Source organism: Xenopus tropicalis, chromosome 4, assembly GCF_000004195.4.
Source record: "Xenopus tropicalis strain Nigerian chromosome 4, UCB_Xtro_10.0, whole genome shotgun sequence".
Taxonomy (NCBI): Eukaryota; Metazoa; Chordata; class Amphibia; order Anura; family Pipidae; genus Xenopus; species Xenopus tropicalis.
This window is the reverse complement of record NC_030680.2, coordinates 12721111-12793199: the sequence shown is the minus strand read 5'-3', so window position 1 is coordinate 12793199 and position 72089 is coordinate 12721111. Positions and strand designations below refer to the sequence as shown.

General features: G+C 46.2%; 1 protein-coding gene and 1 long non-coding RNA gene across 2 annotated transcripts; both read right to left on the bottom strand.

The window, feature by feature from the left end:
* Nucleotides 1-17845: 17845 nt before the first annotated feature.
* Nucleotides 17846-31793, bottom strand: fgf3 (fibroblast growth factor 3). The gene is given in 3 exon segments (NM_001008153.1): nucleotides 17846-19128; nucleotides 25225-25328; nucleotides 31442-31793. Coding segments are annotated over 3 exon segments (711 nt in total). The 5' UTR covers nucleotides 31716-31793; the 3' UTR covers nucleotides 17846-18795.
* Nucleotides 31794-34458: 2665 nt separating this feature from the next.
* Nucleotides 34459-47083, bottom strand: LOC116410533. The gene is made up of 3 exons (XR_004222457.1): nucleotides 46721-47083; nucleotides 36342-36545; nucleotides 34459-34499 (listed from the first exon to the last, which is right to left on the bottom strand). It is a non-coding gene; the product is annotated as an uncharacterized LOC116410533 (long non-coding RNA).
* Between the last annotated feature and the right edge of the window lie 25006 nt (nucleotides 47084-72089).

Below are 72089 nucleotides of genomic sequence, written 5' to 3'. Positions count from 1 at the left end.
ACAGTCACTATTTATTGGGCTGGGGGGGCTGTTTGTGCCTCTGGGTACTGGGAATGCCAAGGGGGGCTGTAAGGTGCCACAGACAGTCACTATTTATTGGGCTGGGGGGGCTGTTTGTGCCTCTGGGTACGTGAAATGCCAGGGGGGCTGTAAGATGCCATACACAGTCACTATTTATTGGGCTGGGGGGGCTGTTTGTGCCTCTGGGTACGTGAAATGCCAGGGGGGCTGTAAGGTGCCACAGACAGTCACTATTTATTGGGCTGGGGGGGGGGCTGTTTGTGCCTCTGGGTACTGGGAATGCCAGGGGGGCAGTAAGGTGCCACAGACAGTCACTATTTATTGGGCTGGGGGGGGGGGCTGTTTGTGCCTCTGGGTACTGGGAATGCCAGGGGGGCTGTAAGGTGCCATAGACACTCACTATTTTTTGGGCCGGGGGGGCTGTTTGTGCCTCTGGGTACGTGAAATGCCAGGGGGGCTGTAAGGTGCCACAGACAGTCACTATTTATTGGGCTGGGGGGGCTGTTTGTGCCTCTGGGTACTGGGAATGCCAGGGGGGCTGTAAGGTGCCACAGACAGTCACTATTTATTGGGCTGGGGGGGCTGTTTGTGCCTCTGGGTACTGGAATGCCAGGGGGGCTGTAAGGTGCCACAGACAGTCACTATTTATTGGGCTGGGGGGGCTGTTTGTGCCTCTGGGTACTGGGAATGCCAGGGGGGCTGTAAGGTGCCACAGACAGTCACTATTTATTGGGCTGGGGGGGCTGTTTGTGCCTCTGGGTACTGGGAATGCCAGGGGGGCTGTAAGGTGCCACAGTCACTCACTATTTATTGGGCTGGGGGGGCTGTTTGTGCCTCTGGGTACTGGGAATGCCAGGGGGCTGTAAGGTGCCACAGACACTCACTATTTATTGGGCTGGGGGGGCTGTTTGTGCCTCTGGGTACGTGAAATGCCAGGGCCTATTTTGAGTCCCAGTTGGGCCTATCTACAGCCGTATCCTGCCTAAAATCTGGGCTTACGTACAAGCCAACTCGTACAGTACTCTGATTGATTGCCCTAAAAGCCAATCAGATGGGTACCTTGCTATTGTTCCATTTGTTGGGTCGACCACTGGAAGGATCAGAACAGCCAGCACAAATGGGTGTCCAAGGCACGCCCAATGCCAGCCTCATCCTGCCCCCTCAGCAACTCAGTCTCTCTCTTTCTTCTCCTCCCAACCCACCCACCATCTTTGCCCCTCACACTCACAGTCACTGCTCCTCTCCCACCTCTGCTTTCTGTTGCGCCTCCCTCCCCACTGACACTCGCTGCCACATATATATACTGTATATATACTGTATATATGTGCCTAATGTCTTGGTGCACAACTACTATTGTGCCTTTTGCCTACCCATAGATCAAGCCCTGCACCAGGATGCCTGGATTAAAGATCTAAACACCCACTAGCTGACCATACATGTCCAAATGGCCAAAATCGCCTAACTGCCGTACCAAGTGTGAATGCATGGTCAGCTTTAAGACACATGCCCAGACATGCAACTGATTCAATTACTTTTTTAAACTTAGACCATCTTCTAGCCTGGAGGTACAGCAGCCTATTGCTCTACGGCTTATGATACATGAGCTCTATCTGAATACCACAGCAACTGTTGCTGCTTCCCATTACAGGGTAAAGCAAATGGCACCTGAGCAGTGTCCGACTTCAGGCATTTTCTCCTAGAGCATTACTATCAGGGTCGGACTGGGCCGGCAGGGCACCTCAACAAACCTGGTGGGCCCACAGTCCTGGGCCTCCAAGACCCGATGCCGGCTGGTGCTCCCCCAGGCCGTAGAGCTTCCCCGATTGCCAATGGTAAGAATAAAGTATGCACGCTGGGGGAGAGGTTAGGTGAGGGCCCCTTGTGGGGGTGCGGGTCAATGGGGCGGCAGGCCCAGTGGGCTCTGCACCCCCAGTCCAACCCTGATTACAATGCTTAGTACAGTGATCCCCAACCACTGGCTCGGGGGCAACATATTGCTCCCCAACCCCTTGGATGTTGCTCTCAGTGCCCCCAAACCAGGGAGTTATTTTTGAATTCCTGACTTGGGGGCAAGTTTTGGTTGAATAAAAACAAGATTTCCTACCAAATAAAGCCCCTGTAAGCTGATAGGGTGCATAGAGGCCCCTAATAGCCAATCACAGCCCTTATTAGGCTCCTCCATGAACTTTTATGGTGCTTGTGTTGCTCTCCAAGTCTTTTTGCATTTGACTGTGGCTCACAAGTAAGAAAGGTTGGGGACCCCTGGTTTAGTATATAAATGTGCCATTGGTCTAATACAGGGGTTGTCAGAAAGTCATTCATCCCTAAAAGAATACTCCCCCCGCCACGGCTCCTAGCCTCCCCCAAGGTGACTATCTATCTGTCTCAGTAGTTGTAGACTTTTTTAGTCCAACTTTTGGCCAGGGTCCCCCTCAAAAGTTGAACTTTTTGTCAGAGGCCCCATGGCTCATGAAATGAGTACAGATACAGGAAAATGAAAATAAGGGGCCTGGGTTTCTTTGTAAAACAGGTTTACCATACGGTTTCCATGTCCAATTTCTTTGTCTACACAGAAGAGCACTTTGTAAATATTTCCTATGTTCCCGCTCATTGATATATTTGACATAAGCACCGCACTCACAAGCAGCATATAATCTTCAGCTGGATGTGTCAGTCATTTCTCCTTGGGTAAATCAGTTAATTGGCGCACCATGTTCACGGAGTAGCCCCTTCCTTAACTGGAGGAATCCACATGTGTAGCAATGCTATTTTTTATTGTTCTTTGTGGTTGTCAGGGATGAGAAGGCAATTAACGATGTCTGACAAGCGGAATCCCTCCTATGCCATTATCTGCCATGTACTAATTACACGCTTCTCTAAGACACTCATTTCCACGCTTCCTTTTTCTCTTTTTCCCTCGGAGAAGAAAAAATGTATGGGAAAGAAAAAACTTTAACCCCTAACTGTCATCTCTTCTGCGTTACCTCAAGAAACGTGCCGTGGGAGGGCTTTGCTTTCTTTAAATATTGCTTTGGTCGGCAGTTTTCTCTTTATCACAGAGTAAAGTACCAATAAAGTCCATAGCTTGAGTTTCTAGCAAAGTCATTCCTTGCCTCCTTACAGTAGATATAGACCTTCTCTATAGCCAGTTCCAGCTCTGATCTTGTATTTTCCAGCACATATCAGGAATTGGGTTATCTGGAGCTAAACCCATGAGTAGATGTCACTTGACAGAAGCTTGGTCAATGTACCTTTTCTTTAATAAATTGGCTCACCAATGGGCACAATTGAGCTGCCAGGCTACCGAAAGCCTGGAATGGCACCCACACTAATACATTTTGCTGATGGCAATATAAAGTGCATTCTCCAAGAGTTATCTTTAGATGTTCCCAAAGAAACTGAAGAATATAGCTTCTTGATTTGACCATACCTGCTGCTCTTAATTAACCTGCCTGTTTTTGATTCCAGAAAACTCCTATAATACCTTGTACCGAATTTTAGGATTGGGCCAAACCCTGAATCCTTTGCGAATGGTTTGGACGAATACGAACCGAATCTGATTGCCGTTTGGCATTTGCAAATAAGACTACGGAAGGTTGAAAGAGAACCACATTCGCGGTGTGTGGTTAAAAAAAATTCTGTGTTTATGTGACAGAAAGTCATGTGATCTTAAGAATTCGGATATGGTTTGCTCAGGCACGTGGATTCGAATCTTGGCCGCATCCCGAACCGAATCCTTGGTTTGGTGCAACACGAGGGGGACCTCTAGGGAACAGCTGCTTCAACCCTCTCAATTCATCCCCATTTGTCAATGCCTCTGTATGCCATAGCGTTCCATAACAGCCACACACTGGGCATTGCCATAAGCCTATGGTTATATGACAATAAGGCTTTGGATTTAGACATATAATATGAATGAATCTTGTAGGAAGCTCTTGTAAGCAGCCAAGTATTTGATTCAAACTAAATCTTGTATTATTGTTCCCTTCTTCGCCAATTCTACATTCAACTGTTCATTCTTCCATAAAATAAATATAATTCAAAATGAGTAAAATATGGAACAGTGGACCTTTCTATGACTGCAACAAACCATGTTCTTCTCATTCTGATGTCTACCTGTTAAGCCGGCCATACATTCCCATATGGGCAAGCAGATTGGCTGATCTTAACCTTAGTACCCAACCATATGAGTATGTAAGGCAGTGATCCCCAACCAGTGGCTCGGGGGCAACTTGTTGCTCCCCAACCCCTTGGATGTTGCTCTCAGTGCCCCCAAACCAGGGAGTTATTTTTGAATTCCTGACTTGGGGGCAAGTTTTGGTTGAATAAAAACAAGACCAAATAAAGCCCCTGTAAGCTGATAGTGTGCATAGAGGCCCCTAATAGCCAATCACAGCCCTTATTTGGCTCCTCCATGAACTTTTATGGTGCTTGTGTTGCTCTCCAAGTCTTTTTACATTTGACTGTGGCTCATGAGTTAGAAAGGTTGGGACTACAACAAATGCACATCATTTTGCAGAGTTAAGTTGATCCTGCTGATAAAAGAGGGGTGCTCTGTTATTATAGCAATTCACATTTCCCAGACACGTTGCAGTTACACAATAGCCATGTCTTGAAGTGGTAGAAATTATTACAATACAGTTTCAAGAACAATTATTGGCCATAAATATTGTTACAACATTTCTGGAACAAAGTATTAGAAAACTGCAAGACACATGAACGTTTGCAAGTGCAGTGAGCGCTTCCCACAATGCAGTTGGTTTCCCAGAATTCCAGTGCCGTTGTGGTTGCAATGGGGCCATGTTCTTGTTGCAGTAGAACTGCGCCAATTGTCTTGTCAATTTTGGAGAGTCCTGCTCAATTTTCCCAATTTGGACTTTTTTTTTTACGCAGCCAAGACTTTTTTGACAGAACTGCAACCGCTACTTTTTTGTTTTGCATTGACTCTATGGGGCACATTTACTAATCCCCAAATCCAGAATGGGAAAAAATAGGATTGGAAACGGAAATTTTGCAACTTTTTTATCACCGTCGCGTTTTTTTCTTATTTTGCGCAATTTTTTAGTTGCCGTCACGACTTTATCGTATTTTGCGCGACTTTTTTGTCGCCGTCGCAATTTTTTCCTATTGAGCAATTGTAAATGCCGAAAAAACCAATCCGATTTTTTTCGCGACGGTGACGAAAAAGTCGCAACAATTCGCAAAAACATGACGGCGACGAAAAAGTTGCGACAATTCGCAAAAAAGTCGCAACGGCGACAAAAAAAAATCGCAAAAATACCAATTATTGCGGAAAAAACGCATTTGGACGCTTTTCGGACGTTCGTGGATTAGTAAATGTGCCTTTATGACAGACAAAAACATTCACTTATCACTGCAGCCTTGATAGGCCATTCAGTGGTCCATGATCCTATTAGCAACCTGTGGTTTACATCTCCGCAGGATTGTGAACCTGTAACAGGATTAATTAGCAGAGTGATTAAGATACGGAAGCTTAGCAATGCAAATGAAACAACTCCGCAGCGGTTTTAATTTAAGAACAGCCCGGCACTAATTAGAAGCTAAAAAAAAATATATCACTTTAGGATACAGGTGTTTTTTTTTTTGTTTTAAACTCAATGAAGTGTGTTTTTGTTCCAAGTTCCAAGCACAATCTTTTATTGTTTTGACTTTTAAAAAAAACGCAATGAACCGCAAATGAAGTAAAATACAACTCTGAACAGTCATGTGTACAACCAGGCAGAATATAATGAAAACAAATAGCCGATGCGTTTGGGTGCGCTCAAACCTGCATCTCAAATGAGCATCGAATGCACAAAAGCTTTAAAGGGGATACAAACCCAGCCATGATGCTGTCCCACTGCGCCCCCCAGTTTTGCTATAGAAGCTGCCAAAATACATAATTATAGATGCAAGAACATTCACCAATGAGAATTCTACTGATAAAAAACTTCATTATAAATGCAGAAGAACTGACCAATGATTCCTAGCACTGTGTCAGGCATCTTGCTGGTATTTTACAAGCAAACAGAATCCCTACTTACAATGGCTACCTGTTTGGCCATCAAAGATGTTTTTGTTGAGTGGAAGATACAAACAAGCGCAACAACCCCGCACAGCAGTAGTTATATGATACACTGACAACCAAGAAATTAAGTTGCATTTCATTAATTGCTATGACATGTGGCATTTTGTATCAGCATATTGCAGATCCAATTGTGCGTTCGGTTTGGGAAATAGGGTTGCCATCATAGCAGTCATAAAATGGCAGCCAACACTGGGGGGGCAATGGCGGTGACATCATAGGGGCAGGGTTGTGAGGTCAATGGGTGGGATTTGGGTGGATGCGGGATGGGTGTTTAGGGTAGGGTTGGCACCTTTCAAACTTCTTACTGGCCAGGGCAGGGGGCCATTCAATGGGGGGGGGGGTCCATGAGATAAGGGGCAGAGCAATGAAGTCAGTGGGCCACATTTGAGGGGAAATTGAGTTTCAGAGCAGGCTTGAAAGGGAGGTGGGAGAGGGGAGGCGGGCTGTGGGCGAACTGGGGGTGGATCAGAGGCGGGCCGTGGGAGGAGAACAAAGTATTACATCTTTACCAGCAATTACATTGCCAGTTAATTTGTACTACCAGTCCCGGATCTGGCTGGTATTGTACTGTCTAGGGTGGTGAAATACCAGCCAGGTGGCAACCCAAGTTAGGGGCATAACAAGCGGGAAGGTGGGTGGCAGGACAGAACGTATATTGCTGGTACATTAGAAATACTGGTGCCAACCTTAGCTGGGGATGTACCCACCAGGCCAGTGAAATACCAGCCGACCCTTTCTATTACATGATTTGGCAACCCAGCTAACAATCATGCCATAGGCCTGTGCTGACCAATCAGGGCCCATTCCTGATTCTGGCACTGATCAACAATAATTAAAAAATCTTTTAATGGCACTAATTCATTGCTCACCACTTTGTTGTACCTTGGTTTCCCCAGCCTTCCTTCCAAGCATTTAAGCAATTTAGCCTAATAATTCTTACATTTAAATACATTTTTGGCCCAATACTTTTATTCCTGTATATCTCTCACAAGGTTTATTTTTTTTTTATTTTGCGAGGCAATGAATTTGCAGAAGGCAGATATAAAACCTACAGGCGACATATGCAATGGAGAGTCACTGTGAAGTATAAAGATACCCTGGAACTGACACGAGATACAGTTATAAACAGATTGTTTTTGTGTCAGGGGATTGGGTTTCATGAAACGTATATCCACATACACAGCCTTCCTCAAATACCCACGGGTCAATGAATAGACTTTCCTGCACAGGCTGTAAAGCTCTACTTACGGTTCAATATTAAAATGTTCTGCTGCAAGATATCTCTGCAAATGGCAAACCTAATACTTGTGCTGCTTTCCCTCGGCCTCAATGGAACCCGGGCAGCACTTTGCTCCCTGAAATATTCCTCATATTGATTTATCAGTATTGTTCATGGGCAGTTATATTTATTGCCGCCCAAATGAATTTTTAGACGGGTAGAATGCTAAAATGTTTAAGTATAGTGTCATAAACTTACATAATGACAAAATAGGATACAGGGTCGGACTGGGCCGCCGGGACACCAGGAAAAAAACCCAGATGGGACCTGCCCCAGTGGGCCCAGACACAACCCGTGGGCAATGGTGTTCCACCCTATATATAAATGAGTTTATTTTTTGCATAGTTTGGCACAGATTTGGGAATCAAAATAGGCCCTGACATTCCATGTATACAAAGGGCCAAACAGCCCCCCCAGCCCAATAAATAGTGAGTGTCTGTGGCACCTTACAGCCCCCCTGGCATTCCCAGTACCCAGAGGCACAAACAGCCCCCCCAGCCCAATAAATAGTGACTGTCTGTGGCACCTTACAGCCCCCCTGGCATTCCCAGTACCCAGAGGCACAAACAGCCCCCCCAGCCCAATAAATAGTGACTGTCTGTGGCACCTTACAGCCCCCCTGGCATTCCCAGTACCCAGAGGCACAAACAGCCCCCCAGCCCAATAAATAGTGAGTGTCTGTGGCACCTTACAGCCCCCCTGGCATTCCCAGTACCCAGAGGCACAAACAGCCCCCCCAGCCCAATAAATAGTGAGTGTCTGTGGCACCTTACAGCCCCCCTGGCATTCCCAGTACCCAGAGGCACAAACAGCCCCCCCAGCCCAATAAATAGTGACTGTCTGTGGCACCTTACAGCCCCCCTGGCATTCCCAGTACCCAGAGGCACAAACAGCCCCCCCAGCCCAATAAATAGTGAGTGTCTGTGGCACCTTACAGCCCCCCTGGCATTCCCAGTACCCAGAGGCACAAACAGCCCCCCCAGCCCAATAAATAGTGACTGTCTGTGGCACCTTACAGCCCCCCTGGCATTCCCAGTACCCAGAGGCACAAACAGCCCCCCCAGCCCAATAAATAGTGAGTGTCTGTGGCACCTTACAGCCCCCCTGGCATTCCCAGTACCCAGAGGCACAAACAGCCCCCCCCCCCAGCCCAATAAATAGTGAGTGTCTGTGGCACCTTACAGCCCCCCTGGCATTCCCAGTACCCAGAGGCACAAACAGCCCCCCCAGCCCAATAAATAGTGAGTGTCTGTGGCACCTTACAGCAGCCCCTCTGGCATTTGCCAGAACCCACAGATTGCCAGTCCTGGCCTGGTTTGGCAACATACCTTACAGGACTTACCGGGTCGGACTAGGCTGGTGGGACACCAGGAAAAAAAATCAGGTGGGCTCCACCAACTCAGACCCGCTCCCTGATTCCCTGCCCCCGATCACCGGCACAAAGAGAAAGTAGGGGGCACGTGGTGTATATGGGGTGGGGGTGAAGGCTAGCAGGGGAGGAAGAATTCATGATTGTGGCAGTCCCAGTGGGCCCCAGGGACACCCCATTCCGACTCTGAGAGGTATGATCAGCCAGTAGAGGTTGATATTTGCCCAATGGGGAGATGCTACACAGACAGTACCATAGGACAGATAATGACTGTAATGGATTTTATACTGGGTTATGTGTTGCAGAGCTGAGCTTTAAGGACTGATTTACTAATGCTGGGACAGGGTATAAACTGCAAAAACCTGTGTGCCTCCCCCATGAATACAGTGCTGCCTGTTCAGCAGCCCTGTATTCACGATGGACAGGCTGGAGTTAGCATGTGTGCTTGGGTGAGTAGGGTCTAGCCAATCGTATGCTACTGCCAGTTAGTAATGTCATTTCCTAAAGTGGCGCATAGTGCAGGTTGCAAGTTTGGGGCACACATCACCCACAATGCAGCTTTTTTTCCCCCACATGCTAAATTCTGACCCTCACAACTATGGGGCATCACCGTTGGGGGCAGATTGGATCCAGAATTGGGCGCCAGAGCAAGGGCACCTTGGAGCATTGTTATTGGTCTGAGGCAGCAGGAGTTGCCATCTTGATCAGTATAAAAACCAGGGACACTTCTAATAAATGCACATTACTGGGCTGCGCTATTGTTAGAACATTGACCAGGGACACTTCTAATAAATGCACATTACTGGGCTGCGCTATTGTTAGAGCATTGACCAGGGACACTTCTAATAAATGCACATTACTGGGCTGCGCTATTGTTAGAGCATTGACCAGGGACACTTCTAATAAATGCACATTACTGGGCTGCGCTATTGTTAGAGCATTGACCAGGGACACTTCTAATAAATGCACATTACTGGGCTGCGCTATTGTTAGAACATTGACCAGGGACACTTCTAATAAATGCACATTACTGGGCTGCGCTATTGTTAGAACATTGACACCCCGTTCTGGTTGTGTCTTCTATAAATGTCCCTAAATTCTCATTTGACCCCTTGCAGGGCTATATAGAGTCCAATGGGTTAAAAACCCACAATTCAACCCCAAAAATAACGTTTTGCCTAATGAACATTTCTATATACATTCATTCCTCATTTTCACTGGTTTTATAGTTGTGTATAAATGTCATTGCTATGAAAGGGGTGCTTACATTCAGGGTAAGTATGTTATAGAATAGCCAATTCTTAGCAGCTTTTCAATTGGTCTTCATTTTTTGTTTTTGAATTTTTTGCCTTTGTCTTTCCAGCTTTCAAATGGGGGTCACTGACCCCGGCAGCTAAAAAACTATTGCTCTGTGAGGCTTATTGTTACTTTGTATCACTTATCTTTCCATTTAGGCCTCTCCTCTATTCATATTGCAGCCTCTCATTCACAACACTGCCTAGTTGCTAAGGTAAACAAGTGCCTAGCAACCAGATAGCTCCTGAAATTCCAAACTGCAGAGCTGCCGAACAAAAAGCGAAATCATTTTAAAACTGCCAATAATAAAACAATAAAGACCAATTGCAAATTGCCTTGAAATAGCATTAATATTAAGAGTTAATTTAAAGGTGAAAAACCCCTTTAAAAGCAGCGTCTTCCTCTGTCTGATCAGTGAGAGGGAAACAACAAGCAACTGACAGAGATATGGGATAAGCAAATAAATGATATTTACACGGAACCATTTAAGATTTGTAATCAATGTGTATTGGAATGTTGCTTATCATGATCTCAGACAAAGTGGCATTTATGGCTTAATATCCCCTTTAAATAATGATTCACCCACTCTGTGGGCAGAACTGAGAGGCCTGTAAATGCCTTTGGTGCCGATAAGCAGATAAATGGATCATTAATACTTATTTGCTTCTATAAACAACAATAGTTTATTAACACACCCAGCCGAGGAATTCCCACAGGCAGGCTCCGCCTCTGCCGAACCTGCAGCCAATTACGCAACTCTGAGATTTATTATGATGTGTAATAAACGGGGTCCAAAATTTGCCCCCCGCCCGAGGCCCCAACCCACCTGACCCGCAAGCGATGTGCCGAGGTCGGCCCCAACCCACCTGACCCGCAAGTGATGTGCCGAGGTCGGCCCCAACCCACCTGACCCGCAAGTGATGTGCCGAGGTCGGCCCCAACCCACCTGACCCACAAGCGATGTGCCGAGGTCGGCCCAACCCACCTGACCCGCAAGCGATGTGCTGAGGTCGGCCCCAACCCACCTGACCCGCAAGTGATGTGCCAAGGTCGGCCCCAACCCACCTGACCCGCAAGTGATGTGCCGAGGTCGGCCCAACCCACCTGACCCGCAAGCGATGTGCCGAGGTCGGCCCCAACCCACCTGACCCGCAAGCGATGTGCCGAGGTCGGCCCCAACCCACCTGACCCGCAAGCGATGTGCCGAGGTCGGCCCCTACCCACCTGACCCACGAGTCTACCCTGGCCCGCACATCACTACCAGGTGCAATTGCCAGGGTCGCACTGGGCCAGACCCCATCCCCACTGGCCCACAGAACTCCTGATGCACCTAAGGTAAGACTAAAGTATGTGTGCTCGGGGAGGGGGTTGGGCCACTTTGGGGGGGTGTGGGGCCCCTGCACCCCCACGGCCGACCCTGGCACTTGCACCCTCAGCACCCCTGGTCGTTCTGCCTCTGCAAACAGCACCAGTTCCTTACTGACCCTTATCAGTTGCATTAACCCTTCCAGCAGCTTTGGGAGGCTCCAGGTTGGGGGGCGGCTCAGCTTTGAGGGTAGAAGTGCGCTGTGCGGTTTTAGCGAGTTTATGAAAAATAATATCCGCATCCAGCTTAAAGGATTTCCACTTTTTAAAAAGAGCAGCCACCTGTTGGGCCGCCCCGAGGCGCGGGGATATGCAAGGGAAGTAGTTATTCCTTTTTATTAGGGTCAAACTCCGCGCCCCGAAATAGATACATTACCGTAATCCTCTCCGTATCGTTTCTGCAGCGGCACCAGGGAGCTCATTGTGATGTCAGCTGCTATTGGCTTTAGCAAAACCCCTGGGGGCCGACGCCCACGTGCCATTCACCAATCTAAATGCACATATCCTACTAAATGAACCTTAACACCCTAATATCTATAGTTGTCTCTTAAATGACCATCCACGTTTCAGTTTCAACTGTTGCATCTGTAGCGCGGGGACGGCTGGAGGCGCAGAAGGCAATGGAAGGCCCCAGTCAATATTTCTGGGCTTCTATTTTACAGAGATAGAGGGGGATTTTTTAATGTGGGGAGACTATGGGCTCAAGGTGGCCGTACACGGTGAGATCCACTGGCTTGGGCCAAACAATTTAATTAGAACGGTGGGAATAGGGGCAGTCGCTTCAGGGACCACATCCTGGATCCAACTGAAAAATGAAACCTGCTCTATTGAAATCTGCCCGACTTCAGGCCACATGTTGGTCAGGGAGGCTCATCGCTGGTGTCCATACAGGGGCTAATAAGCTGCTGAATTGGCCAGTATTGGCAGCTAGAATCAGAAGTGCGGTTGTGGAGTTGCCACCAGGCTGGGAAAGAGGCGCTTGCGAGGGGACATGATTATTCTGTACAAGTACATTAGAGGGGATTATAGGCAGTTGGGGGATGTTCTTTTTTCCCATAAAAACAATCAACGCACCAGAGGCCCCCCCTTTAGATTAGAGGAAAGGAGCTTCCATTTGAAGCAGCGTAGGTGGTTTTTCACGGTGAGGGCAGTGAGGTTGGGGAATGCCCTTCCTAGTGATGTGGTAATGGCAGATTCTGTTAATGCCTATAAGAGGGGCCTGGATGAGTTCTTGAACAAGCAGAATATCCAAGGCTATTGTGATACTAATATCTACAGTAAGTATTAGTGTTTGTATATATAGTGTATGTATGTGAGTGTATAGATTGGTAGGTGTGGGTTAGGTGTGCTGGGTTTACTTGGAAGGGTTGAACTTGATGGACTCTGGTCTTTTTTCAACCCTATGTAACTATGTAACTATCTAACAGTCAGTAAATCCCCAGCTAGTGCCGGCACCGGAATTACAAACTTACCAGCAATATATTCACCAATAAACTTGTAATACTCTATAAATCCCTCCCTTATCCCACCATCACTGCTGCCAATCAGCCTTTATAGTTACAGCCCCACCCCTGCCCCGCCTTTTCCCCCGCCCAGTTGCCCATTCCCTACCCATTCCACATCTGATTGCGTGCGCAGATGTGGTAATTTTTCCCAATTTTTCCCCTTGCAATTACAATGAAGCTGGAATTCTGGGGAATAAAGCTGAAATAAACTTGGAATTACAATTGTAATTGTGCTGCACTGATTGTACAGGTGCCCTATTATTTGTACTGATTCCTCCATAGCATCCTACTGATAAAAACTTCATTATAAATGCAGAAGAAGTGACCAATGAGAATGCTGATTCCCAGCACTGTGTCAGGCCCCTTGCTGGTACCTTACATATAGAGATAATGATGGCATTTCCCCCTCATTATATGGCACAGGAATCAGACATGGGGATAAGGGCAGACTTGTTCAGTGCTGGGAAACTGGGTTTAATGCTCCCAACTCCAATTGCAGGAACAGAGAACATGGAGCCGGATTTATACAGATCAGCTGGGATTCTCATTGGGGGATTGTTTGCATTTTAAAGCAGTCGCTGGCTGTGGGGATTTGGGGAAAAGTTTTATTGTGCAATATTGCTTTAAGAATACAGCCCTGACGTTGCTGGACTACAGCTCCCAGCATGCCTCACCCTTCATTATATGTTACATTATTCTGGGATTTGTAGTCCAGTAAGAGCTCAAGCTGTCCTTGAGGTGAGCGATTATTTAACCCTTGTGTACATATTACATATTGAAACTGCATTGATCAGATCCCAGGCAGAACAGTGTGATCTAATGGGAAGTGTAACTGGGGTGATGGATAGCAGCCAAAACCCACGAGACTGGTCTACTAACTCACTGTGTGTGTGGCCACCAAGTACAGGTAAGGGATTTGTATGCTCGGGACCTGGGGTTTTCCTGATAAGAGATCCTTTCGTAATTTGGATCTGCATACCTTAAAACTACTAGAAAGTAATTTAAAGATAAAATAAATCCAATAGGGCTGTTCTGCCCCAATAAGGGGTAATTATATCTTAGTTGGGATCAAGTACAGGTACTGTTTTATTATTACAGAGAAAAGGGAATCATTTAACCATTAAATAAACCCAATAGGGCTGTTCTGCCCCCAATAAGGGGTAATTATATCTTAGTTGTGATCAAGTACAGGTACTGTTTTATTATTACAGAGAAAAGGGAATCATTTAACCATTAAATAAACCCAATAGGGCTGTTCTGCCCCAATAAGGGGTAATTATATCTTAGTTGGGATCAAGTACAGGTACTGTTTTATTATTACAGAGAAAAGGGAATCATTTAACCATTAAATAAACCCAATAGGGCTGTTCTGCCCCCAATAAGGGGTAATTATATCTTAGTTGGGATCAAGTACAGGTACTGTTTTATTATTACAGAGAAAAGGGAATCATTTAACCATTAAATAAACCCAATAGGGCTGTTCTGCCCCAATAAGGGGTAATTATATCTTAGTTGGGATCAAGTACAGGTACTGTTTTATTATTACAGAGAAAAAGAAAATTAGTTTTAAAAATATGAATTATTTGATTAAAATACAGTCTATGGGAGATGGCCTTTCCATAATCCTGAGCTTTCTGGATAATGGGTCCCATACCTGTACATATCGGAAGGTCAGGTACAATGTAATGCCAGGCCAAACCCTTTGGTGCACCTAGAACCATGATGTTTTTCAGCTCTAGTTATCCATGCGTGGGCACGAAAGAAAAAATAGCCCCTGGCCATGATTATTGGTGTATTTCCTGGTGCACAATTGTTACCATCATTGCTGAACGCTCTCATATGTGTGTTGGGGCCTGGGGCCGTTTGTGAGTTGCCCCACACTGAAGTCCCAAACTAATAAATCTACTTATGTTGCGCTTATGTACACACATAGGGAGGGGCAGTGCTTGGTTGACCAGCAGGTCTGTACTTGGACTCAAAATAGGCCCTGGCATTTCAAGTACACAAAGGCAAAAACAACCCCCCCCCCAGCCCAATAAATAGTGACTGTCTGTGGCACCTTACAGCCCCCCTGGCATTCCCAGTACCCAGAGGCACAAACAGCCCCCCCAGCCCAATAAATAGTGACTGTCTGTGGCACCTTACAGCCCCCCTGGCATTCCCAGTACCCAGAGGCACAAACAGCCCCCCCAGCCCAATAAATAGTGAGTGTCTGTGGCACCTTACAGCCCCCCTGTCATTCCCAGTACCCAGAGGCACAAACAGCCCCCCCAGCCCAATAAATAGTGAGTGTCTGTGGCACCTTACAGCCCCCCTGGCATTCCCAGTACCCAGAGGCACAAACAGCCCCCCAGCCCAATAAATAGTGACTGTCTATGGCACCTTACAGCCCCCCTGGCATTCCCAGTACCCAGAGGCACAAACAGCCCCCCAGCCCAATAAATAGTGACTGTCTGTGGCACCTTACAGCCCCCCTGGCATTCCCAGTACCCAGAGGCACAAACAGCCCCCCCCCAGCCCAATAAATAGTGAGTGTCTGTGGCACCTTACAGCCCCCCCTGGCATTCCCAGTACCCAGAGGCACAAACAGCCCCCCCCCAGCCCAATAAATAGTGACTGTCTGTGGCACCTTACAGCCCCCCTGGCATTCCCAGTACCCAGAGGCACAAACAGCCCCCCCAGCCCAATAAATAGTGACTGTCTGTGGCACCTTACAGCCCCCCTTGGCATTCCCAGTACCCAGAGGCACAAACAGCCCCCCCAGCCCAATAAATAGTGACTGTCTGTGGCACCTTACAGCCCCCCTGGCATTCCCAGTACCCAGAGGCACAAACAGCCCCCCCAGCCCAATAAATAGTGACTGTCTGTGGCACCTTACAGCCCCCCTGGCATTCCCAGTACCCAGAGGCACAAACAGCCCCCCAGCCCAATAAATAGTGACTGTCTGTGGCACCTTACAGCCCCCCTGGCATTCCCAGTACCCAGAGGCCCAAACAGCCCCCCAGCCCAATAAATAGTGACTGTCTGTGGCACCTTACAGCCCCCCTGGCATTCCCTATTTGAGTTCCTGGCTCGAGCGTTTACCCTACTGCCATTTCACCCATCGTTTTGTGCTTCGAGAGAATGGTTTTAAAAAACAAAATGTCCCCCCTATTGTATCTGTAGCGTTTATATCATCTCTCCACATCCCAGTGGCCTTTCTCTAAGGAAACCCTTGAACTTGCACACTCTCAATAGACTGTAGGAAAGGATATCCCATAATGAAGGGCAGCACCAATGGGAAGGCCGGAGACAAGAAGGAAGTAGTTATGGGGAATTAGAGGGCAAATTGCAGCTTGCTGGAAGTATTTATTAACATTCCATGAAACAGGACAAAGTGACTTTGGGAACGTTCCCATGCCTCGTGTCATCTGTTTCTGTTAACCATTGCCGTTCTGTCTCAGGGTTTAAAGGGTGGAGGTCGCAGATACCGAGGGTCTAATCCTTGTGACAAATTCAAAACTAGCATTTAGATTAGGTTTCAGGCAGCCCTACACGGGCAAATCAGGTGCGGCCTTAAGGTGGCCATACACGTGGCGATCTGACGATGTTTCGCACGACCATCGGTCGCACGAAACATCGTAAGATCCGCCACACACCATTCAGGGCTGAATCGGCAGGTAAGGAGGTAGAAACAATAGGATTTCTACCTCCTTCTGCCGATTCAGCTCTGAAGGGAGATTTTGGTCAGGCGCCTTCTATGGCGCCCGATCAAAATTTTCCAACTGGTCCGATCGGCGAGTCGTCCGATATCAGCAGCTTCCTGCGATATCGGTCGACTTGCCGACATGCCATAAACGCACCGATTATCGTACGAAACGAGGTTTCATACGATAATATCGGTGCGTGTATGGCCACCTTTAGACTGATGGTGTATGAAGGGCAACATAAAGTATGGCCGCCCTTTTGTATATATTCTAGGATTACAAACTTCTAGGACAGAAGGAGCAGCTCCTCTTTATTTTCTCTTCTGCTGATACAACTGGTCCATATGGGGCATTTTGACCCTGTCTGAACTGACCAATATGCGTAGTGTATGGATATAATTGGGGATCTGCTGGCCCCCCATAAACGTATATCTGCGCACACATAGCCACCTTCAGACAACACATTGCTTTGTAATGCTGTAACATTGACTTGTCCTTTCTCAGCTGAACTGGGAGACCATTGGTCTTTGTTTAGTGCCAGAAGTTCAATTTTCCCGACCTGTTTTACCTATGGACTAAACCAGATGAAAAATCCAAGTGCTGACCACACTACCAGGGTTGGACTGGGGGGGGTGAAGGGCCCACCGGGGCTGTCGCCCCAGAGGCCTCGCACCCCCCAAGGTGCCCCTGCTGGCTGTGTCCCCCTAACCCCTCCCAAAACTGTCCCACGTCCTCTCCTGATCGCGCGTTAGTAAAATGCGCCAGGAGAGGGACACCTGCGGGTAAGGGAGGGCCGACAGGGGTCGGGTCTGGGCTGCTGGGGCCCACCAGGTTTTTTCCCCAGTGTCCCGGCGACCCAGTCCGACCCTGCACACTACTGTTGTGTGATCTGGCCCAGCGTCGGATTGTAAATGGTGCGCCCACCCAACCCCCCCCCAATTGCGCGTGCATGCACGTTTAGAGTCCCATACGGAGCAGTGGGGAGAGGTCCCCATTGCTCCGTATGGGAACAAAATTTCTAAATTTCGCTGCGGCGGGCCGGCATGCCGCTCTAGGCCTGGGCCTTTGTGGCCTCGCCACAAATCCGGGCCTGATCTGGCCATAAGCCCAAGTGCAGCATGGCTAACTCACCAGTGGTACTGGCCACAGACCTTCTCATTCTAAGAGCAACCAAAGAAACCCATCTGGGCACATACGGCCGCCTTCACAGAAAACTGTATTAGTGCTGACTACTTGTAATAAAATGTATTATTTATTTTAGTACTGTTGTTCCCAGGGCAGGAAAACAAGGATAACAGCTATAGTAATACTTTCAAGGTCAGACTTAGGTTTTGGGATGTTTCTACCAGCAAAACCCTTTCAAATCATAGTCATATCGCCGAATCTACCGCAGCCAATGAGCCGAATGCCAAGTTGCTAAGAAGATATGTCCAGGATACATCTCTGGAATGCATTCAAACAATATTATGAGTAAAGTGCTCCCAGCGGCACCGCATACAGTATATTCGACTAGAGTAGAACGTTGAATGATACACGGTTATGTGGGCACCAAACACAGTCTGAGAGCTAAGCAACCATCTTCTGCAGAGGCTTCTCATTGCATCCAAATGTTATATAATTGAAAGATAAAAGACAATGTATGCACACACACATTCCCAATGGCCATACAGTACTTCATGAATGGTAATAAATAGGTTTTGAAGAACTTGCCCCTACAGCAGGCACATTTACATTCTGCCATTATTTGTTCTTTTGCATAACTTAGGGCAGAATCTTATATCAGAATCTGAGGTAGGACCCACAGGCGGAGTCAAGCCGACGTGTGATGAGCTGTAGATCAAATAACAAAGAAACGTGGGGGGGACGGATTGAACGACCCAATAATTGAACGACCCGATACGTCTCCGTGCCCCTCGGATTTCGGTTCCAAGGAAAGTGCCGAAGATGCACATTTGGGACCAGCGGTGGAAACATGAGAAATCCCTACCAGAGGGTCTTACAGTAGAACACCGAGGATTCGGAGACCCAGAGAGGCAGAATATGGGTTCTAGTGGCAGTATTGTCAGCCTCATAAAAATAAAGTTCTACAAAATGGAATCATCGTCTTTTGTCCTAAGGGAACAACGTCATTTCCCGTTCTTAGACGCGGCGTCGGAAGGGGAATATCTCGTCACAGTTTGGAGCCCTCATTGTCCCCGCCTTTGCCTTCCGCTGGGTTTGGAGGGTTTCAGGATACTTTCTCTATACACAGCGTTCGTGTGAAATAACCTCACGGCGTCATGGTCCTTGTTGTCTAGCACCCTGGGTAAAAAAAGGGAAGACTTCTGCGTCCTTCTTGTCTTGAAGCCTCTTCTGGGTCGCCCTTTGCCATTGATAGACACGTACCACAGTCTCTCTGCGCTGGCCTTGCGCTTGGTGCCCGCCCCGCTCGGAACCGTCCGATAAAGGCGCGACGCGTACGTATTGTATCCGAGCTCGTGAATTCTTTCCACAAACTCACATTCGGGGTTGTAGGTTTCCTGGAACAAATAACAGGATAAGTTGAACAGTCACATAGAGATGATTTCCCATTGGCATAAGCACAGTAGGGTTCGGATTCAGCTCAGTATTCGGCCGAAACCTCTCACAAAGGAGTCGGGGTTCAGCCGAATCCAAAAGAGGTGAATAATATTCCTTTCACCCTCAACCATTTGGTGGAATCACAGAGCAATCAGATGGTATGTGACCCATTATCCAGAATGCTTGGGGCCTGGGGTATTCCGGATAAGGGGTCTTTCCGTAATTCAGATCTCCTACCATCATTTAATCATGAAATAAACCCAATAGGGCTGTTCTGCCCCAATAAGGGGTAATTATATCTTAGTTGGGATCAAGTACAGGTACTGTTTTATTATTACAGAGAAAAGGGAATCATTTAACCATTAAATAAACCCAATAGGGCTGTTCTGCCCCCAATAAGGGGTAATTATATCTTAGTTGGGATCAAGTACAGGTACTGTTTTATTATTACAGAGAAAAGGGAATCATTTAACCATTAAATAAACCCAATAGGGCTGTTCTGCCCCAATAAGGGGTAATTATATCTTAGTTGGGATCCAGTACAGGTACTGTTTTATTATTACAGAGAAAAGGGAAGTGTAAATATATTATTTATATAAATATAATGGAGCCTATGGGAGATGGGCTTTTTATACTTTGGACCTTTTTGGATAATGGGTTTCCGGATAACGGATCCCATACCTGTGCTTATTTTTCTATTTAGGCCCTCTCCTATTCATATAATAGCCTCTAATTCAAACCACTTTCTGGTTGCTAAGGTAATTTGAACCATAGCAACCAGATAACTGCTGAAATTCCAAAGTGGAGAGTTGCTGAACAAAAAGTGAAATCATTTAGAAGACAGGACAGTTATATAATATATAAGGTTCTTGCAACGAGGCTACTTATTGGACAGTAACACTACGTAGCCACCACCCTTAGCAACCGTATGCGGCGGCCATCTGGCCAATCAGTAGGGCTGTAACAGTTGTTTAATGTCAGCCATATGCATCACTTGGCTAAAATGAAGGAACCTGCGAGTGGAATGTACGATGTGCTTTTGTTTTCCTGCTTTGTGGCCTAATCGGGGGGTTATTGGCAGTGACACCGTGGGGGTAAATTCTCTCCCCAAGTGATGAATGAGGATATTGGAGCCATTTTGTTTCAGGACTATACACAGACTAATGCATCTCCCATGGATCAGTGGGGCGGCAGCCATCCCAGGCTCGCACATAGAATGAGATAAGATACAGAAACCTTATTTCACCAACAGATCGTGTTTCTTTATTCCCAGTAAACAGATTGGGTGACTAAACAAACCATCCTGTCACTGGCTGAGTAATCGCTACATTTTACAATGGATTTGCCATCGTTTGGAAGCTCCTGCTCCTCAACACAATCATATCACAAAGAAAAAGGTGTTCCCCTCACAGGCTTAGGCCTCGCACTCCGTGAGAAGGAAAACAAATTGGGCAGGATTATGTGTGGGGTTTATCTCCCCTTTCTTTTCCTTAAGGACTGTCCAACTTATTACCTGTAGTGGGCTGATTATTTCCCAGGGGCAGGGTCAGACTGTGGTGTCCGAGGGCCATTGGGGCTGCCACCTGGGAGCCCCCACCCCAGTCATGACGCCACCTGGGACCCCCTCCCCCTACGGGTACTGTACTTCCCCCCTGTGGCTGTGATGGGGGGATGTGCTGTTGCCCACAGTTGGCGGAGGGGGCAAACTGAGTCAGTGTAGACTAGGGCCAGGCCCACCGGCCTTTTTTCCAGTGCTTCACCAGCCCTGTCCGACCCCGAGATGGTGCCATACAGTGAAGTCTGTAAAGCCTTTGAACAGACTGGGGGGCATAACAATCCATTGGGGGGTCCACATCTGAGGGGCCCCCAGTTGTACGGCCCAGCCTTAGGGTAACGGCACATGGGGTACTTTGCGCATTGAGCTGAAAAGTAGAGCAATAATAGGGGCCTGTGGGGAGAACCGCATCAATGGCCTGATATGGAACTCACCCAGCAGGATTTTTAAACCTTTCTGACAGATGATCATTGGCTAGATATCATTTGGCAAGGCCCCAATATAACCTTAATTAGTTCTTCTAATTTAATGAGTACTGTACATTGATTTATTTTCTTAACTAATAATTTTGCCCTGAGAAATCTCAACGACAAAAGCAAAGTCTACAACAGAAGTTTCCATGTTGGGTGCTGCCTCCAAGGCATTAATGATCAATACTTCACTTCAGTATGGGCCAAGTAGTATTGGCCTGGCACCCGTGGTGATTCTGGGGCTGCTGCTGCCCCTCTTTCTCTCTCTGCGCTTACAACTTTAGCATCGGAGAGGGGGCCGTATCGCTAGCACTAATGCGCTCTCTGCACTACCACAGCCAGCCTTGTATATTGGAAACTAACCAGTTGGGCATCGCTGATGTACAAAGAAATGAGCACAAGGCTGGCACTCGAATCAGGGTTGGCCTGGGGTGTCCAGCACCCATCAGAGCTGCCAGCTCAGGGCCCCCCACCCCAGTTGTGAGCTTCTCTTACAATCCATGCCTGATGTGGCAACCTTCTCCCCGTGGGTACCTTTTACTTCTCTCCTTTGCAATCAGGAGCAAAGGGGTCAGTGGGGGTGGGTCTGGGCTGGGGGGCCCGTTTGGTTTTTTCCTGGTGTCCCACCAGCCCAGTCCGACCAGGACTCTCCCATACCTCTCTACACCATGTCATTAGATGGCACTCTACCTTCTTTTTATGATGGATATACAGGTTTCCATTGGCAATCTGTGGGTCTGGCAAATGCCAGAGGGGTTACTGTAAGATGCCATAGACACTCACTATTTATTGGGCTGGGGGGGCTGTTTGTGCCTCTGGGTACTGGGAATGCCAGGGGGGCTGTAAGGTGCCATAGACACTCACTATTTATTGGGCTGGGGGGGGCTGTTTGTGCCTCTGGGTACTGGGAATGCCAGGGGGGCTGTAAGGTGCCACAGACAGTCACTATTTATTGGGCTGGGGGGGCTGTTTGTGCCTCTGGGTACTGGGAATGCCAGGGGGGCTGTAAGGTGCCATAGACACTCACTATTTATTGGGCTGGGGGGGCTGTTTGTGCCTCTGGGTACTGGGAATGCCAGGGGGGCTGTAAGGTACCACAGACAGTCACTATTTATTGGGCTGGGGGGCTGTTTGTGCCTCTGGGTACTGGGAATGCCAGGGGGGCTGTAAGGTGCCACAGACAGTCACTATTTATTGGGCTGGGGGGGCTGTTTGTGCCTCTGGGTACTGGGAATGCCAGGGGGGCTGTAAGGTGCCACAGACAGTCACTATTTATTGGGCTGGGGGGGGCTGTTTGTGCCTCTGGGTACTGGGAATGCCAGGGGGCTGTAAGGTGCCACAGACAGTCACTATTTATTGGGCTGGGGGGGGGCTGTTTGTGCCTCTGGGTACTGGGAATGCCAGGGGGGCTGTAAGGTGCCACAGACACTCACTATTTATTGGGCTGGGGGGGGGGGCTGTTTGTGCCTCTGGGTACTGGGAATGCCAGGAGGGCTGTAAGGTGCCACAGACAGTCACTATTATTGGGCTGGGGGGGCTGTTTGTGGCCCCTGGGTACTGGGAATGCCAGGGGGGCTGTAAGGTGCCACAGACAGTCACTATTTATTGGGCTGGGGGGCTGTTTGTGCCTCTTGGTACTGGGAATGCCAGGAGGGCTGTAAGGTGCCACAGACAGTCACTATTTATTGGGCTGGGGGGGCTGTTTGTGCCTCTTGGTACTGGGAATGCCAGGAGGGCTGTAAGGTGCCACAGACAGTCACTATTTATTGGGCTGGGGGGGCTGTTTGTGCCTCTGGGTACTGGGAATGCCAGGAGGGCTGTAAGGTGCCACAGACAGTCACTATTTATTGGGCTGGGGGGGCTGTTTGTGCCTCTGGGTACTGGGAATGGCCAGGGGGGCTGTAAGGTGCCACAGACAGTCACTATTTATTGGGCTGGGGGGGCTGTTTGTGCCTCTGGGTACTGGGAATGCCAGGAGGGCTGTAAGGTGCCACAGACAATCACTATTTATTGGGCTGGGGGGGGCTGTTTGTGCCTCTGGGTACTGGGAATGCCAGGGGGCTGTAAGGTGCCATAGACACTCACTATTTATTGGGCTGGGGGGGCTGTTTGTGCCTCTGGGTACTGGGAATGCCAGGGGGCTGTAAGGTGCCACAGACAGTCACTATTTATTGGGCTGGGGGGGGCTGTTTGTGCCTCTGGGTACTGGGAATGCCAGGGGGGCTGTAAGGTGCCATAGACACTCACTATTTATTGGGCTGGGGGGGCTGTTTGTGCCTCTGGGTACTGGGAATGCCAGGGGGGATGTAAGGTACCACAGACAGTCACTATTTATTGGGCTGGGGGGGCTGTTTGTGCCTCTGGGTACTGGGAATGCCAGGGGGGCTGTAAGGTGCCACAGACAGTCACTATTTATTGGGCTGGGGGGGCTGTTTGTGCCTCTGGGTACTGGGAATGCCGGGGGGGCTGTAAGGTGCCACAGACACTCACTATTTATTGGGCTGGGGGGGCTGTTTGTGCCTCTGGGTACTGGGAATGCCAGGGGGGCTGTAAGGTGCCACAGACACTCACTATTTATTGGGCTGGGGGGGCTGTTTGTGCCTCTGGGTACTGGGAATGCCAGGGGGCTGTAAGGTGCCACAGACAGTCACTATTTATTGGGCTGGGGGGGCTGTTTGTGCCTCTGGGTACTGGGAATGCCAGGGAGGCTGTAAGGTGCCACAGACAGTCACTATTTATTGGGCTGGGGGGGGGGCTGTTTGTGCCTCTGGTTACTGGGAATGCCAGGGGGGCTGTAAGGTGCCATAGTCACTCACTATTTATTGGGCTGGGGGGGCTGTTTGTGCCTCTGGGTACTGGGAATGCCAGGGGGCTGTAAGGTGCCACAGACAGTCACTATTTATTGGGCTGGGGGGGCTGTTTGTGCCTCTGGGTACTGGGAATGCCAGGGGGGCTGTAAGGTGCCACAGACACTCACTATTTATTGGGCTGGGGGGGCTGTTTGTGCCTCTGGGTACTGGGAATGCCAGGGGGGCTGTAAGGTGCCACAGACAGTCACTATTTATTGGGCTGGGGGGGGCTGTTTGTGCCTCTGGGTACTGGGAATGCCAGGGGGGCTGTAAGGTGCCACAGACAGTCACTATTTATTGGGCTGGGGGGGCTGTTTGTGCCTCTGGGTACTGGGAATGCCAGGGGGGCTGTAAGGTGCCACAGACAGTCACTATTTATTGGGCTTGGGGGGCTGTTTGTGCCTCTAGGTACTGGGAATGCCAGAGGGGCTGTAAGGTGCCACAGACACTCACTATTTATTGGGCTGGGGGGCTGTTTGTGCCTCTGGGTACTGGGAATGCCAGGGGGGCTGTAAGGTGCCACAGACACTCACTATTTATTGGGCTGGGGGGCTGTTTGTGCCTCTGGGTACTGGGAATGCCAGGGGGGCTGTAAGATGCCACAGACACTCACTATTTATTGGGCTAATGGGGGGCTGTTTGGGCCTCTGTTTTGTTAAAATGCCAGGGCCTATTTGTTCCAGTGGATATATGGAGGTAGGTAGAGGTGCAGGTACAACTCTAGGTTTGGGGACTAGAGCAATAGGGCTGTTAATACAAATTTACTTTAGTTTCTGGTTATTTGGGGCTTTAATGTCCCCATAGGACAGGTTTATATAACAAATCTCCCATGTGACATAAGCCTTTTAGTTGAAAGGCAAAATAATGATAAAAAAGTTGAATTCTTTACATACAAAAGATCTCTGTAGAGGGCTGCGGTGACTAGCACTACTGAGGCTCACACAATGGCCTCCTAGGAAGTTTCCTCCTGTGTAATCTATAGGTGTGTTTGTGGATTCCCCGGATTAGAGCGGCCATTGTGAGTGGGTAGGAGCCTGAGCCCCCGGCTTTGCCAAGTAAAACAACACAAGCCAACGCAGGTACGGTTACTGTTGCAAAAGTAAAGCTCCCTTTTAGCTCCTCGGGATTCCGCTTTCAGGAGAGGAGGGAAAGGAAGGTGTTTGCGCATTTCAGGGCACTCACCGAGGCGTAAAGTCTCCCTCTTTGGTTCATGGCCAGATATCTCCCAGAAAACAGCCCTTTGATGGCAACAATTCCCACATCCACGGCGGTAATTTCTAAAATACCTGGAAATAAAGAAGACAAATTGCTTAATCCTTTCTCCCCAAGCATAGCACTCTGTGATCTGACTCTATACTCTGTGTGTATTGGGATTTATATAGCGGTACAGCCTGCGGGCACTTTATCTACTTATGCAACATGGAGGAGACATGGAATATGGAATATTCCGGTAGGAGGTGCCCTATATCTGTATGAGCTCATTGCAATAAGATTAATGTTGGACCGAGAAGTGATTAAGGCATTTCCTCCGGCTTGTTGCCTAGCAGCACAGCTTTATATGCCCCATTCTAGCCAAATATTTAGGCTTTTGCAAAAATACCTTAATACAGTTTCATTCAAAAAGGGGTTGGACCCAGCTCTGCGTGTTTCTCAACTTGAAGAATGAAAGTGCTACAGTGTTAAAATCCTCATGTAGTTGGGAATCTACAGGAAAAGGAATGATCCCCGATGGCGTTAGCATTGCCTAAAGGGTTGTCAGTTGTAAATAAACTTTAACCCCCTTATGTAATAAAAGGCACTAAGTTTGCCCAGGAGCAGTAATTCATAGCAACCAATAATAGGTTTGCTTTTAAACAGGTGACCTGTAAATTCTACCTGCTGATTGGTTGCTGTGGGTTACCGCTCCTGGGCAAACTTAGTGCCTTATATTACATAACCCCATAAGTATTGTACAGACAGACCTATTCTGAGCCACATTTCAATTGGTCATTGATGTTACCCTGTTGCTAGGGTCAATAAGTCCAAGCCTGACTCACTGCCTGTATCATACCAAAAGTTAAGGTGCCCATACACGGGCCGATTCTAGCTTCCAATATGGGACCAACTCTGCAGCTTATCGGCCTGTGTATGGGCACTAACGTCGGGCCTACCCAAGCGATATCTGGCCTGAAATAAGGCAGATATTGATCGGGCAGGTTTAAAAATCAGTCAGATCGGGGGCCACATCAGCTCGTTGATGCAGTCCCTGAACAGACGGACGCCTATATCCAAGGGCCAGACGACCAAAGTAGCCCTATATTGCCCACCATAGGTACAGATATATCGGGAGAAGATCCACTCGCTTGGCGACCTCACTTGGGGACCTTTAGTTTCAATGGGAGCTATCATTTTACGATGGAACTGCTTTAAATCTATTAGTGCCATTCCTAGAACAAGAACAAGCTATAGCTTATTGTGTGTAGGCACCCCTGTGCTCAGGCCCCACAGGACCCCTGCCCTATGCAAGGGGGTAAGGACATGGCCAATAGGAGCTGCTATTTCTACCTGTGCTGTGTTTGCACCCTCTTGCTCTTGCACTTGGGAAATGACCCCCATGTTCTTGCCTATCCCAACAAGAACACAAGTTCTAGGTTCTAATGAGTCTAGCACATACTGGCTATCATTATTCATGTTTTATAGCAGCTTTGCGAGACTCGTGGGTTCCAAATGCCTCCCTTTAGGAATGACTGTTTTTTCCCTCACTGACTCTAAGCCTTTTTAGGATTTGTCTAGTTTGCGTGGGCTACAAAAAAGTTTAAATGTTTTACAAATATTTGGGGATTAAGAAAGCAAACACGCCATTTTTTTTCTCAGTAAATTAGCGGCACACTTGGATCAACTGGCAAAAGAACCAGGTTTAATCTTGAAAATCCCAAATGTTAGGATAAGGCATTACAACGAATGAGGAGGCCAGTTAATTTGTTTTATTGAGCATAAGAGGCTTTAGCCAGTGAGGGACACAATCGCTGCCAGAGGGGCTCGTGCATTGTTGCTGGACCCCCCGGTGGGGCCGTGGCATTGTTACTTATTCCTGGGACAACGTTGACACGTTACTGAAATTCTTAACTCTTTTCCTGCCCCAATGGGTCTCCGTCATATCGGCTGTAAACCTCCCGTTTCTAACGGAACTGGATCAAACCTTACCAAAAAGAGAATTGACCTTGGCCTGACTGTATGGGCCCCACCCTGCGGCTTCCCAGTGTTACATTACAAAGCCTTGTTCACAACTGAAGTGTCACTGGCGGATGCAATCATCGGGGCTTAGCAGTACATTTAGCAGTTATGTCATAATTTGGGCGTTAGATGTCTCACGTGAATGCTTTATGCCGGAGAATTCAATGTGTCAACACAACTCCTCCCCTAGGGGTTCTCTCTCTGTATGTTACATGGTACATTTCCATATCTGTCATTATCAGGTGCTTTCATGGTGTTCTGGGGTATTATACATGGAATTGGCACTGTATTTATCCTGCTGTGTGTTCTGGGGTATTATACATGGAATTGGCACTGTTTTTATCCTGCTGTGGGTTCTGGGGTATTATACATGGAATTGGCACTGTATTTATCCTACTGTGTGTTCTGGGGTATTATACATGGAATTGGCACTGTATTTATCCTGTAATGTGTTCTGGGGTATTATACATGGAATTGGCACTGTATTTATCCTGTAATGTGTTCTGGGGTATTATACATGGAATTGGCACTGTATTTATCCTGCTGTGGGTTCTGGGGTATTATACATGGAATTGGCACTGTTTTTATCCTGCTGTGGGTTCTGGGGTATTATACATGGAATTGGCACTGTATTTATCCTACTGTGTGTTCTGGGGTATTATACATGGAATTGGCACTGTATTTATCCTGTAATGTGTTCTGGGGTATTATACATGGAATTGGCACTGTATTTATCCTGTAATGTGTTCTGGGGTATTATACATGGAATTGGCACTGTATTTATCCTGCTGTGGGTTCTGGGGTATTATACATGGAATTGGCACTGTATTTATCCTGCTGTGTGTTCTGGGGTATTATACATGGAATTGGCACTGTATTTATCCTACTGTGTGTTCTGGGGTATTATACATGGAATTGGCACTGTATTTATCCTGCCGTGTGTTCTGGGGTATTATACATGGAATTGGCACTGTATTTATCCTGCTGTGTGTTCTGGGGTATTATACATGGAATTGGCACTGTATTTATCCTGCCGTGTGTTCTGGGGTATTATACATGGAATTGGCACTGTATTTATCCTGCTGTGTGTTCTGGGGTATTATACATGGAATTGGCACTGTTTTTATCCTGCTGTGGGTTCTGGGTTATTATACATGGAATTGGCACTGTATTTATCCTGCTGTGTGTTCTGGGGTATTATACATGGAATTGGCACTGTATTTATCCTGCTGTGGGTTCTGGGGTATTATACATGGAATTGGCACTGTATTTATCCTGCTGTGGGTTCTGGGGTATTATACATGGAATTGGCACTGTATTTATCCTGCTGTGGGTTCTGGGGTATTATACATGGAATTGGCACTGTATTTATCTGCCGTGTGTTCTGGGGTATTATACATGGAATTGGCACTGTATTTATCCTGCCGTGTGTTCTGGGGTATTATACATGGAATTGGCACTGTATTTATCCTGCCGTGTGTTCTGGGGTATCATACATGGAATTGGCACTGTATTTATCCTGCCGTGTGTTCTGGGGTATTATACATGGAATTGGCACTGTATTTATCTGCCGTTTGTTCTGGGGTATTATACATGGAATTGGCACTGTATTTATCCTGCCGTGTGTTCTGGGGTATTATACATGGAATTGGTACTGTATTTATCCTGCCGTGTGTTCTGGGGTATTATACATGGAATTGGCACTGTATTTATCCTACTGTGTGTTCTGGGGTATTATACATGGAATTGGCACTGTATTTATCCTGCTGTGTGTTCTGGGGTATTATACATGGAATTGGCACTGTATTTATCCCGCTGTGGGTTCTGGGGTATTATACATGGAATTGGCACTGTATTTATCCTGCCCTGTGTTTTGGGGTATTATACATGGAATTGGCACTGTATTTATCCTGCTGTGGGTTCTGGGGTATTATACATGGAATTGGCATTGTATTTATCCTGCTGTGGGTTCTGGGGTATTATACATGGAATTGGCACTGTATTTATCCTGCTGTGGGTTCTGGGGTTTTATACATGGAATTGGCACTGTATTTATCCCGCTGTGGGTTCTGGGGTATTATACATGGAATTGGCACTGTATTTATCCTGCCCTGTGTTCTGGGGTATTATACATGGAATTGGCACTGTATTTATCCTGCCCTGTGTTCTGGGGTATTATACATGGAATTGGCACTGTATTTATCCTACTGTGTGTTCTGGGGTATTATACATGGAATTGGCACTGTATTTATCCTGCTGTGTGTTCTGGGGTATTATACATGGAATTGGCACTGTATTTATCCCGCTGTGGGTTCTGGGGTATTATACATGGAATTGGCACTGTATTTATCCCGCTGTGGGTTCTGGGGTATTATACATGGAATTGGCACTGTATTTATCCTGCCCTGTGTTTTGGGGTATTATACATGGAATTGGCACTGTATTTATCCTGCTGTGGGTTCTGGGGTATTATACATGGAATTGGCACTGTATTTATCCTGCTGTGGGTTCTGGGGTATTATACATGGAATTGGCATTGTATTTATCCTGCTGTGGGTTCTGGGGTATTATACATGGAATTGGCACTGTATTTATCCTGCTGTGGGTTCTGGGGTATTATACATGGAATTGGCACTGTATTTATCCTGCTGTGGGTTCTGGGGTATTATACATGGAATTGGCACTGTATTTATCCTGCCCTGTGTTCTGGGGTATTATACATGGAATTGGCATTGTATTTATCCTGCTGTGGGTTCTGGGGTATTATACATGGAATTGGCACTGCTTTTATCCTGCTGTGTGTTCAGGGGTATTATACATTATACTATAAATGATTTCATATTAAAAATGTCTTGAAATAACCTCACCACACACAAAAATCCCCTTCCACCTATGCATTAAGGTCCCTACACATGTTCTCATAAAGTTCAGGGGAGTTTAAGGACTCAATACCTTCTGCACTACATGCACGTATGGACTATAACTAATCATAATCATAAAATCTAAGTAGCAATGCTTTTATGTCTTAATTAGTTTAACCCAGGGAAGTCAATGTCACTTCCCAGCATCCGTAGCCAGATGGAGGTTGCAGTCCCCACCAGTTTGACAGCTTTGTGCTAAACCATTTGACCCCGGACATCTTTTTATTGGGGGTAGGAGTTAAAAAAAGCAAAGTATCCGTTTCCATGCAAGGTCTGTCCTTGAGAGTGAGTAGCACTGTAGTTCCAAGCAATCTGCACAGGGTACGTATGATAATATTAACAGAGTACGGAGAGGTCTACCCCTGGCCATCAATAAAGTCCATAAGTCTGTTCAACAGTAGGAAGTTCTGGGCTAATCACCACATACATAATCATAGCCTCGGGGCATTACTTAGCTTCTACCGTCCCCACCGGTGCCTTCTCAGAACACAAATAGGCTATTTAATAACACGAAGACACCCCCCCCCCCTTCGTTTATAATCACCAAGATTTAAATATAGCCATGTGCAAAGGGCACAAGTGTTGTGAAAAGGGCTCACAGTAGCCACAGTAATAAGATGTGACAATTGAGTCTGGGAGCATAACATTTCCACTGCGTCTGAGCTCTATGACAAGAGGCATTCAAGGGAACCGAGGCATAAGGATCAGACTCTACATATGTAGTAACAGCAAGCCGGAGTCAGCTATTGTCCGCTGCCTCCTTATCCCCTTACTGGGGGTTTCTAAATACTGTTTAGCTGCCTCTAAAACAAACGACGGCGGAAAAGATGAAGGTACGTCCCTACCCTGCAGGTCTATTGAGAGAAAAGTGCAGGGAAAAGGAGCTTATGCCTCGCTAGCCTGGACTCCCCGGCTCATTCATTCCTACCGCCACACTGACAAAATGAGATGAAAAAGACTCATCTGGGTGTAAGGAATTTGTTAAAGAAAATATTGCTTTGTCACGGCTGCCCCAGACGCAAGTCACTCAAGTGTTAAGTGGGGTTTATCTTTGGGGCAGGGGGGATTCCAAAGCATCGGGTTTAATTATTTTTTCATTATATTGATTAGTAATGTTCTTATTTAAATCATTTCCCGCTACACGTTCATTAATAATAGTAATAAAGATACGTACAGGCTGGGGGATAGCAGCACATTTCAGGATATATTAGGTCGTTTCATTAGTATAAATGGCAATAAAGCATAAAATGTATGGATGTACTTACTAAATACGCTGTTTTTCTCCAGAGTCCCATTAATCTTGCCGTTGAGGTGTATCTGTAGGTGGTACTTAGTAGCGCAGTAAAGTTTTCTGTTCCGAGGGGCGCCTCCGAGATGTTCGTAAACCCCTCCGCGTCCCCCGGCATCTCGTCTCTGCCTGGGGTCGCACACTTTGCCTCGGGAGCAAGGAGACTTGGCTTCTTTCTCCAGCCTCTTCGCCCCGGATACCTGCGGACCACAACTGATAAAACTCAGCAACAGAATCCAAATTATAACCATTGTGGCATGGCCGAAACACAAAGTCCCTTAAGTAGATGAAGTCTGGAAACAAATGACTTAAGGGGTCCCATTAAAGACGTCTTGTTAGAAGCTCTCCAAGTGGCAAATCACACGGCTGCGATGCATGAAACATTGGCAGCTTTATCTGACGGGATCTGACCTTTTATCTCCCCCCTTGTCTTGATCTTCTAAATAAATAGACACCAGCGAAGGCCACAGCTCCTTGAATTAGTGGCAGTAATCAGAGTTTAACCATCTCTCTACTCGCAAAGAGCTGAAGGAGGGGAGGACAGAGAAGGGAGGCAAAAAAAAAAAAGCCACGGAGAGCCCTAGTGCATTTTATGAGTTGGAGAAGGAATGGTGGTGTTCGACAGCATTGAAATAAAAGCTTCCTGCAACAATAGACAGATCTCCAACCAATTGATACAAAGGAGGCAGGCAAGGTATCAGTCTTGTGTGAACCAGAAATCCAAGCAGGATAAAATTACACAGCAGTACTTACAGTGGCTCAGTGCAAAAAAAAAAAAAAAAAAGGAAAAGAAAACCACATCACAAAGAATTAGCAGCCTATCAGAGTTATTGCCCTGCTCTTCTGGAAAAATCCAAAAAAAAGGGACACACACAGAAAAAAAACTGCTCCATTTGCCCATTGGAACAATCCCCGGGGTCTTTGCCCTATCAATCCCCCATCACAATACGTGACAAGCAGGGATGACGGATGTTAGAATGAAACAAGTTGGGGAAGTGACTGTTATAAATGCACATTTGAAAAGGCGCATATAAAAGGGAGGCAGACGTGGGCTGCCGGGGCAGCTCTACGGGGGGATTACAGAAAGGCCGTGTATGGAAATGCCAAAGGGAAACTTCCCCGTATGCCAATTTGTTTCCATCACCGAGACGTAATGAGCTTTCCCTTAGGGGGACAAATCTCTGTTTATTCGTTATCTTTAAAAAGGAAACTGCTTTAAAAAGTCAACTAATGTATATTATCAATCAGCGGCCTGAGCGGCGGTCCCCCCGCAGCAGCAGACAATCTGCATTGCCCTCCGCTACGTTCCCCCTACACACAGGCTGGTGTATCACTTAATCTAGCCATTGCTTTAACCCTTTGTGTGCCAAACAAATCGCTTCTGAACGTTTGCCTAGGAAAGGGGGGGCACTAATGAAAACCCCCAGTTTATATAACACGGAGGGATGCTGCCCTGTGACAAATAAAGATTGATTTTAATGAACTGTGTCCAAAATAAGGTCATTAACCTTGAACAACTCGTGCCACTTTCAGCCGGGGGTGCTGTCAGCTCTCTGAAAAGACTCATTTCTATGGGACGTGACAGCCTGAAAGATTCGCTTACACTTTAAATTGATCGCAAATTAAGGATACTTTGCCCCGGCAGGCTCTTCCCAAAAGCATAAACCCTGCTTATATCTCAAATGCCTATTGGTCCGGGAAAAAATACAAAGAGATTTGTGTACACAGGTATGGGATCCCTAATCCGGAAACCCGATATCCAGAAAGCTCCGAATTACGGAAAGCCTGTCTCCCATAGACTACATTTTAATCAAATAATTCAGATTTTTAAAATTGATTTCCTTTTTCTCTGTAATAATAAAACAGTACCTGTACTTGATCCCAACTAAGATATAATTACCCCTTATTGGGGGCAGAACAGCCCTATTGGGTTTATTTAATGGTTAAATGATTCCCTTTTCTCTGTAATAATAAAACAGTACCTGTACTTGATCCCAACTAAGATATAATTACCCCTTATTGGGGGCAGAACAGCCCTATTGGGTTTATTTAATGGTTAAATGATTCCCTTTTCTCTGTAATAATAAAACAGTACTTGTACTTGATCCCAACTAAGATATAATTACCCCTTATTGGGGGCAGAACAATCCTATTGGGTTTATTTAATGGTTAAATGATTCCCTTTTCTCTGTAATAATAAAACAGTACCTGTACTTGATCCCAACTAAGATATAATTACCCCTTATTGGGGGCAGAACAGCCCTATTGGGTTTATTTCATGGTTAAATGATTCCCTTTTCTCTGTAATAATAAAACAGTACCTGTACTTGATCCCAACTAAGATATAATTACCCCTTATTGGGGCAGAACAGCCCTATTGGGTTTATTTAATGGTTAAATGATTCCCTTTTCTCTGTAATAATAAAACAGTACCTGTACTTGATCCCAACTAAGATATAATTACCTCTTATTGGGGGCAGAACAGCCCTATTGGGTTTATTTAATGGTTAAATGATTCCCTTTTCTCTGTAATAATAAAACAGTACCTGTACTTGATCCCAACTAAGATATAATTACCCCTTATTGGGGGCAGAACAGCCCTATTGGGTTTATTTCATGGTTAAATGATTCCCTTTTCTCTGTAATAATAAAACAGTACCTGTACTTGATCCCAACTAAGATATAATTCCCTTATTGGGGGCAGAACAGCCCTATTGGGTTTATTTCATGTTTTATTGATTTCTTAGTAGACTTAAGGTATGGAGATCCAAATTACAGAAAGACCCCTTATGTATGTATAACTTTATTTATAAAGTGCTACTTATGTACGCAGCGCTGTACAGTAGAATACATTAATACAAACAGGGGGTTAATAAGATAATAATAGATAAATACAAAGTATAACAATAAACACAAATAAATGAAAGATATAGTTACAATAAGATAAGACACAAGAGGATGGAGGTCCCTGCCACGTAGAGTTTACAATCTGGGATACCCTTGGTCCCGAGCATTCTGGATAACAGGTCCTATACCTGTAATATATAATATATATTTCAACCTTTTAAAGGGGACCTGTCACCCACACATAAAAGCTGTATAATAAAAGTCCTTTTTTAAATTAAATCATCCATATCTGTTATAAATGTATTGAAAAATCTGAGCTGTCAATCATATATTGCCTGCCCCGCCCCTATGATTTGTTCATGACACTGTGTTCGTAGCTGAGAAAACAAGGTTTTAAAAGTCAGAAAACAAGTTGGATTCTCTCATTGTATTGGGCAGCTGTACAGCTCGGGGCATACAGAAGCCCTATAGCATATGGGAACCCCCCCAGTTTACCTCGGAATAAGGCAGCGTGTAATGTACACAGTTTGCTTTATATGATTTTAATCGAGTTAATAAACACCCCTTCTCCCCATGTGATCAGAGCTGTCCAATGAGATAAGCAAGATTGACTGCAAGACTGGCCAGATCAAGATCTTAATCTTAATGATTGGAAGTCTATCTAGTAGCCTCACACTCTGATTGGAAGTCTATCTAGTAGCCTCACACTCTGATTGGAATCTATCTAGTAGCCTCACACTCTGACTGGAAGTATATCTAGTAGCCTCACACTCTGATTGGAAGTCTATCTAGTAGCCTCACACTCTGACTGGAAGTATATCTAGTAGCCTCACACTCTGATTGGAAGTCTATCTAGTAGCCTCACACTCTGATTGGAAGTATATCTAGTAGCCTCACACTCTGATTGGAAGTATATCTAGTAGCCTCACACTCTGACTGGAAGTATATCTAGTAGCCTCACACTCTGACTGGAAGTCTATCTAGTAGCCTCACACTCTGATTGGAAGTATATCTAGTAGCCTCACACTCTGACTGGAAGTATATCTAGTAGCCTCACACTCTGATTGGAAGTCTATCTAGTAGCCTCACACTCTGATTGGAAGTCTATCTAGTAGCCTCACACTCTGATTGGAAGTCTATCTAGTAGCCTCACACTCTGACTGGAAGTCTATCTAGTAGCCTCACACTCTGATTGGAAGTCTATCTAGTAGCCTCACACTCTGACTGGAAGTCTATCTAGTAGCCTCACACTCTGACTGGAAGTCTATCTAGTAGCCTCACACTCTGATTGGAAGTCTATCTAGTAGCCTCACACTCTGATTGGAAGTCTATCTAGTAGCCTCACACTCTGACTGGAAGTCTATTTAGTAGCCTCACACTCTGATTGGAAGTCTATCTAGTAGCCTCACACTCTGATTGGAAGTCTATCTAGTAGCCTCACACTCTGACTGGAAGTCTATTTAGTAGCCTCACACTCTGATTGGAAGTCTATTTAGTAGCCTCACACTCTGCTGGAAGTCTATCTAGTAGCCTCACACTCTGATTGGAAGTCTATCTAGTAGCCTCACACTCTGACTGGAAGTCTATCTAGTAGCCTCACACTCTGATTGGAAGTCTATCTAGTAGCCTCACACTCTGATTGGAAGTCTATCTAGTAGCCTCACACTCTGACTGGAAGTCTATCTAGTAGCCTCACACTCTGATTGGAAGTCTATCTAGTAGCCTCACACTCTGATTGGAAGTCTATCTAGTAGCCTCACACTCTGATTGGAAGTCTATCTAGTAGCCTCACACTCTGATTGGAAGTCTATCTAGTGTGCCCGGGGTCACCATCAGAGATCACGGGGTCCCACACTACTTAGTTAGAAATGCCCCAGCTATTGGTCTACTATTAGTCTACCCTGGCAGTGGTTGAACCTGACAAATGAGTAAAATCAGGCCCTAATAAAAAAAATGGCCAACAAACTTCTATTCCTGACCACACCCCAATCCGCCCAGCCACGCCCACAATGCCCAGAACATACACTCACCCCACAAGCTTCATTCTCTTCACAGGATCTGTCCATTTGTCCTTTATTCTATTGGAATATGTCTTATGATCTCATGAAGCCAACGATGGAAGAATACACTGAGCTATGAGAAGCTCCTGCTATCAGTTACTCAATAGCAATGATTGGGGCAAACAATCTGATAGGATGAAGAAGGGATTTCCAGGGAACAGAGGATAGGATTGGCTGAAAAGGGAAAGATAACAAACGGTAAAGAAGTCAAATCATTTTCTATTTTTATTATTATAACTTGCACAATTACATGGTAACTGTAGATATGTGTTAGGGGATACAGGCACCCAATAGCACCAAGGTGCTGATGGCCTAATATGATACGGGTGCACACAGGGTATTGTTACATGGGAGCTAAACGGAAAGATCTACTTATTTTCCTGCACTGACCTACCAATTAGGGGGCTGCTCTGGCCCATTATATACAGTATAGGCACGTACAAACCTGTTGCTATGGGCTGAGCAGATGGGATTGACCAGAATGCCGAGTCGTTTAGGAAGGGCATAGTTTGGGGCCCATACATAGGAACGGTGCCTTTCAGTATATAAGAACCTTTAGTTACACAGACATAGGGCATATGTACGAGATGGGCATTTCCAACATTATATCCATTTTTACCAACCACTCACTGCCACTCAATGCCCTTCCTAGTGATGTGGTAATGGCAGATTCTGTTAATGCCTATAAGAGGGGCCTGGATGAGTTCTTGATCAATCAGAATATCCAAGGCTATTGTGATACTAATATCTACAGTTAGTATTAATGTTTGTATGTATGGGTGTAAGATAGGTCAGTTATGAGTCTATGGGGTATAAACCCGAATCACGAAATCCAATCATTTCTGATGATCGCAAATGTCACGGAAATTCTTTTCGTTTGAACCCGAAAATTTCGTACTTACGATCCGAAAGTTCTCAAATTTTCGGTTTGAAACAATCGTTTGTGAATGGCGATCCGATAGTCATGAAATTTTCTTTCCTGATCATAAACAGGCAAAAACCTTTCCGACTTTGATCCTTCTGTGCATGATTTTGGAAGTCTCCCATAGGGCTCAATGGCACTCTGCAGCTCCAACCCGGCCCAAGGAAAGTCTCCCATAGGGCTCAATGGCACTCTGCAGCTCCAACCCGGCCCAAGGAAAGTCTCCCATAGGGCTCAATGGCACTCTGCAGCTCCAACCCGGCCCAAGGAAAGTCTCCCATAGGGCTCAATGGCACTCTGCAGCTCCAACCCGGCCCAAGGAAAGTCTCCCATAGGGCTCAGTGGCACTCTGCAGCTCCAACCCGGCCCAAGGAAAGTCTCCCATAGGGCTCAATGGCACTCTGCAGCTCCAACCCCGCCCAAGGAAAGTCTCCCATAGGGCTCAATGGCACTCTGCAGCTCCAACCCGGCCCAAGGAAAGTCTCCCATAGGGCTCAATGGCACTCTGCAGCTCCAACCCGGCCCAAGGAAAGCCTCCCATAGGGCTCAATGGCACTCTGCAGCTCCAACCCGGCCCAAGGAAAGTCTCCCATAGGGCTCAATGGCACTCTGCAGCTCCAATCCGGCCCAAGGAAAGTCTCCCATAGGGCTCAATGGCACTCTGCAGCTCCAACCCGGCCCAAGGAAAGCCTCCCATAGGGCTCAATGGCACTCTGCAGCTCCAACCCGGCCCAAGGAAAGTCTCCCATAGGGCTCAATGGCACTCTGCAGCTCCAACCTGGCCCAAGGAAAGTCTCCCATAGGGCTCAATGGCACTCTGCAGCTCCAACCTGGCCCAAGGAAAGTCTCCCATAGGGCTCAATGGCACTCTGCAGCTCCAACCCGGCCCAAGGAAAGTCTCCCATAGGGCTCAATGGCACTCTGCAGCTCCAACCCGGCCCAAGGAAAGTCTCCCATAGGGCTCAATGGCACTCTGCAACTCCAACCTGGCCCAAGGAAAGTCACGATACCGAAGCTTGAATGAATCCAAAATTCTAAACTCGTACTCGATGCGACAAATACGATTTGCCCCACAAATTGTTGCAAAATTGACGCAAAGTACGAAAAAGTCGTGGAACTGAACGAAAAGATTGCAGAAAATACGTGCAGTTCTACACTATTTTTTGTATTTGGACTTATACATTGATAAATGGGCCCCTATGTGTGTGCAATGGGATTTGCTTGGAAGGGTTGAACTTGATGGACTTTTTTGTTTTTTCAACCCAACGTACCCATATAACTATGGCTTATGTAGAAAAGGTGCACAGAAAAAGCTCATGTCAAAAATAGGGGTATATTTTCTCTTTAAACAGGGATTTAATTATCCCTCAGTCTATTAATGAGCAAAGCCGAAACATTCAAAGGTTGAGTCTGCTAGGTGCTAGGAAGCCTGCCCCCCTCAGGCTGTAGGTGGGTAATGAGATATTGTGACACCACGACAGGTGGGTACCTTTGGAAACGAAGACTTCTTACTTTGAAGCATCAGCAGTTGGGGCATAGATGGTGCCCTCTCAGCAATGTAGTAGCTCTAGGGGAGCAAACACTGTGACTGTGGGGACTCGGTAAGGTCCCCCAGTTTCCTCCTATGGGACCCCCACCCTTCTGACTTTGGGGGGTCCGCGGGTGCCAAATTTGGCTGTGTGTATGGAGGAAACAAATATTATTCTTATCAAGACATAGCCCATACTGCCATTGTGCTTTTACCACACTAGCCTACTTTATTCTCTCGGTTTCATTAGGCGATGAATGCAATAAAGCCTTGGGGAGGCTAAACCTGTAAACTAATTATTTTCCTATAACAAACAGGATGGAAGTATTATACATAAGGTTGACAATACATTTATTCTACCATGTGATCTGGGTTATTATGCATAAAATTGGCAATATAATCATACTACATTATGTTCTGGGGCATTATTTTTTGAGAAATCAATGGAATTGGCACTGTATTTATCCTGTTATGTGTTCTGGGGTATTATACATGGAATTGGCACTGTATTTATCCTGTTATGTGTTCTGGGGTATTATCTATGGAATTGGCACTGTATTTATCCTAACGTGTGTTCTGGGGTATTATACATGGAATTGGCACTGTATTTATCCTGTTATGTGTTCTGGGGTATTATACATGGAATTGGCACTGTATTTATCCTGTTATGTGTTCTGGGGTATTATATATGGAATTGGCACTGTATTTATCCTACCGTGTGTTCTGGGGTATTATACATGGAATTGGCACTGTATTTATCCTGATATGTGTTCTGGGGTATTATACATGGAATTGGCACTGTATTTATCCTGTTATGTGTTCTGGGGTATTATATATGGAATTGGCACTGTATTTATCCTACCGTGTGTTCTGGGGTATTATCCATGGAATTGGCACTGTATTTATCCTGCTGTGGGTTCTGGGGTATTATACATGGAATTGGCACTGTATTTATCCTGCCGTGTGTTCTGGGGTATTATACATGGAATTGGCACTGTATTTATCCTGTTATGTGTTCTGGGGTATTATACATGGAATTGGCACTGTATTTATCCTGTTATGTGTTCTGGGGTATTATATATGGAATTGGCACTGTATTTATCCTACCGTGTGTTCTGGGGTATTATACATGGAATTGGCACTGTATTTATCCTGCTGTGTGTTCTGGGGTATTATACATGGAATTGGCTCTGTATTTATCCTGCTGTGGGTTCTGGGGTATTATACATGGAATTGGCACTGTATTTATCCTGCTGTGGGTTCTGGGGTATTATACATGGAATTGGCACTGTATTTATCCTGCTGTGGGTTTTGGGGTATTATACATGGAATTGGCACTGTATTTATCCTGCCGTGTGTTCTGGGGTATTATACATGGAGTTGGCACTGTATTTATCCTGCTGTGGGTTCTGGGGTATTATACATGGAATTGGCACTGTATTTATCCTGCTGTGGGTTCTGGGGTATTATACATGGAATTGGCACTGTATTTATCCTGCTGTGTGTTCTGGGGTATTATACATGGAATTGGCACTGTATTTATCCTGCTGTGGGTTCTGGGGTATTATACATGGAATTGGCACCGTATTTATCCTGCTGTGGGTTCTGGGGTATTATACATGGATTTGGCAGTGTATTTATCCTGGGGTATTATACATGGAATTGGCACTGTATTTATCCTGCTGTGGGTTATGGGGTATTATACATTGAACTGGCACTGTATTTATCCTGCTGTGGGTTCTGGGGTATTATACATGGAATTGGCACTGTATTTATCCTGTTATGTGTTCTGGGGTATTATACATGGAATTGGCACTGTATTTATCCTGTTATGTGTTCTGGGGTATTATACATGGAATTGGCACTGTATTTATCCTGTTATGTGTTCTGGGGTATTATATATGGAATTGGCACTGTATTTATCCTACCGTGTGTTCTGGGGTATTATACATGGAATTGGCACTGTATTTATCCTGATATGTGTTCTGGGGTATTATACATGGAATTGGCACTGTATTTATCCTGTTATGTGTTCTGGGGTATTATATATGGAATTGGCACTGTATTTATCCTACCGTGTGTTCTGGGGTATTATCCATGGAATTGGCACTGTATTTATCCTGCTGTGGGTTCTGGGGTATTATACATGGAATTGGCACTGTATTTATCCTGCCGTGTGTTCTGGGGTATTATACATGGAATTGGCACTGTATTTATCCTGTTATGTGTTCTGGGGTATTATACATGGAATTGGCACTGTATTTATCCTGTTATGTGTTCTGGGGTATTATATATGGAATTGGCACTGTATTTATCCTACCGTGTGTTCTGGGGTATTATACATGGAATTGGCACTGTATTTATCCTGCTGTGTGTTCTGGGGTATTATACATGGAATTGGCTCTGTATTTATCCTGCTGTGGGTTTTGGGGTATTATACATGGAATTGGCACTGTATTTATCCTGCCGTGTGTTCTGGGGTATTATACATGGAGTTGGCACTGTATTTATCCTGCTGTGGGTTCTGGGGTATTATACATGGAATTGGTACCGTATTTATCCTGCTGTGGGTTCTGGGGTATTATACATGGAATTGGCAGTGTATTTATCCTGGGGTATTATACATGGAATTGGCACTGTATTTATCCTGCTGTGGGTTATGGGGTATTATACATTGAACTGGCACTGTATTTATCCTGCTGTGTGTTCTGGGGTATTATACATGGAATTGGCACTGTATTTATCCTGCTGTGTGTTCTGGGGTATTATACATGGAATTGGCACTGTATTTATCCTGCTGTGTGTTCTGGGGTATTATACATGGAATTGGCACTGTATTTATCCTGCTGTGTGTTTTGGGGTATTATACATGGAATTGGCACTGTATTTATCCTGCTGTGGGTTCTGGGGTATTATACATGGAATTGGCACTGTATTTATCCTGCCATGTGTTCTGGGGTATTATACAAGGAATTGGCACTGTATTTATCCTGCTGTGTGTTCTGGGGTATTATACATGGAATTGGCACTGTATTTATCCTGCTGTGGGTTCTGGGGTATTATACATTGAACTGGCACTGTATTTATCCTGCGTGTGTTCTGGGGTATTATACATGGAATTGGCACTGTATTTATCCTGCTGTGTGTTCTGGGGTATTATACATGGAATTGGCACTGTATTTATCCTGCTGTGTGTTCTGGGGTATTATACATGGAATTGGCACTGTATTTGTCCTGCTGTGGGTTCTGGGGTATTATACATGGAATTGGCACTTTATTTATCCTGCCGTGTGTTCTGGGGTATTATACAAGGAATTGGCACTGTATTTATCCTGCTGTGTGTTCTGGGGTATTATACATGGAATTGGCACTGTATTTATCCTGCTGTGGGTTCTGGGGTATTATACATGGAATTGACACTGTATTTATCCTGCGTGTGTTCTGGGGTATTATACATGGAATTGGCACTGTATTTATCCTGCTGTGTGTTCTGGGGTATTATACATGGAATTGGCACCGTATTTATCCTGCTGTGGGTTCTGGGGTATTATACATGGAATTGGCACCGTATTTATCCTGCTGTGGGTTCTGGGGTATTATACATGGAATTGGCACTGTATTTATCCTGCCGTGTGTTCTGGGGTATTATACACGGAATTGGCACTGTATTTATCCTGCTGTGTGTTCTGGGGTATTATACATGGAATTGGCACTGTATGTATCCCGCTGTGTGTTCTGGGGTATTATACATGGAATTGGCACTGTATTTGTCCTGCTGTGGGTTCTGGGGTATTATACATGGAATTGGCACTGTATTTATCCTGCTGTGTGTTCTGGGGTATTATACATGGAATTGGCACTGTATTTATCCTGCTGTGGGTTCTGGGGTATTATACATGGAATTGGCACTGTATTTATCCTGCTGTGTGTTCTGGGGTATTATACGTGGAATTGGCACTGTATTTATCCTGCTGTGGGTTCAGAGGTATTATACATGGAACTGGCACTGTATTTATCCTTTTGTGTGTTCTGGGGTATTATACATGGAATTGGCACTATATTCATCCTGCTGTGGGTTCTGGGGTATTATACATGGAATTGGCACTATATTTATCCTGCTGTGGGTTCTGGGGTATTATACATGGAATTGGCACTGTATTTATTCTGTCATGTGTTATGGGGTACTTATATATGTTGCGTTTATAAATTTCTGGGCTCCACTGCAATATCATGGGTCCCTCAAAACGTGAGCAATATTATCTTTTTTCACAAAACTGCTTATGATTCAGGGCCCTTTTCACTTCTGGGGACCCTAGCAGTTGCTGAGTTCACTCCCCACTTGTCCCTTAATATAGTGACAGAGATACTGCCATTCAGTAATATTCTAGTAAACGTTCTCAGAATAGAGGAAAATCCCGTGCATGTGGGTTGTGTTATATGTGACGAGGAGCTGATAGGTTTCCTTACTCAGACATTAAGGAAAGAAGCAGCCATGACAAGACCACCATTTGCCGAAGGCCTTCCAAAAAACCAAGGAACTGTGAGTGTGGCTAGGACTTTGACAACAAAAAGTTTAAGGTAATGGTCTGTCATCCTGAAACCTATACTATCCGTCTGGAAGCCGAGAGGTTAAACTAACCGTACGATCCTACTGGCAGAAAATAAGGCAAATGACTTTTGCCCAAATTGCTTCCATCTTGGTAACATTACCCCTTGCTATTTTCATAATTAGCGCCATCATTTCAAAGCCCTTGTGCCTTTGGCTGTAAGCATTCCTGCTTCAAAGCGCCGTGTTGCTCGGCCTAAAGAGGCAGGCCGGGGCATTTAGCCGGAGCATTAATTGTTTCTTTTTAAATAAAGCACGTGACCTCCTCCGAAATATCAAAGGACCCCCCAGTCTTCAGCTTATTTTGTGAGACACTGAATGGGAACCTCAAGTCATTTTGCAAGCCAGACATTCATACAATAAGTTGTAAGTCCACTCTTGTGAATTCTATACTGTCTGGTGACCATTTCGGGGGGGAAAAAAAATGTTTGAAAAAAAAAAAAAAAGGACCTCTTTGATGTGGTCGGATTCCGCGTTTTTGTCTCCTGTTGTACCGCGCTTGTATATTTAATTACAGTTGTCACTCACTGATCACCCAGTCAGCTCCACATAAAAAGGCTCTAGGGGTAGCAGCTCGGCGGCATCGAACAGTAAGTGTCACAAAGTGATGTCGAATTTAGGCAAATCACCTTGTTATCATCAAACATCTAAAACGAGAGGATCCAGCGGCTTCATTCAGTAACTGTCCGGGCATCTAACCCTGCTCTGCACACTTATAGACGTTATCCAGGTATCCTCCGGGGCCACGGTGGCTCTCAGTAACTGCCACGCTAACAGGTATCAGGACTTTACAGCTTTACAACTAACAATAGTCTACAAACTCATTACCCTAACAGACATTACAAGGATCAGTGAGCACAGCCTTTTCAGCAGAAATACCCTTTAAACTTCACCTTTAAAAGGATACACTTATAATAATGAGGTGCACTTTTTTGCACCATGAGGTGAATTATACCTGGTGCTGTCCAGGGTTGGACTGGGGGGTGCAGGGCCCACTCCCGCCCCAGGGGCCCTGCAGGTGCCCCCGCCGGCTGTGTCCCCTAACCACCCCCCGGCAGGGGCCCCCACCCAACGTCCTCCCCTGAACGCGTTTATGTTTAACACGTCAGGGGAGGAGCAGTCGGGCAGGGGGAGCGCCGGCAAGGGTCGGGTCTGGGGGCCCAATAGAGCCGGGGTTCACCGGGATTTTTCCTGGTGTCCCGGCGGCCCAGTCTGACCCTGGTGCTGTCAGGGGGGCCCCATACACGTCGTTCATCGGCAGCTTTTATCGGCCCATGTATGGCCACCTTTAGGCATAGCCCCCCAACTGCCCCCTACCTGATTGGCACGAGAATGAAGATTTTTGCACATGTACAGATGTAACCCGCCCTTTCCCAGCTGCCAGATTTACCCATGATTGATTGGGCCATGGGGGTTTTAAAATCATTTTTTTTGGCACCCAAACACCGCCCCTTAAAACTGTAGGTGCCCCCAAGCACTTACTTTTTGGTGCATATATAGGCTGAGCAGGTTACCCAGCAGGCATGGTGAGAAAAAAATGTTTTATTGCCCTCTTGGCGCTACTATCGGGGTGGGGGGGAATCTAATCACGCATGTTGTGTTTAAATTAGCAATTTTTTTTAAATTGGAGCCCCATTCTGTGACCAGCACCGGCACCACTCAGCCTGGGCAAGCAGTGGGCTAATAACCTGGGCAGGTTAGTATGATTTAATATCAGCCCTCTGCCCAAGTACAAAGACAACCGGAAGTCCAGTTACGGCCAGCTCACCTACAATTACCTAATGGGGCAAGAGCCACTGACAAGAATTTCCCTAAGTGCCAGCTAATTACTACTGATTGAAATCTTCCAAGCTTCCTAAAGCAAAATTGCACCTACAAACAGTGGTGATTAGGCAGCCAGATTCCCGTGTGAAACTCCCAGGGCTTCCAGCGCAACAATTTATCAAAGCTTCAGATGAAAAATATTTAGTTTGATCCTGATGAAAAAACTTGTTCGAGAGTTTTTTTTTTTCAGATATTTGTGAATTTGTCTCCCGCTGAGATCCATTCAGACTAATTGGCAAATCTGCATTTCTTGAATGTTACACACATGCAGATACATTTAAAAGCAGGCACAAAAGGTCATTTTGTTGTGTGAGGCCAAAAGAAATTGGAGGCAACAGTGGTGAAGCCCAAACAGGCAGGGCAGTGATTGGTCCTTTCTCACCTAGCATCCATGTGTTTCTTTTTCTCTTACTGGTGCGCCAACAGTAATGCAAGCTGGCACTCTACCACAGCAGCTGGAACTCCCAAGCACCCGTGGCACCCTAAAGGCAGGGCCAGATTTGTTTTCTGGGCGCCCCTAGGCCACCCCCATTGATCGGCCCCGCCCCGCCCCCCCAATGCGCATGCGCATACATTTAAAGCCCCATACGGAGCAGTGGGGAGAAGTTCCCACTGCTCCGTATTGAAAAAAACTTTAAAAATTCCGCATGCCGCCCCTACATTTCTGCCGCCCTAGGCCTGGGCCTTTGTGGCCTCTCCACAAATCCGGGCCTGCCTAAAGGTGGCCATACATGGGCCAATTCTAGTCCTTGATTTGACAGCTTATATGCTTGGTGTATGGGCACCAATGATGGGCCAGGCCGACCAACATCTGGCATGAAATTGGGAAGATCTCAATCGGGCAGGTCTGATTTTTCTGTTGGATCGGGGACTGCATTGGCTTGTCGATGCGGTCCCAGAACTGACGGTGCCTATACCCGCTGTTCCAATTCAATCGTTTGGCCCCAGGGTCAAACAAACTAATTAGCCGATATCACCCAACCGTAGGTGGGGATATCGGGAGAAGATCCGCTCGCTTGGCGACCTCAGCAAGTGAGCGGATCCTACCGTGTATGCCCAGCTTTAGGAGCCGCCTGGTGCTTAATTTTACTCAACATGGACCAAGCATTTTGGGAACAAAACAAAATACATGCTCAGGAACTACAGCAGTGATCCCCAACCAGTGGCTCAGGGCAACATGTTGCTCCCCAACCCCTTGGATGTTGCTCTCAGTGCCCCCAAACCAGGGAGTTATTTTTGAATTCCTGACTTGGGAGCAAGTTTTGGTTGAATAAAAACAAGATTTCCTACCAAATAAAGCCCCTGTAAGCTGATAGGGTGCATAGAGGCCCCTAATAGCCAATCACAGCCCTTATTTGGCACCTCCATGAACTTTTATGGTGCTTGTGTTGCTCCCCAAGTCTTTTTACATTTGACTGTGGCTCACGAGTAAGAAAGGTTGGGGACCCCTGAACTAGGGGATAACATACCAAGATCCCTTTAAATAACCGACCAGCTGCTTGTGATTCTCAGTCAGTCAGTCACTCCAAGCTAAAAGGTGCCAGTGGTGCCATCCCAGGAGTGTATGCGCAGCCCATCTCTGCATCGCAATGTTCTTTCAATTCCAAAGCGGCTGAAAGCAGTGCAAACGATCGGCTAAGAATGGAACGGAGCTTAGAGCTGCATCTGGCACGAACAATATCCCCTTTTCCCTTTGAACTGAACGGTGGGCTGTATGGTTTTGAAAAAAACATGCCATGAATACCTGTGGGAAAAAAATATCACAAATGAAAATGCATTGGATCAGTCCATAAATACAAATCTTCCATAATACACGATTCTGTACATTTAAGCTTGAATGCCACCGAACAAGAACCACAAGGAACCTTCTGTTTGTGCATTAATATATACATATGAATGCACGCTTTATGGCCAGAAGTAGCCTTCAAATGAGTGGAACTGGCTATTGAGGTGGCATCCAGCGTCATTGAGCACTCACCCATGTGATCTCCAGCAACAAAATGGCAGTAGATTGAAGAGTTTGAACATGACCCCACCATAGGATGCCATCTCTCCAACATCAACTCAAGAGCTATTCACTGGCATCTTAAGGGCGAGCCCCCACACAAATGCCATCAGCGTGCCACGTATGGGCTGGAGTGGTGCCTCTGTACTCCGGAGCAGCACAATCTGCCATTCTGATGGACTCGACTAGTTGGGGTGTGACAAGAGAATGCTACCAGCCTCCAACCCTAATGCCAACTGGAAAGTTTGGTGGAAGGAGAATTCTGGTGTGGGTCAGTTTTTCCATGGAGTAGGCTAGGGTCTGTGGTTTCGACAAAAACAATTACGGTATGTGTTTTATTCCTTGCTGCTTTCCTGTTTCAATAACGTTCCCACCTACAAAGCCAGGTCCATACAAAATGGGTTGCTGAGATGGGAATGAAAGAGCCTGACGTCAACCCAACTGAACCCCTGTGCGATGAATTGGAACCCTGTTAGCCAGGCCTGATCCCCAACATCAGTGTCCAACCCCAGCAATGCTCTTTTGGCTGAATGGAAGAAGGTACTGATTTTAGCACAAACAGGAAAGATGCAAATACTGTATATGTCACTGCTGTAACTTACAGACTTATTCACCTTGTTTTAAATCTTAATCAGAGTCTTCCCACAAAAGCCCCAACACCTGTATGTATAATATGAAGTTGGGACATTTTTGTTATCTTGAATTAGATGGGAGTTGGGAGTGGATCGGCACCCATCTGCTCCGTCTGTTAAGTGCACTGACACACGTGGGGGGAGTTGGGTGCAAAACTGCATACCTTCGTGTTTTCCCAATAATATCTGCTTAATGTGTGCGCAGGGGCTGCCTTTGGGTGCACGTAACATACGGAGGGGGTAGGTACTGATCTGCTGTGTCATTATCCTTAGGAGAAGGAAACCCCCATCCTGACTTTTTATCAATTGCCCCACCTAAACTGCATCTGTGTCTGAATTGTCCCCTTGTACTGTAGCTGCTGTTACATGGTGGGGTTGGCAGCCACCATCTTAAAGGTGGCCATACACGCACAGATATTATCGTACGAAACCTCGTTTTGTACGATAATCGGTGCGTGTATGGCATGTCAGCGAGCCGACCGATATCGACTCGCCGATCGGCCAGGTTAGAAAATTTTGATCGGGCGCCATAGAAGGCGCCTGACCAAAATTCTCCCTTCAGAGCTGAATCGGCAGAAGGAGGTAGAAATCCTATTGTTTCTACCTCCTTACCTGCCGATTCAGCCCTGAATGGTGTGTGGCGGATCTGACGATGTTTCGTGCGACCGACGGTCGTACGAAACATCGTGAGATCGCCACGTGTATGGCCAGCTTTAGTCATTCCAGATTTTATTGCTCCTCAGTGGTAGGTTGATTTCTCCTTATCAAGGCTTAGGGTGAAGACACACAGAGCTACTAGTAGCAGCTACTTGTCACGGCTACATAAACAGACAATGCTGATCATTTATTGATAATTGTCTCTATGTGTGTTTTAGCAGATGCAATTCTCAGTATTGTTTATAGCAGGGGATTTTCTGGCATTTAGTAGCTGTGACAAGTAGCTGCTACTAAGTAGTTCTTAATTAAAATGGGGCTTCCTCTAGAGATCATAGGTAATTCCCATGAGCAAATCATTTAATTCTCCAGTGCCCTATGATAGTCAGCAAGTCTACGATTGCTGTAGAATCTTGCACAGAACAATTCTTTGAAACCCAACCGGACCCACGACCTGGACCCACAACCCACTTTTTTTTACCTGCTTGGACCCACTACCCGACCTGACCCACAACTGCCTTATCGCCAACCCAATCCGTGACCTGCTGACCAACATTAAACAGGAAGTGCTTTTGCTGCAAACCGGAAGTGACATAAAATAAATATAGATAATACAATAAGATTATAATAAGATAATAAAATAAGAAATATAGATAAGACCTGCAACCTGCATCTATAACTACATCCGGAAATCCTCCCTGCACCCCGTAGGGTAGCTGCTTTTCTTGTGGGTAACCCGCGGGCACCTGTCCCACTGCAGGACTGTACATTGCTGTAACGTCTTGGTTTCCTCCAGTCCTTTCCTTGGCACTCTTCAGGTATAGGTCAAATAGATAGATCCTTTGGGATCTTATGGGAAGTGGAAAGGGACAATGATCTCCTAAGCCAATATAGCATTCCGCACACCGAGGCTCCATGTACAGGTGCAGGCTGCAGTGCTGGGTTCCCTACTCTTGCCTTGGGTGTAGGGTTTTTATTCTCATTAGACTTTGCCCCATGTATTAACGTATGCCATATCTTTATTCCCTTTGAGGCAAACAACGCGCTTATGCGCTCGCACTTTATACAAAAGATTTAAGAAACGGGTCGTTTGTAAAGGGAGCCTTTTTAAAAGGCAGAATTGGCCCGACCAACAACATTTTAATTGCAGGCAATCCCCACGCAATTCTATATAAAAGCTTTTTTTTTTTTTGCCTATTTTTTTTTTTATTCCCTCCCCCGGACATTAACAAAGGTTATTATCCTGTTCTTTCTCAGGTTTAAAAGGAGGCTCCTATAATCCGAACCAAATCAACCCTGACCTTTGAACCTTTTCTGCTGTACATTTTCTCATGCCGCGATTTCTTTAGTCCTGCTGAAGTGAAGGCCCGTTCTGGGCTGCAGTTGATTTCCCAGACAGCGCTGCCTTTCGTCCCCTGACAAATCACTGTGGAGCCCCCTTTGTCCTGGGTCGCTTTGATCTCACCTGCTTGTCAGGGGGAAAACAAGAGCTCCGGTGCAGGCAGAAAGCACTGCAAACAAATTGCCAACAGGGCGGCTTTTTACAGGGGGAGGCTGGAGAAGGGGCGAACGTGCCTGCTCTGCACTACACAGGGGCGAACATATATTCACAGAGTTGACTGTATTCCTCGTATTCAATCTAATTAACCCATTGGCGGCTTTAGGGGGTGCAACAAGGGGGCTAAGTGACCCATGTTGTACTTTGAAACCCCACAGAGCAGCAGTTGGATACAGCGTGAACTCTACTGAGCCCCATAGAGTGACCGCGTTCTTCAAGAAAGGGGTTGTAACGTATGATAATGTGTATAGTACAGAAAGATGGTATTAGGGGAGGGGAGGTTTGGGATAGTATATATAATAAGCCATAGGCATCAGGCCATGGCCCTAATGTTAAATCAGGTGGGATGGATGCACGAAAGCCCACACCAAAACTTACCCGACCCTCGGCCCCCCCAGCAAAATGATCTTCTGTAGTAAGGCGTGACAGTGTAATATGTTGTAAATATGGGGTAATGTGTAAGGCAAGATGGTGCCAGGGGAAGGGGCAATAACTGGGGGATAGTGTGTATATTAGGGCAGTAAGCCAAATGGCACGGCGGTGTCAGTGGAAGGGGCACTGTCCCAGACTTTAGGGGGTGCAACGAGGGGGCTAACGACCCATGTTGTACTTTGAAGCCCCACATTAAAGGAACTCTACTGAGGCCCATAGAGTGACCTCTTTTTTTAGGAAGGGGTTGTAACGTATGATAATGTGTATATTACAGCAAGATGATATTAGGGGAGGGGATGAGATAGTATATATAATAAGCCATAGGCAGGATGGATGCAGGAAAGCCCACACCAAAACTGACCTGACCCTCGGCCCCCCAGCAAAATGATCTTCTGTAGTAAGGCGAGACAGCGCAATATGTTGTAAATATGGGGTAATGTGTAAGGCAAGGTGGTGCCAGGGGAAGGGGCAATAACTGTGGGATAGTGTGTGTATTAGGGCAGTAAGTGGAAGGGCAATACCTGGGGGATAGTGTGTGTATTAGGGCAGTAAGTGGAAGGGCAATACCTGGGGGATAGTGTGTGTATTAGGGCAGTAAGTGGAAGGGCAATTACTGTGGGATAGTGTGTGTATTAGGGCAGTAAGTGGAAGGGCAATAACTGGGGGATAGTGTGTGTATTAGGGCAGTAAGTGGAAGGGCAATACCTGGGGGATAGTGTGTGTATTAGGGCAGTAAGTGGAAGGGCAATACCTGGGGGATAGTGTGTGTATTAGGGCAGTAAGTGGAAGGGCAATACCTGGGGGATAGTGTGTGTATTAGGGCAGTAAGTGGAAGGGCAATAACTGGGGGATAGTGTGTGTATTAGGGCAGTAAGTGGAAGGGCAATACCTGGGGGATAGTGTGTGTATTAGGGCAGTAAGTGGAAGGGCAATACCTGGGGGATAGTGTGTGTATTAGGGCAGTAAGTGGAAGGGCAATTACTGTGGGATAGTGTGTGTATTAGGGCAGTAAGTGGAAGGGCAATAACTGGGGGATAGTGTGTGTATTAGGGCAGTAAGTGGAAGGGCAATACCTGGGGGATAGTGTGTGTATTAGGGCAGTAAGTGGAAGGGCAATACCTGGGGGATAGTGTGTGTATTAGGGCAGTAAGTGGAAGGGCAATACCTGGGGGATAGTGTGTGTATTAGGGCAGTAAGTGGAAGGGCAATAACTGGGGGATAGTGTGTGTATTAGGGCAGTAAGTGGAAGGGCAATACCTGGGGGATAGTGTGTGTATTAGGGCAGTAAGTGGAAGGGCAATAACTGTAGGATAGTGTGTGTATTAGAGCGGTAAGTGGAAGGGCAATACCTGGGGGATAGTGTGTGTATTAGGGCAGTAAGTGGAAGGGCAATACCTGGGGGATAGTGTGTGTATTAGGGCAGTAAGTGGCAATACCTGGGGGATAGTGTGTGTATTAGGGCAGTAAGTGGAAGGGCAATACCTGGGGGATAGTGTGTGTATTAGGGAAGTAAGTGGAAGGGCAATACCTGTGGGATAGTGTGTGTATTAGGGCAGTAAGTGGAAGGGCAATACCTGGGGGATAGTGTGTGTATTAGGGAAGTAAGTGGCAATACCTGGGGGATAGTGTGTGTATTAGGGCAGTAAGTGGAAGGGCAATACCTGGGGGATAGTGTGTGTATTAGGGCAGTAAGTAGAAGGGCAATACCTGTGGGATTGTGTGTGTATTAGGGCAGTAAGTGGAAGGGCAATACCTGGGGGATAGTGTGTGTATTAGGGCAGTAAGTAGAAGGGCAATACCTGTGGGATAGTGTGTGTATTAGGGCAGTAAGTGGAAGGGCAATACCTGGGGGATAGTGTGTGTATTAGGGCAGTAAGTGGAAGGGCAATACCTGGGGGATAGTGTGTGTATTAGGGCAGTAAGTGGAAGGGCAATAACTGTAGGATAGTGTGTGTATTAGAGCGGTAAGTGGAAGGGCAATACCTGGGGGATAGTGTGTGTATTAGGGCAGTAAGTGGAAGGGCAATACCTGGGGGATAGTGTGTGTATTAGGGCAGTAAGTGGAAGGGCAATACCTGGGGGATAGTGTGTGTATTAGGGCAGTAAGTGGAAGGGCAATAACTGGGGGATAGTGTGTGTATTAGGGCAGTAAGTGGAAGGGCAATACCTGGGGGATAGTGTGTGTATTAGGGCAGTAAGTGGAAGGGCAATAACTGTGGGATAGTGTGTGTATTAGGGCAGTAAGTGGAAGGGCAATAACTGGGGGATAGTGTGTGTATTAGGGCAGTAAGTGGAAGGGCAATACCTGGGGGATAGTGTGTGTATTAGGGCAGTAAGTGGAAAGGGCAATAACTGTAGGATAGTGTGTGTATTAGAGCGGTAAGTGGAAGGGCAATACCTGGGGGATAGTGTGTGTATTAGGGCAGTAAGTGGAAGGGCAATACCTGGGGGATAGTGTGTGTATTAGGGCAGTAAGTGGCAATACCTGGGGATAGTGTGTGTATTAGGGCAGTAAGTGGAAGGGCAATACCTGGGGGATAGTGTGTGTATTAGGGAAGTAAGTGGAAGGGCAATACCTGTGGGATAGTGTGTGTATTAGGGCAGTAAGTGGAAGGGCAATACCTGGGGGATAGTGTGTGTATTAGGGCAGTAAGTAGAAGGGCAATACCTGGGGGATAGTGTGTGTATTAGGGCAGTAAGTAGAAGGGCAATACCTGTGGGATTGTGTGTGTATTAGGGCAGTAAGTGGAAGGGCAATACCTGGGGGATAGTGTGTGTATTAGGGCAGTAAGTAGAAGGGCAATACCTGTGGGATTGTGTGTGTATTAGGGCAGTAAGTGGAAGGGCAATACCTGGGGGATAGTGTGTGTATTAGGGCAGTAAGTAGAAGGGCAATACCTGTGGGATAGTGTGTGTATTAGGGCAGTAAGTGGAAGGGCAATACCTGGGGGATAGTGTGTGTATTAGGGCAGTAAGTGGAAGGGCAATACCTGGGGGATAGTGTGTGTATTAGGGCAGTAAGTGGAAGGGCAATACCTGGGGGATAGTGTGTGTATTAGGGCAGTAAGTGGAAGGGCAATACCTGGGGGATAGTGTGTGTATTAGGGCAGTAAGTGGAAGGGCAATACCTGGGGGATAGTGTGTGTATTAGGGCAGTAAGTGGAAGGGCAATACCTGGGGGATAGTGTGTGTATTAGGGCAGTAAGTGGAAGGGCAATACCTGGGGGATAGTGTGTGTATTAGGGCAGTAAGTGGAAGGGCAATACCTGGGGGATAGTGTGTGTATTAGGGCAGTAAGTGGAAGGGCAATACCTGGGGGATAGTGTGTGTATTAGGGCAGTAAGTGGAAGGGCAATACCTGGGGGGTAGTGTGTGTATTAGGGCAGTAAGTGGAAGGGCAATACCTGGGGGATAGTGTGTGTATTAGGGCAGTAAGTGGAAGGGCAATACCTGGGGGATAGTGTGTGTATTAGGGCAGTAAGTGGAAGGGCAATACCTGTGGGATTGTGTGTGTATTAGGGCAGTAAGTGGAAGGGCAATACCTGGGGGATAGTGTGTGTATTAGGGCAGTAAGTGGAAGGGCAATACCTGGGGGATAGTGTGTGTATTAGGGCAGTAAGTGGAAGGGCAATACCTGGGGGATAGTGTGTGTATTAGGGCAGTAAGTGGAAGGGCAATACCTGGGGGGTAGTGTGTGTATTAGGGCAGTAAGTGGAAGGGCAATACCTGGGGGATAGTGTGTGTATTAGGGCAGTAAGTGGCAATACCTGGGGGATAGTGTGTGTATTAGGGCAGTAAGTGGCAATACCTGGGGGATAGTGTGTGTATTAGGGCAGTAAGTGGAAGGGACACGGTTCTAGACTTGCTTGAACTTCCCATCCAAACACACCAGTTTGTTTCTTTATATTCGGCCCCATTATCATATGGGAAATTTGGCTGCGCAGAGAAGGTAGCAGGTACAAGTCTCTCAGGACTCTCTAGAGGCAAATACAACTCAAAAACCCTCAAATGTTTTCCCGGGTATGAAATAAGCTAAGAATTAAAGCCCATCTTTCCCCTTTGGATGGGACTGCTCCCACAGGAACTGGCCAAGTAATTACACAGATTTGAAACTTTTCCCCCAGGGATTTATATTATAAGTCCTAAAGAGACGGGTGGACTGGCTCATCAGTTTATTATCTAACTTTTATCTGCTAATGATCTCTAAGAGCAGCGAAGGAATTTACTAGAATGGAATATCCCGCATTAAATGTAACAGACCAATGTTCCGATTGTCTTTGTGATTGAACTTGTCCATGAAATGGCTGGGTAGAAATGTTCCCTTTTAAATTCCTCTGTGAAAAGAAAACTTCTCTCTCGGATGAAACTGGATAGGTGTTCTTACACATTCGGCTCTCTTTGATTTGCAACTTCTATTTCAAATACCTTTTAGGAGGCACAAGAATACCCGAGCAGTGCCTACAGTCACATCTTTGTGCTTGCTGTAATACTATCAGTCGAGTGCCGATCTTACTGAGTAATACAGGCGCAGGTTGCATCTGCTCACCGGACATCTCCCTGGCTCATACATGAACAGCACGGGGATCTGTGGCCAAAATGGAAGCACAACCAAATCACAGAAAGAACGCGGAGCAGAGCCAACCAGGGCTTTTCTGGTTCCTATACGGACTGGAACTTCTTTTTACCTTGAATATATTGCAGGGAGCTCAAAAAAACTCTTAGGGCCGTAACAGACAGGGGGAGATTAGTCGCCCGCGACAAATCTCCCCGCAATGCCACCCCACTGGCAAGAATGTAAATTGCCAATGGGATGGCATACGAGGCGCCTTGAGAGGAAACTTCGGCAATTTTGGCGCCGCATATGCCATCCCACCGGCGATTTACATTCTAGCCAGTGGGATGGCATTGCGGGGAGATTAGTCGCGTGGCGACTAATCTCCCCGTCTGCCATGGCCCATAGGGCAATAAATCTTGGCTACCGCGGGTGGCATAATGTCCCTTATTTCCTTCACACCAAATAAAATGCTAATTGCCAGTGGGGAAACATACATAGCTACCTTGCAAAATAGCTAAAAATTTCCTCCAGAGGCAAAGTAGCTGTGCCGTGCACGTTTTCCAACTGGCGACTTTTTATGGTGGTTAGTTACCCACGTTAGAGGAGGTTTCTTGTGGGCCACTAATCTCCTGGTGTGTCATTGCCCTCAGCATTTGAGCGTTGCATCAATCTCGGGAAACTGTTGGACCATATTCGTTGGCAGGGTCTGCTGTCCATATTGTTTGGCCTTTCTGGTCAGTCTTCTATATACGTATAGGTAACCCCACATTTGATTACATGCTCTTCAATAAAACCCCTAGGTTTTGCTGTTGAGGGGAGTGTGTAAGACAAGACCTGGGGGCAAGAAGCAGAAGAAGAGAGGCAGAGGCTCATTATTGGGATGGCAGTAAGAAGGAGCGAAAGAATGGCAGTTGGAGTGTCTGTATTATGCAGGTTCTAGAAAGCCAAACAAATGCATGAAAAACTGTGGGGAAATAGGATATTATATTATATAGAAAGAGTATATTAATGAGTAACAATTCATGCACCATGATGAGAAGAATTGGCTGGAGCTTTGGCAACAATAAATATCTAAAGGCTACACTGAATATATGATCAAGACTGATGGAGAATCTTTAGCATAGATTTTAATCTCAGTAAATCAGTGAAGGTGGATTTGTATGAAATGATACCGTACGCTGATCCAGCTGAGCGGCCAGGGTTGCATTTCAGTGTACCCCACACCTCATTTCACAAGCAGAACCTACTCTACAGTGGGCAACATCCATTCACTAGAATCACACACTCCTCTTTCTTTTAACGCTCTGATTGACAGGGGTTGGTTTCCCCGGGGGGATCAACTGCTACTCACCTCGGTGTGACCCTTGTAAACTACATGAAGGAAATCCCCAGCTTCTTGCTACGGATCAGGTTCTGTTTTCTTCTTACGCTTCCATTTGAGAACTTCCACTACTCCACTTCCCAAAAATGAGCCTTTTGTCTGTACAATGTTATGACTTTGAATCTTCTCGGTGACTCCAGTGCAGGTACCGGGCATCGCTGGATCAGGAGCCCTGCTGTACCATAAAGCAGAGGATCGCAGGGGCCATTTTGGAACGCTAGAAGCAAAGTTTGGCTTTGGGCTAGAGGCAAATGAATTTTTTATGCAAAGCTAAAGCTACAGGTGAATTCACTGATGATATAGAAATTATTTAGAAATCAAAGAACTGACCAGGGTCAGACAGGGGGGTATAGGGCCCATGGGGCTGCCATAGCAGGAGCCCCACCCCCCAAGGGACCCCCACTGTGGTACCCCCCTCCGGGCCCCTGCTGCCCACCCAACCATCACACATACTTGGGAGAGGGGGACCTTTGGGCCCCAGAGCGTCCAGCAGGGACGTTCTGGTCCAATCCGACCCTGGCCCAGTCTGACCCTGGGTCCAACAATGTGTTTTAGGGAGAGAAGCATCTTAGGGAACTTTTTTTTTTTTATGATGAACTTCTGGCCACAATGATACATAAAGGCTATCTAGGATGTAATGGTACTTATGCTTTTAATTGATCCCAGTACTTGGTATCTCCACAATAAGGTCCTCACTTGGAATAAAACTAGGGTCGGCCCGTAGCTAGATGTAAATTTCCAAAGCAGGATCCCTTTTTGTAGGATTTTTATGGTCAAATATAAAGAACATATATATATATATAAGAATATGCTGAGCCATGTGGTTAGACAATCAGAATAGAATCCTTTTATTGGGACCGAGGCCATTCTCGGATATCTTCTATCCATATTTTATTCATCTTTCTTGATTTCAGGCCCTCCATTCTTTGAACCTAGTGACAAAGATGTTGCTGCAGATGCTGGAACGCACCAATGAACATTTATTGAAGGAAGTCCTTATGTTCCGTACAGAGTGACATCAGCCTCTATCTAATTGTAAGGTCAGATTAATTTTTAATCATTTTGTAAGCAAGTGCTAAGGTGGCGGCTGACAGAAGCCTTCAGTGTGTTTCACAACCCATTTTAGAAGTAGACACTGAGAATGTTCCATTGCCCATACTGTTGGCTGCACCAATTGGTTCTAAACCCTAAAATGTGGATTTACAATTGGGCCACTGTACAAACAGTACAGCACTCTTGATCTAATACTAATCTGGTGTCAATATAGTTTCCTTGGAGAGACTGAAATAGTGACTACCCCGGTATTCTCGGGTCGTAAATAGAATACAATTATGGAATTGTTAGATAGGACTGTTCCTTGCAGTTTCCCAGATAAACACGCTCTCTGTAGGAGTTCGATGTGAAGAAGCTTTATCCTCGTGTTGCCGTACGGCTTGTGTGAAACAATATTTCAGCAGGGCCCTTGGCCGTTTCACGTAAAACATGGCTCGAGACCCTCTGCTCTAATCCAGCGAGAGGCACCACATCAAACAATGCGGGGCTCTCCTGTGCTAATTAACCTGACCCTGGCAGCTTTGCTTGTGAATGCAACACTCCTGGGGGTCTGGGACCTCCCTGCAGAGCAGCGGTTAGAAAAATGTTTGTCTTTAACTTACAAAAAGGGTCAGGGACTCATGATACCAATTAGGATGATGCCTGAAGAGCGTCTTTTCATCACAGATCCCCCCATGTTCTTCTAATAGAAGGATCTCTCTGAGTGACAGCTGCATTTCAAGTACTCGGCCCTTTCCAAATATGGGCTCAGCGCTATTCAGCGAGTCTTTTTTAATAAGTAGAATTTACTGTATCTTCCTATTCCCGTAGTGCAAGGGGTACGGGGGCAGAGCTGATTGTCTACATACAACATTCCTTTTCTCTATACACGGATGAATGGGGACAAAGTGCCTATATTTGGGGGGTTTGTCCAAACAACAAAATCCTAGGGGTTAATAATAGAGTCTGCTGTTCAATGGCAGCCTATGAAGAGGTGCTCAGGCAAGCAGCATAGCAGCTCCGGCGCATAAATAAACACAGGTCCTTAGAAAGATGGTTTTCTGAACACACAGCGAGACAAAGAATCAAAGCTAAATAGACACAATTCACCTATAAGGCTCATTTTCATGACAAATACGGGCTTCATTTTTGGAATTCAATTTTAAACTGGAGTTAAAGGGAAAGGGGAATTCCTCTCGCACTTGCACTTTGCCCTGCACATTGATAGTTGCACAGCTCTGTGTAGATGCTTATGACCCCCCAATATATACATTGCTGCCTGCACTAAGGCTAATGCAACACGGAAAGATTAGTTGCCCATGATAAATCTCTGCTACCGCGAGTGATACGCTTTTTTTCCCCAAAGTCGCACAAAGTTTTCACCTGCAGGCAACTTCCCACGACTTTGGAAAAACAAAGCAACGCGTATGCCTTAAGGGCTGTGACATCGAAATCGCGGAAGTTGCCTTGAGAGGAGAAGATGCCTGTGCCCTTGGGCAGGGAGAAGATGCCTGTGCCCTTGGGCAGGGAGAAGATGCCTGTGCCCTTGGGCAGGGAAACAAGACAGCGGGCTGGCATAATCCTGGGCTTTATTGGCATTGCCTAAATATTCACTATGACCTACTGGAGGCCTAAAGATTCCATTAGCAGCTTTGTCAATATATTCATTGTGTGCCAGGGCTTCTCTCATTAGGGTCGGAATGGACTGGTGGGCACACCTGGAAAAAACCCGGTGGGCTCTGTGGACCCCGACCTGCTGATGTTGCGCTTGGGGTGGGGGGTCCCCATGTGGCAGTCCCAGTGGCCCCCGGACACCCGAGTTCGACCCTGATCAGCTGTAATGTTCACTGTGCGCCACTGCTTCTCTCGAGACACCTTTTGGGGTACATATATTATATATAAATTATATATATAAATATTATAGACCTGCTGAACAAAGACAATTGGAGCCACACAAGAAATTAAAGGGCAACTGCACCCAAAACTTTTTTAGCAACTTTAAGCAACTTTCCAATACACATTCATGAGACATTTCAGTGGTTTTGCTACTGAAAGCAGCGTCTGGCTGCCCGTATGTATCATGGCACTGCTGGCTGCACATCTCGCAGCAATGTAGCGGAAGGGAATTGAAGTCCTGGCTCAAAAAGAGCAAAATCAATCAATAAATAAAGTTTAATGACTATTATTACCCTCTCAATACTAGGACAGGTCCTGGGTCACTTTGTCATGAGTTACATCTTACATTCAAGTGTGCCAGAGCAGTTAACTCCCGGGGAGCCGAGGCACTACATATAACACTGAGAGACAATGCTGCAAACACAATGTGTCCTTTAAGACTGCGGTGATGTGAATTGGGGTCCCGGCGAGTGCAGCTCAGTGTGAGTGACAGATGGACAGGCCGACTGATTGATGGGAACGTGTCACAGCGGAGCGTCACTCACAGGCCGAGCAGGTGTTTGTGGCCCTGACAGCATTGTTACTCTGCTTCTAAAGGAATGTGATTCAAGTTACCCCTGGAAATGCCCCACCAAGCTGTGCTCACCAGAAACACTGGTACCCGCGGGACAATAGCCCCCATACATAATGCAGAGCTTCTCCAGTGTCAGTCACTGCACAAACAGAGATGGAAACTAACTACATGTCATCCGTGCCCACGGCCCGGTACCTACCTACTGACTTACACAATATACTCATGGGTGGAAAGTCCTGAATGTGAATCCCTGGGCCACACTGGTACTTCTACTAATACTACTAATACTATACTAATGGCATGGAGCTAGTGTCTCAGCTAGCCCAAATGCACAATAAACATGTTATTACTGTATAGAACAGAGTGACCATATAAAGGCTGAGTTATACTGGGAACTCTGAGTATCACTCATGTATTATAAGGGATAATGTACCCCCTACTGTAAATGATAAGGATATTAGCAGTCACTGAGGGGTTCTGTGCCCATATAAAGGCACAAGGCTGCAGGCTGAGTTATACAGGGAACTCTGAGTATCACTCATGTATTATAAGGGATAATGTACCCCCTACTGTAAATGATAAGGATATTAGCAGTCACTGAGGGGTTCTGTGCCCATATAAAGGCACAAGGCTGCAGGCTGAGTTATACAGGGAACTCTGAGTATCACTCATGTATTATAAGGGATAATGTACCCCCTACTGTAAATGATAAGGATATTAGCAGTCACTGAGGGGTTCTGTGCCCCCCATATAAAGGCACAAGGCTGCAGGCTGAGTTATACAGGGAACTCTGAGTATCACTCATGTATTATAAGGGATACTGTACCCCCTACTGTAAATGATAAGGATATTAGCAGTCACTGAGGGGTTCTGTGCCCATATAAAGGCACAAGGCTGCAGGCTGAGTTATACAGGGAACTCTGAGTATCACTCATGTATTATAAGGGATAATGTACCCCCTACTGTAAAATATAAGGATATTAGCAGTCACTGAGGGGTTCTGTGCCCATATAAAGGCACAAGGCTGCAGGCTGAGTTATACAGGGAACTCTGAGTATCACTCATGTATTATAAGGGATAATGTACCCCCTACTGTAAATGATAAGGATATTAGCAGTCACTGAGGGGTTCTGTGCCCATATAAAGGCACAAGGCTGCAGGCTGAGTTATACAGGGAACTCTGAGTATCACTCATGTATTATAAGGGATAATGTACATTACAGCCCCAGTGGATATAGAGGTAGGATAGGCTTGGGGAGGATACTGTATGAGTCAGTGTAGGAGCTCTAGTACATAAGAGTAACAAGAGACACATTCGGTTATATCATTATGACTCTCTGTATGCTAAAGGGGAAATAAATAAAATGCTAAATCTGACTCCATTAGTTTAACTCTCACAGAGAGGCAAAGAGTTCTCTAAGGTCGGTGCCCCAGCTCCCGGCATCTTTTGTTCCTTCAGGCAGTGTTAGCTGAGAAATCACTAAATTATTCACCTATTGCCATGGAGTCGGTTTGTGTCAGACACAATAATACATGAGTTGGCACATGTAACCCTAGACACGGCTGAGGTGTGATCGTCTACTTACACCTGGCCAGAGAGTGAATGACATTTGCAAGCTACTCATCCATTTTATTTGTGTTCCTATAAATCATTTCTTTCGACGGTTGCTAAGTGCAAATCATTTAGCAGCCCTGTAACTGGGCAAAATATGTCCCTCTGTGAGGGATAAGGCTCACTGCTCACACTGCATATTCTCCGCCGGCATTTATTTAGTTGCCCGGAGTAATGCAAGTCCAGGCCCGGACTGGCAATCTGTGGGTTCTGTGCTGCTGTTAGATGCCATAGACTCTCGCTATTTGGCCTGTCCTATGACAGACTTCCCTTGTCCTTTAGTTATTTAATTAAACTAGAGTCTACGGATACAGCCTTCCCATCATTCAGAGCTTTTTCTGGACATCAGGTTTCCAGATAATGGATCCCATACTTTTTTTATATTTATAATAATAATAGCAAAGATTTGGACCAAGTAAAAGACAGCTCCATGCTGGACAGGCCTTGGGTAGAGTTCTGCCAATCACTTGGGCAGCGGAACCCCCTTCACCTAATTTCTTTCTCACTAGTCCCAGGGCCGCTTAAAGCTACCAGTGGGCCTTGGGATAAATTTCATTGGTGGGCTCCCATTCTCCCAAGAAATTAGTGATAGGATAACCCTCAAGCACATGAAGTTCAATACAGTAAGTCAGGCAGTGAAGAAATGGTCTGCGCTTCCTGAAGTATGATGCCCCCCCTGGGGCAATAGCAATGGGGGCAGCAATATGACAAAATGGCGGTGCCACAAGAACCATACTAAAATGTGGGGTCTGCCATCTCTATAGGATGCTTTTGCCTAAAGTTATCCCAGATACAAGCTGTGCCAGTGGGATCCGTATTCTGGGCAATTGCCCCTTTATGAAAAAAGCCCTGGCTAATTCCCCCGGGCCCAGCAAACCTGCTGTAGAGAAGGGCCCCTCTGCACAAACAAGATCACCTTTATTGCATAAAATCATGCATTTTTGTAGTTGTGTAGAAGGTGCTCTCTCAATTGTTATCTCCAAAGGTCTCTCTCTAGTACAAAGCCTGTCTCTTCAGCACTCCGATTCCCTCGCTAAGTTCCATAAAGGGATTCTCTGCCTAAACTGATTTGTATCTGTTCATTATGATTGTGCCAAGGACGTATATAACTTGCCATTGATTGGGGCATCCATGATGGATCAGTTTGAGCAACGTGATGACCCTGAAGCAAACATACGGCACAAACCCTGAGAGTAATTATCGGCGCCGTTAGAGCCCTTTATTGAAGGAGTATGAGGTTAGTGGGATAAAGAAAACCTGCTGCCTAAAGCCCCGCAGTGGGCAGAACCAAGAACCTAATCCCCGGGCACCTGTAGTTGTAGCAATTCTGTTTTATTAATAGGGACCTACTGTAGAATATTCCGGCCAGCATGAGGCCTGGATGAAAAGGGAAAATTAACAACTGAACATAGAATTTCCCTTTCTTTAATTCCGCTTTGGGGAGCAGCGCGCTGAAAGGTCTTTTGATGCCTCTATGGTGGGAATCTCGCCGGACGTAGTTTCAGAAGTTGATGGGAAAACGCCCAGCTCAGTTGTAAGCCGCAGAGCTTGGCGGCAGGGAGGCCCCCTCGATGTGTTGTCTTAATGGGCAGAAAAATGGAAATTGTCGATATATTGTGTAACACGCTGAAAAAAAGAGTCTTTTAGTCCTGAATATCGCCAGAAAGTGAATATTCTTGTAGCCAAAGCAATGTTGGTCAGTGAGAGGGGGAAGAGCCATCCCTCGGGCAAACTGAATGCCGTCAGCTGGCACAGGGCAAGTACTGGGGGGCTGTGTTTCTCCAGGCGGCAGACACAACTATTTCAGCGCAGCTGCTGTCTGGCATCACTTATTGCACCTGTGCAGCCCCGAGCCTCCAGCCGCACCGATGTGAGTGTGGGAGGTCCAGTGGCAAAATGGTATGGCCTCCGGGCACAACTCAGCCCTGCCCTGGGGCTTGTTATCCTTCCTATATCAGCACTCAAGCTGGGCTCATATGCTTCCACTGGTGACTACATGGCAGCACTTACACTGGAACAGCAGAACTACATAGAATCATGGGAAGTGGCCCGGACTAGCAACCTGTGGGTTCAGTCAAATGCCAGGGGGGCTGCTGTAAGGTGCCATAGACACTCACTATTTATTGGGGGGCTGTTTGGGCCTCTGTGTACTTGGAATGCCGGGGGCCTATTTTGTATCCCAGTCCAGACCTTATGGGAAGAAATACACCACAGCCCTTGAATGTTCTAATACAGGTATGGGACTTGTTATCCAGGATGCTTAGGACCTGGGGTTTTCCATAAATTGGATCTCCATACCTTAAATCTACTAAAAAATAATTTAAAGAAACACTGTCATGGGGAAACAAGCTGCGCTGCAAATTGGAGTGATATCCCCCCCCCTCACCCCCAGCAACCAATCAGCAGAACAATGGGAAGGGAGCAAGATAGCAGCTCCCAGTAGGTATCAGAATAGCACTCAATAGTAAGAAATCCAAGTCCGGCTTGGGACTCCTCCAGTTACACGGGAGTAAGAGAAACATTAGGTTAGCTGAAAGCAGTTCTAATGTGTAGCGCTGGCTCCTTCTGAAAGCTCAGACTCAGGCACACTTTACTGCTGCGCTGCAAGTTGGAGTGATATCCCTCCCCTCCCCTCCCAGCAGCCAATCAGTAGAACAATGGGAAGAGAGCAAGATAGCAGCTCCCAGTAGGTATCAGAATAGCACTCAACAGTAAGAAATCCAAGTCCGGCTTGGGACTCCTCCAGTTACACGGGAGTAAGAGAAACATTAGGTTAGCTGAAAGCAGTTCTAATGTGTAGCGCTGGCTCCTTCTGAAAGCTCAGACTCAGGCACACTTTACTGCTGCGCTGCAAGTTGGAGTGATATCCCCCCCTCCCAGCAGCCTATCAGCAGAACAATGGGACTATTCCAAGTTACTATTCTGAGTTACTATTCCAAGTTACTATTCCGTGTTACTATTCCAAGTTACTATTCCAAGTTACTATTCCGTGTTACTATTCCAAGTTACTATTCTGAGTTACTATTCCAAGTTACTATTCCGTGTTACTATTCCAAGTTACTATTCTGAGTTACTATTCCGTGTTACTGTTCCAAGTTACTATTCTGAGTTACTATTCTGTGTTACTATTCCAAGTTACTATTCTGAGTTACTATTCTGTGTTACTATTCTGGGTTTGCTATTCCATGTTACTATTCTGAGTTCCTATTCCGTGTTACTATTCCGTGTTACTATTCTGAGTTCCTATTCCGTGTTACTATTCCAAGTTCCTATTCCGTGTTACTATTCTGAGTTCCTATTCCGAGTTCCTATTCCGTGTTACTATTCCAAGTTCCTATTCCGTGTTAATATTTCGAATTACTATTCTGTGTTACTATTCTGGGTTTGCTATTCCGTGTTACTATTCCGTGTTACTATTCTGAGTTCCTATTCCGTGTTACTATTCCAAGTTACTATTCTGAGTTACTATTCTCAGTTATTATTCCATGTTACTATTCCGTGTTACTATTCTGAGTTCCTATTCCGTGTTACTATTCCGAGTTCCTATTCCGTGTTACTATTCCAAGTTCCTATTCCGTGTTACTATTCTGAGTTCCTATTCCGAGTTCCTATTCCGTGTTACTATTCCAAGTTCCTATTCCGTGTTACTATTCCGTGTTACTATTGCAAGTTACTATTCCGTGTTAATATTCTGAGTTCCTATTCCGTGTTACTATTCCAAGTTCCTATTCCGTGTTACTATTCTGAGTTCCTATTCCGAGTTCCTATTCCGTGTTACTATTCCAAGTTCCTATTCCGTGTTACTATTCCGTGTTACTATTGCAAGTTACTATTCCGTGTTAATATTCTGAGTTCCTATTCCGTGTTACTATTCCAAGTTCCTATTCCGTGTTACTATTCTGAGTTCCTATTCCGAGTTCCTATTCCGTGTTACTATTCCAAGTTCCTATTCCGTGTTACTATTCTGAGTTACTATTCCAAGTTCCTATTCTGTGTTAATATTTCGAATTACTATTCTGTGTTACTATTCTGGGTTTGCTATTCCGTGTTACTATTCTGAGTTCCTATTCCGTGTTACTATTCTGAGTTACTATTCTCAGTTATTATTCCATGTTACTATTCCGTGTTACTATTCTGAGTTCCTATTCCGTGTTACTATTCTGAGTTCCTATTCCGTGTTACTATTCTGAGTTCCTATTCCGTGTTACTATTCTGAGTTCCTATTCCGTGTTAATATTCCGAGTTCCTATTCCGTGTTACTATTCCAAGTTACTATTCTGAGTTACTATTCCAAGTTACTATTCTCAGTTATTATTCCATGTTACTATTCCAAGTTACTATTCTGAGTTCCTATTCCGTGTTACTATTCTGAGTTCCTATTCCGTGTTACTATTCCAAGTTACTATTCTGAGTTACTATTCCAAGTTACTATTCTCAGTTACTATTCCGTGTTACTATTCTGAGTTACTATTCCGTGTTACTATTCCGAGTTCCTATTCCGTGTTACTATTCCGTGTTACTATTCCGAGTTCCTATTCCGAGTTCCTATTCCGAGTTCCTATTCCGTGTTACTATTTCGTGTTACTATTCTGGGTTTGCTATTCCGTGTTACTATTCTGAGTCACTATTCAGTTATTATTAACCACGTCACAGGACAATACCCCGGTTGCTGTGGTTGATCCCTGTCACGTTTGCCAGTGGAGCTGACGCGCGGAGGCTAAATATGGGAGCCCGTATAATGGATGTTTTTGGCTGGGATGAAGCGACGCGGGGATTTTCACGCAGGTGTAACCCTGAATGATAAGAGGCACGCGAATAGCTGGGGCATCAGATCCCGACGTCCTTAGATCTCAGTCATGAAAGGATCATGAAAGTCCCTGTCGGTTTGTGATCCCCCTGCTCCACCCGCGCGTTCATGGCTTCAGGTGTACGCAGGGAACATTAAAGGGCTGTTGTGCCTCGTTCAGTCACTTTGGGTTAAAAGGCAGGGAACTCTTTTATCCCTAATCGTGTGTTACGTGTGCCACCTGCTCGGATAAAGCAGCGCTCTGTGAACTTGTCTCTCCCCTGCAACCCCCAAACCCCTACCCACCCTTCAACTTGACATTTACACTGCCCCTATAAACACTAATCCTCTAATGCTTAGTAATCTTTTTGTTTTCCAAATTGCCTCCAACTAACAACAATACCGGCCCTTTGATGTGGCTCCTCTTTTTATTTACCCCATGAGAACATTTTGGTACTTCAGCTTCTCCTGTAATTGCTCCAGTATGTCGCTGGCATCCCGGCCCTGACACGCTGGCATTTATTTATTAACAGGGTACATTGTGCAAAGCCACTGCACTGCTGTGCCACTAAATTGGCCTGTAATCGGTGACATGGCCCCCTTAGCCCATAACAAGGTTACAGATATATAGAAACATTGGGGTAACAGTCACCCTGCTATAGTTCCAGGGGTACCCAGGGCACAAATAAGCACTCACCCCAAATCCCCCCCTAACTGGCCTTCAGGCTGGGCCCCCTTAGCCCATAACAAGGTTACAGATATATAGAAACATTGGGGTAACAGTCACCCTGCTATAGTTCCAGGGGTACCCAGGGCACAAATAAGCACTCACCCCAAATCCCCCCCTAACTGGCCTTCAGGCTGGGCCCCCTTAGCCCATAACAAGGTTACAGATATATAGAAACATTGGGGTAACAGTCACCCTGCTATAGTTCCAGGGGTACCCAGGGCACAAATAAGCACTCACCCCAAATCTCCCCCTAACTGGCCTTCAGGCTGGGCCCCCTTAGCCCATAACAAGGTTACAGATATATAGAAACATTGGGGTAACAGTCACCCTGCTATAGTTCCAGGGGTACCCAGGGCACAAATAAGCACTCACCCCAAATCTCCCCCTAACTGGCCTTCAGGCTGGGCCCCCTTAGCTCATAACAAGGTTACAGATATATAGAAACATTGGGGTAACAGTCACCCCGCTATAGTTCCAGGGGTACCCAGGGCACAAATAAGCACTCACCCCAAATCCCCCCCTAACTGGCCTTCAGGCTGGGCCCCCTTAGCTCATAACAAGGTTACAGATATATAGAAACATTGGGGTAACAGTCACCCCACTATAGTTCCAGGGGTACCCAGGGCACAAATAAGCACTCACCCCAAATCCCCCCCTAACTGGCCTTCAGGCTGGGCCCCCTTAGCCCATAACAAGGTTACAGATATATAGAAACATTGGGGTAACAGTCACCCTGCTATAGTTCCAGGGGTACCCAGGGCACAAATAAGTCCTCACCCCAAATCCCCCCCTAACTGGTTAGTTTGTTCCTTTTTATTAAGCACACACTTTGTATTGATTCCTTTACCCAACCTTCTATCTCTGACTATTCAGTCTTTTGCAGACTCTCTGTGTTTCGGTGCTGTAAAGGGAAACAATCTAACAATTTAGATTATTAGCAGTTCCTTTATTTGTCAGGAACACTCACCCTGCTATATAAACACTGCACCTCCCTTAGGCACATGAACATCCCATAATTTCCACAAATGATTGCACCTCTAATTGGTGCTGGAAGTTTTACGTTGCTGTCGAGGGATCACTTTTCTATTGTTATGTTTTGATTATCCTGGGCAACTTGCAGCAATCTCTATTGTCATCACTAGGAAGTGACTTGCAGCAACGCAGGGACACAGGGACACTTGAGAAACAATGAAAATACCTGGTGAATCATAGCCTTGGGGGCTCAGTATTCTGCAGTGCTGTAAATAATGGGTGTCATGGGAGAAACTCTCTCCACTGTGACGAAATGCTCATAAAGACAGCTAGAATCTCAGCCATAAAGCAGGGCAGGACTGCTGCTTACAATGGGGGGATCAGATAGGATCTGTGCCACTGTGACAGAATGCTCTGTTATACAGATAGCTAGAATCTCAGCCATAAAGCAGGGCAGGACTGCTGCTTACAATGGGGGGATCAGATAGGATCTGTGCCACTGTGACAGAATGCTCTGTTATACAGATAGCTAGAATCTCAGCCATAAAGCAGGGCAGGACTGCTGCTTACAATGGGGGGATCAGATAGGATCTGTGCCACTGTGACAGAATGCTCTGTTATACAGATAGCTAGAATCTCAGCCATAAAGCAGGGCAGGACTGCTGCTTACAATGGGGGGATCAGATAGGATCTGTGCCACTGTGACAGAATGCTCTGTTATACAGATAGCTAGAATCTCAGCCATAAAGCAGGGCAGGACTGCTGCTTACAATGGGGGGGGGGGGGATCAGATAGGATCTGTGCCACTGTGACAGAATGCTCTGTTATACAGATAGCTAGAATCTCAGCCATAAAGCAGGGCAGGACTGCTGCTTACAATGGGGGGGATCAGATAGGATCTGTGCCACTGTGACAGAATGCTCTGTTATACAGATAGCTAGAATCTCAGCCATAAAGCAGGGCAGGACTGCTGCTTACAATGGGGGGATCAGATAGGATCTGTGCCACTGTGACAGAATGCTCTGTTATACAGATAGCTAGAATCTCAGCCATAAAGCAGGGCAGGACTGCTGCTTACAATGGGGGGATCAGATAGGATCTGTGCCACTGTGACAGAATGCTCTGTTATACAGATAGCTAGAATCTCAGCCATAAAGCAGGGCTTTATGGATACTCAGATATTAAACAATCTTTTCATAAAGGCTTTGCTCCCTTTTCATCTCGGTGGGATTAGAGAGAAAATAAGAACCTTACACATAAAGTGGACGGGGGGGAGGGGGGGGGACAAAGCACGAGTGAGTAAATGCCCAGGTACCACAATATTCATTTCCCGCTATTGTTCTCTGGGAACATTTAAGGATTTCTTTAAGCAGGACCCGGATTCCAGGGATGTTTGGCTCAGGGGGGGACATGAAGAGTATCACAATAACACAACACCTATTTTGGGAATGGCTGTAGGAATGCTGGAAGCCCCTGGGTCACGGCGGCACGGGGCATGTTTTTGTTCTAATGACTCCTCATTTCAGCTGCTGGGACAGACCCGAGGCACGATGACGAGGGCTTTGTCAGAACTACTACGCTTTATAGCTACTGAGTCGCGACACACCCTTCCCTTACATCTGGGGTCTATTTCTGCCTCTGAATTTGGTTTTATTGCTGTGTTTTGCTCCCAAACCTGACTCCACCTTTAGGGCTACTGAATAGGTCACAGCCAGATGGGCTCGTTGCCAGCAAGTCGGGTTCTACAGTCACATTATACTGATAAACCCCTACAGGTGCGGGGCTCTCCTTGGGCACCCACAACCTTCAGCTGATAGTCACAAGGAAAGGTATATCCATATATATTCTTATGTCCATATATATTCTTATTCTAATTAATAAAATCTACTTAGTGTTCCAGCCCTATAATCACAGCAGTTAGGTCTCGCTTATCTGCAGCCTCCTGCCATATGTCTGATTCAGACCTGAGCACTGAGGCTGAAGCATTGTTCAAAATACCATTGGCTGGCCAAAGCCACCATCAGAGATCATGGGGCCCCCAGGGGGCCTCAAATATTCATCCACTATCTACCTAGGCTAATAAAAATGGGCAACTAAATTTCAGGCCTGGCCATGGGCCAAGAACAAAAAGTGGTGTGCCCAATCACCACTCACTCCCCAATTAACTCCACCCCTTTTCACCCATGAATTGTATCTTCCTAATCCTAAAGATCCCAATTTATCATGTAGTGTGAACATTGCATCATAGATGATCTCCTGCAGAGGCTCCGCCCACACTCCTGAAGATGTTCCTGCACTCCCAAACCAATCAGTAGAGGCAGAACTGCACAATGGTTTTGGTCACCTCCATGTCAGGCCCTGTCCCTTCAAGTCTGTGGATTTTTGGTGGTGGCCACCAAGCAAGTGCACTGGGAAGTGCCCAAGTTTGGCAAACAAGATAACTGCAAGCTCCACCTAGTGGCGGCATCTGTTAATAAATGCTAATATTTTTAGGTTATTGGTTTATAGATATAAATAAAAGTTACTCTGCTGCAGCAACTACTGCTGTGTTGGTTTGGGCATTCCCTGGGCACACATCTGCCCAATACAGTGCTTCCAGAATTGATCTGTGATCCCCAAGTGATGGAGACGTGGGCAGAGGGGCTAAACTTGAGCCCATGGTAGCCCAGACAAGAAGAAATGGCAGAGGGAGCAGAGTGACAGTTTTGCATGCCACTGTCCCTTTGGAAAAGACTCATAAGGGCTCAATATTCTTCATTACATCACTCATTGTCCTGAGGGTCAGGGGTACAATGCACAATGTTTGCCCTGCTCCGGCCCCCCCTTGGGGCACCATTCAGGTCTCCTCAATTAACCCTCATTATTGACATCTTGACGATAGCAGATGAAAGTGCTGATGGGACATTTATCCCGGTGCCTTGTGCCTCAGCTCCAGTTTTATTGGCTCACACCAGCCTTCTGTAGGGAGCCGGCCCGTAACCCGATATAAAATAACTTTGGAGGCCACGGACCGTGTTCCAGAAGCTCCTCTTCCAGCTGCTCCTCCATAAATCAGAGATTTCTAGGAAGATGACTTGCACGGATTCTGCCACCAGGCATGAAAAATACAACTTCATGTGGCTTTGGTCTCGCAGTGCCCGGGGCCCCGGCTGGGAGTAGGACGGAATGTCCAAGCGGACACGGCTGATGGGAAGACATATATTATTGTGGTCCAAATGGCAATAGGGCTTGGTATTGGGGAATCGGAGAGACCTGGGAGAATGGCAATCTGGGTAAGGCTTATGGTGCACTAGGGGGCAGATTTAGCAATGTTTTATGCTAAAGGAACGAGTCTATAACAAAGCTAAGATCCGATTGGCTGCAATGGGTCGTTAGTAGCCATATTGATTGAGGCAGGCTGAGACCTCTGGATCGGCTCCAGTGTAAACACAGAAGTGAACTGGATAGTTGTGTCTTCTCCCCATCTCAGCTACTGGGTTACCGTGTTCGTTACCATTCCTACTGAATTCCTACTGTCAGTGGAGCTTTCTCTGTATCAAGGTCACCAGGCCTGATTCCTATCTGTCTTGCCTTGAATTACATGTGTGTGTGTAATATATAGACCCCTCTTGGTGATACACAGTACAGGACTAAGGAAGGTACCATGTTGGGGGGGGGGGGGGGTGTCTCATATTCAATGCAGTCATTCCTATCCTCTAGCTCTAAATGGCTCTGTGAATCGATAATGCTCATTATACCAAGCCTACCCATTCTATCTGCTTCTTGGCTTATAATTGTTTACTGGGTATCATTACATGCCTTTAACCTTGTACTATCCCACAGTTACACACTATCCTATAGTTACAGACCCTTACCTTACTGTCTGTGTCATACTTGTCCTGGCTCCAGCAGGCTGCCACCCCAGGGGCCCATAACCACCACCCCTGTGGCAAACTCATGCCCACATTAGCCAGCACACCCCCTCCCAGCACCGAGTACCTTTTACTTCTGTGATCGGCAGCGATCTGGGGGAGCACCTG